Source organism: Salvelinus namaycush, chromosome 25 (assembly GCF_016432855.1).
Source record: "Salvelinus namaycush isolate Seneca chromosome 25, SaNama_1.0, whole genome shotgun sequence".
NCBI lineage: Eukaryota > Metazoa > Chordata > Actinopteri > Salmoniformes > Salmonidae > Salvelinus > Salvelinus namaycush.
The window spans coordinates 33,154,707-33,226,795 of NC_052331.1; the positions used below are offsets into that span (position 1 = coordinate 33,154,707).

The 72,089-nt window shown below is 42.0% G+C and overlaps 4 protein-coding genes across 4 annotated transcripts in view; 3 read left to right on the forward strand and 1 right to left on the reverse strand.

Moving 5' to 3' along the window:
- The first annotated feature begins 321 nt into the window (after positions 1–321).
- Positions 322–34,754, forward strand: LOC120020551 (probable cation-transporting ATPase 13A3). Its single transcript, XM_038964259.1, has 32 exons — positions 322–520; positions 12,224–12,300; positions 12,719–12,895; positions 14,479–14,658; positions 14,915–14,985; positions 15,152–15,235; positions 15,712–15,781; positions 16,306–16,440; positions 16,876–16,948; positions 17,447–17,578; positions 17,827–17,994; positions 18,640–18,797; positions 19,195–19,383; positions 19,651–19,712; positions 20,457–20,607; positions 23,273–23,395; positions 23,502–23,519; positions 23,662–23,815; positions 23,988–24,108; positions 24,313–24,437; positions 24,805–24,971; positions 25,231–25,371; positions 25,924–26,003; positions 26,203–26,245; positions 26,812–26,921; positions 27,286–27,382; positions 27,538–27,610; positions 27,820–27,997; positions 28,501–28,682; positions 29,047–29,135; positions 29,269–29,349; positions 33,979–34,754. The coding sequence occupies exons 2-32, from the start codon at positions 12,250–12,252 to the stop codon at positions 34,156–34,158; spliced, it is 3,663 nt and encodes a 1,220-aa protein (XP_038820187.1). The 5' UTR covers positions 322–520; positions 12,224–12,249; the 3' UTR covers positions 34,159–34,754.
- A 15,985-nt stretch (positions 34,755–50,739) lies between these two features.
- On the forward strand, positions 50,740–52,337 carry LOC120020316 (transcription factor HES-1-B-like). The gene is made up of 4 exons (XM_038963891.1): positions 50,740–50,984; positions 51,120–51,215; positions 51,356–51,443; positions 51,617–52,337. The coding sequence occupies exons 1-4, from the start codon at positions 50,877–50,879 to the stop codon at positions 52,123–52,125; spliced, it is 801 nt and encodes a 266-aa protein (XP_038819819.1). The 5' UTR covers positions 50,740–50,876; the 3' UTR covers positions 52,126–52,337.
- A 12,706-nt stretch (positions 52,338–65,043) lies between these two features.
- Positions 65,044–68,002, reverse strand: zgc:153913 (carboxypeptidase N subunit 2). The gene is made up of 2 exons (XM_038964262.1): positions 67,869–68,002; positions 65,044–67,549 (listed from the first exon to the last, which is right to left on the reverse strand). The coding sequence occupies exon 2, from the start codon at positions 67,541–67,543 to the stop codon at positions 65,945–65,947; it is 1,599 nt and encodes a 532-aa protein (XP_038820190.1). The 5' UTR covers positions 67,544–67,549; positions 67,869–68,002; the 3' UTR covers positions 65,044–65,944.
- Positions 68,003–71,187: 3,185 nt separating this feature from the next.
- Positions 71,188–72,089, forward strand: part of cldn1 (claudin 1) — a 2,454-nt gene continuing 1,552 nt past the window's right edge. Inside the window, exon 1 of the mRNA XM_038963219.1 lies at positions 71,188–71,410. Coding sequence (XP_038819147.1) covers positions 71,188–71,410 — 223 coding nt within the window. The remainder of the gene's footprint in view (positions 71,411–72,089) is intronic.

Genomic DNA, 72,089 nt, shown 5'->3' on the forward strand with positions numbered 1-72,089 from the left:
GTCAGTGATCTTCAGGTCGGAAAGTATGAGCTCTAGAAACGCCCGAATTTTCGACGTGAAATTCCGAGTTGGATGACCGTTCAAAACGATTTGTGTCAATCGGACCACGTTTTTTCCCCGAGTTCCCAGTTGTCTTGAACGCGACAACTGACTGTAAATGAACCAGAAAAAATGGTAAGGGACTTCTCGCTTCCTCTTCCGTCTGGTTTTAACTATCCCAGAGGGGTTTGACGGCGATAGGAAATAATAAGATAATGGGAGAAAATAGGCGTACGCAAAATGTGTCCTCACATCCTGTTTTTCACTTCCTCCTCAATGGTCTTGAATGAACCAGTTTCGGACGGTCTGTACGCGCATGGAATATACCACAGCACATTGTCAATATTGCACACGCGCCCTTTCTGTGGACACTTTACAGGCCACATAAATTGTAGAAGACATTTGTGCGCGGTGAAATTCTGAATCCGTATTTTTCCCGCAATATGAGTGATTTCTGACAGCAAGAGGCCAGAGGGTTCTGGTGAGTATTTTAAATGTTTAGAAATAAAAAAATAATATCGAACATATAACAAGACCCAGCGAGATAAAAACATGTTGTCTTACGTCATACAGCTCTGTTACAACGTTACAACTGTAGCATGTACTATTGGGGAATGTTTGAACAGATAACGTTACACTCTAACTGTCGTGCAAGGAATCCAGAAAGCTCTAACTTTTCTTGTGTGGGATATACCAGTAGTGAAGTAACCTAATGGTAAATATTTCTCTAAACTCAGTATTTACCATGTGTGGACTTTCAAATACTTTATTGAATAGGTTTTTAAAATAGATTACAAATTGTCTAGAAATTACGATGATAATGTTTATTATTTTACTTCAAACAATTTTAAATAATAGACACAAAAATAAACACTTTTGCCCCTAACAGTGACTGGTGTGTACAATAACTAATGAAAGTGACTGCTAGATTTAAAGTGGTTGGTATTATCTCCTACTGTAACGTAGTAGACCACCATTACTGCTGGGTCGTTCCACGAAAAGAGTGACTTTTGCGTCTCTTTGATATTTTAAGTACAAATTGTGCACCAAGCCTGTTATATTAAATGAAGTGCCCTTTATTATAGACCTCATGGATAACTCAAGAAAATATATTTTTTATATGAATAAAGGCTTGTCCCTCCAACCCTGTGTCACTTCTAGGAATATTTGAATCCCCATCTGTCTCCAAGTTCACCATCATTGTAAAGCCCATGCTATTTTATTGCTCTGACAAAGTAATTTCTGAAGATTTATTATTAATTTCATGTGATTAGTCGTTCATTTATGTCTGTCCCTCATTTTAAGGTCAACCCTGTTAGGTGAACTGAACTCTCATTTTAATATGGTGAAGCTATTCCTTCCTCTTCCCCTGAACAAGGCAGTTAACCCCCCTGTTCCTAGGCCGTCATTGTAAATAAGAACTTGTTCTTAACCAAGTAAAATAAAGGTTAAATAAATAAAATAAAAATATACATGTTCTTTTCAAAAGAAACATCTAATAGTGAAATCATAGAGTAAACACTGGTTCTACTCTTTTTGGCAATGTACGGGTGTTTTGTGGTGGAAAACTGAGTGGGTCGAGCATAAAATATCAACCCTGTTACCCATAGATTGACAGGCTAGAAATGTTTTAACAGTTTCATTTTTTTGTGAAGTCTGCATTCAATTGCCACTCCCTGTTGCACACAACAAGCTTCCATTCCCCTTGTCACAAGGGGATTTATGGCTTATTTAAGAAGACATCATCAACCCTGTTACTTTATTTGGCACTTACTCTAGTCATTTAAAAAAAATGTAACCTTATTATGTAAAGTTGAACATGGGTTCTTTATGACAGAATGTTAAACAAATGTTTTTTTTGACCAAGTTACACCAAATTGGTGGAATTACCCTACTATTACTTTTACTGGTGAAATAAAGTTGGAAGTCCATCTCTTATCAAATCAGGGTAGTAGACATGGTTTTTGATCAGTTATCAGTTGCATGTTCACGTAACTTATAATAAGTTATAGGCAAATGCACAAAACCTCACCGGCCAAAGGTCCCCTTCTTTTGTAGGCTATATACTTAGAACCCTAACCCGACCTTAAGGGTCGTGAAAAGTTTGCACGCTCTATAGCCATTATGGTTATTATCTGGCCCTGCTGGTCATCTATGAACTTTTGAACATCTTGAAAAGCAATCTGGCCTTAATGGCCACATGTACTCAGCGGTCTAAGGCACTGCATCTCAGTGCAAGAGGCGTCACTACAGTCCCTGGTTCATATCCAGGATGTATCACATGCGGCCGTGATTGGGAGTCCCATAGGGCGGCGCACAATTGGCCCAGCGTCGTCCGGGTTTGGCCAGGGTAGGCCGTCATTGTAAATAAGATTTTGTTCTTAAGTGACTTGCCTAGTTAAATAAAGGTTAAATAAAATGTTTAACATTTCTTTAAATTAAATGTCTACCTGGAAAAGTCCGAAGAGGGCTGACCACCCCTCGGTGCCTGGTTCCTCTTTAGGTTTCTTCCTACTGTATGTTCCTGCCAACTAGGGAGTTTTTCCTGCCCACAGTGCTTCTGCTTCTGTATTGCTTGCTCAATGGGGTTTTAGGCTGGGTATCTGTAAAGCACTTGGACTGACAACGACTGATGTAAAAGGGGCTTTATACAATGTATTTGATAATGTTCTGACTGTGAATCGTAAATTAAACAAAAATGTAGTCAGGATTCACACAGATCACCATTTAAGTGACATTTGGAGTCATTTTCTCCTTACTATAGTTACTGTATTGTGATTGAGCACATCCAGCCTTAAAATATAGTTAAAAATGCTTCTGATGCAGAATGGTCCACTATTTCAGTAGAAATGCTTAATGTTGACTAAATGAAATGACCGAACAGAAGAGTCAGGTCTTGAACAAGACAGAAAAAAGAGGATATCACTTTTAGGCAAAGGTCACCAGCTTTTAGTAAGGAAGAAGGTGACAATATCTTAAGTAGTGTGTTTTACATTCTTTCAAGCTTCTTCCACTGCCAAAAGCCTGCCTTTATTGTTGGTAGTTGGCGTCTGTAAAGAAGAGCTGACTAATCATCAACTAAATGTAAAGAAGCTAGGAAAAACACCCTTTTCACTGTTAGAATGTTTACACCAAAAGTGCTCTCATTTTACATGTTCTCTTCACACCAACTATATGATTTTGTTGTTACTATCGTGATTGGTTAAGACTGTGTTACCTCTCTCCAGCCTACTTGAACCATGTTCCCTCTGGCATGAGGAAGTAGGGCGTCAACTTAAAACCTCTTCTTGATGGAATGCAAAATCTACAAGCTGCAGCATCTTTATGAAAATCTATGTTTATTGGTTGCATACAGCGTTTTGCAGATGTTATCGCAGGTGCAGGGAAATGCTTCTGTTTCTAGCTCCAACAATGCAGCAATATTTAGCAATACAATAACAATACACACATAATCCAAAAAGAAAAAAACAAAAGAAAGAACAAGAAATTAAGACATGTCAGAACGAGCGATGTCAGAGTCCGGAATATAAATATATATGTACACTACTTTTCAAAAGTTTGGGGTCACTTAGACATTTCCTTGTTTTTGAAAGAAAAGTAAATTTTTTGTCCATTTTAAAATAACATCAAATTGATCAGAAATACAGTGTAGACATTGTTAATGTTGTAAATTACTATTGTAGCTGAAAACGGCTGATTTTTATGTAATATCTACATAGGCATACAGAGGCCCATTATCAGCAAACATCACTCCTGTGTTCCAATGTCACGTTGTTAGCTAATCCAAGTTTATAATTTTAAGAATAATTGATCATTAGGAAACCCTTTTGCAATTATGTTAGCACAGCTGAAAACTGTTGTCCTGATTAAAGAAGCAATAAAACTGGCCTTCTTCAGACTAGTTGAGTATCTGGAGCATCAGCATTTGTGGGTTCGATTACAGGCTCAAAATGGCCAGAAACAAAGATCTTTCTTCTGAAACTCGTCAGTCTATTCTTGTTCTGAGAAATGAAGGCTATTCCATGCGAGAAATTGCCAAGAAACTGAAGATCTCGTACAACGCTGTGTACTACTTCCTTCACAGAACAGCGCTAACTGGCTCTAACCAGAATAGAAAGAGGAGTGGGAGACCCCGGTGCACAACTGAGCAAGAGGACAAGTACATTAGTGTCTAGTTTGAGAAACAGACGCCTCACAAGTCTTCAACTGGCAGCTTCATTAAATAGTACCCGCAAAACACCAGTCTCAACGTCAACAGCGAAGAGGCGACGCTGGGATCCTGGCCTTCTAGGCAGAGTTCCTCTGTCTGATGTCTGTGTTCTTTTGCCCATCTTAATCTTTTCTTTTTATTGGCCAGTCTGAGATATGGCTTTTTCTTTGCAACTCTGCCTGAAGGCCAGCGTCCCGGAGTCACCTCTTCACTGTTGACTTTGAGATTGGTGTTCTGTGGGTATTATTTAATGAAGCTGCCAGTTGAGGACTTGTCGTGCCCTCTTCACAAGACAGTTGTGTCAAAAGATCCAGAGTACACAGAGTCCTCGTGAGCGGCGTGGCCCACGTTGGCAGCTCTGTTTTCCTCTAAACGGGCAAAGAAGGTGTTGAGCTTTCTGAGAGCGAGGCGTAGGTGTCCTGAATCCATTCATCTTTATTGACACAGACAGTATTGAAGAGCTGACAGCATTTCTTAATGGAGGTCTGAGATTAGTTTCAGTCAGTCAATAATGTTAGTTATTCAAATAAAATTTTATTGGTCACATGCACATGGTTAGCAGATGTTATTGTGAGTGTAGCGAAATGCTTATTCTTCTAGATCCGACAGTGTAGGAGTATCTAACAGGTAATATCTAACAATTCCAAAACAAAACCTAATACACACAATCTAGTGAAGGAATGGGATGAGAACATATAAGTATAAAATATATGGATGAGCAGTAACCGAGCGGCTAAGATGCAATAGATAGTAAAGAATAGATAGTGAAGGATACAGTACATATGAGATGAGTTATCCGAGATATGTAAACATTATTAAAGTGGTATTAAAGTGACTAGTGTTCTATTTATTAAAGTGGCCAATGATATCAAGTCTGTAGATAGGCAGCTGCCTCTCTGTGCTAGTGATGGCTGTTTAACAATCTGATGGCCTTTTCAATCTCTCTGTCCCAGCTTTGATGCACCTGTACTGACCTCGCCTTCTGGATGGAAGCGGGGTGAACAGGTACTGGCGCGGGTGGTTATTGTCCTTGATGATCTTTTTTGCCTTCCTGTGACATCGGGTGTTGTAGGTGTCATGGAGGGCAGGTAGTTTGCCCCCGGTGATGAGTTGTGCAGATCGCACCACCCTCTGGAGAGCCCTGCGGTTGTGGGCGGTGCAGTTGTCATACCAGGCGATGATACAGCCTGACAGGATGCTCTCAATTGTGCAACAGAGCACTTTCCAATTCAACCATATCTGAGATGACTTATTTATTTCTGTTTTTTGATTTGTTTTGTTACATTGTGTTCTTATTATCATCAAGGAGTGTCTGTAAGCTTTTATTTGTTTTCTTTGTACTGCTGTGGAGCAGTAGGGCAAAAGCTCGCTTGATCTTGATTTTTAATTTCTCAAAAGAAAGTCAAGTGCATGTTACTGAAAGTGGGTGACTCACGTTTTCCCCTTGCATACTAAGTCAAGCAAAACAAACTTAAATTAGTGCCTACCTTGACAGACAAGTTGGTGAGGGCTTTGGGTGACAAGCCCAATCTTTTTCAGCCTCCTGAGGTTGAAGAGGCGCTGTTGCGCCTTCTTCACCACACTGTCTGTGTGCGTGGACCATTTCAGTTTGTCTGGTATGTACACCGAGGAACTTAACTTTCCACCTTCTTCGCTGCTGTCCTGTCGATGTGGATAGGGGGGTGCTCCCTTTGCTGTTTCCTGAAGTCCACGATCATCTCGTTTGTTTTGCTGACATTGAGTGAGAGGTTATTTTCCTGAAACCACACTCCGATGGCCCTCACCTCCTCCCTGTAGGCTGTCTCGTCGTTGTTGGTGATCAAGCCTACCAGTGTAGTGTCGTCTGCAAACTTGATGATTGAGTTGGAGGCGTGCATGGCCACGCAATCATGGGTGAACAGGGAGTACAGGAGAGGGCTGAGTACGCACCCTTCTGGGCCCCAGTGTTGAGGATTAGCAGAATGAAGATGTTGTTTCCTACCTTCACCACCTGCGGGGCAGCCCGTCAGGAAGTCTAGGACCCAGTTACACAGGGCGGTGTCGAGACCCAGGGTCTCGAGCTTAATGATGAGCTTGGAGGGTACTATGGTGTTGAATGCTGAGCTGTAGTCATTGAACAGCATTCTTACATAGGTATTCCTCTTGTCCAGATGGGATAGGGCAGTGGGCAGTGTGATGGCGATTGCAACGTCTGTGGACCTATTGGGGCGTTAAGCAAATTGGAGTGGGTCTAGGGTGACAGGTAGGGTGGAGGTGATATGATCCTTGACCAGTCTCTCAAAGCACTTCATGATGACCGAAGTGATTGCTACGGGGCCATAGTCATTTATAGGATTGCAGATTTTGGGGAATCTTCAGAGGTGGAAACGTTCTGTGGGAATTAACGGGAATATATGGGAATTAACGGGAATGTATGGGAATTAATGAAAATATATGGGAATTAATATTAATACCATTTAAATGTAGATGTTTTTTTGCATTGGATATATTTTCCATATCATATGGAGACAGAAACATAAACCTTTTACGTTATCATAAGTAGACAATTGCAAATGATTCAATAGAAATCAAAGAATATCTTTTTTTTTACGAATTGAAATTCAATTAAATTAGTTGATTCTTCACATGGGATGATTTCACTGACCAACAAAAGAAAGGGAATATTGAATGATCCCCAATGATCCATCGCATCTCCCAAAAACGTTTTCATCATACATCTGTACATCTGTAAAAGAAAAGATTTAAAAAATGGTTGCCTTTCTCTCAGGCTTCCATGTCTTCTCCCTGGACCTCCTCAATGTTCACCTCTTCAACATCAGACTCTGAGGCCTCATCTTCACTGTCACTTTCCAACCTTGTTGAGGATGGCTCGTTGTCAGGCTCAAAAAGCCTCAAATTTGCCCGGATGGCGACCAATTTTTCGACCCTTGTATTGGTCAGCCTGTTGCATGCTTTGGGGTGTGTTCCCAAACAAGGACCAGTTGCGCTCTGACGCGGCTGATGTTGGTGGGATTTGGAGGATGATGGAGGCAACAAGGGAAAGAGCCTCAGATCCACAAAGTCCCTTCCACCAGGTGGCTGATGCGATATGTTGGCACGACTGCCATATTGCATCTCCATCCCAAAGACCTTGCTTGGAAGTGTACTTCGCCAGACTGCCAAGAACCTTGCCCTCATCCAGGCCAAGGTGGTGAGACACGGTAGTGATGACACCATAGGCTTTGTTGGTCTCTGCACCAGACAGGATGCTCTTGCCAGCATACTTGGGGTCCAACATGTACGCTGCGGCATGTATGAGCTTCAGGCAGTAGTAGTCTTCACGCCTTTTGATGTATTTCAGAACTGAAGTTTCCTCTGCTTGGAGCAACAGTGAAGTGGGCAGGGCAGTACAGATTTATTCTCTTACATCTGCAAGCAGAGTCTGAACATCAGACAGGATGGCATTGTCTCCCTCAATCCATGCAATGGCTACTGCTATAGGTACCACTTTCTCCCAAAATACATCATCCAGGAGGATCCTCTTGATGGGCCTGTCCATATCGGCAGACTGTGATATGGCCATTTCTTGGAGAGACTCCTTCCCCTCCAGGAGACTGTCAAACATGATGATGACAACACCACCCCAACGGGTGTTGCTGGGCAGCTTCAATGTGGTGATCTTATTCTTCTCACTTTGCTTGGTGAGGTAGATTGCTGCTATAACTTGATGACCCTTCACATACCTAACCATTTCCTTGGCTCTCTTGTAGAGTGTATCCATTGTTTTCAGTGCCATGATGTCCTTGAGGAGCAGATTCAATTCATGAGCAGCACAGACAATGGGTGTGATGTGAGCACTTTATGCACTTGGCCAGATGATTCTGCATCTTTGTTGCATTTTTCACATATGATTTGGAACAGTATTTGCAAATGTACACAGCTTTTCCTTCTACATTAGCTGCAGTGAAATGTCTCCACACATCAGATAGTGCCCGTGGCATTTGTCACGCCCTGACCATAGTTTGCTTTGTATGATTCTATGTTTTGTTTGGTCAGGGTGTGATCTGAGTGGGCATTCTATGTTGTATGTCTAGTTTGTCTATTTCTATGTGTTTGGCCTGATATGGTTCTCAATCAGAGGCAGGTGTTAGTTGTTGTCTCTGATTGGGAACCATATTTAGGTAGCCTGTTTTGTATTGTGGGTTGTGGGTGAATGTTCCTGTTACTGTGTTCCTGTGTTTGTATTGTCACTTTACGGGACTGTTTCGTCTTCGTTCGTTTATTCGTTATTTTGTTTGTTTGTTTCAAGTATTCCGATTAAAATGGATACTCACTACGCTGCATCTTGGTCCGACATTTCTTACTCCTCGTCAGAGGAGGACGAAGAATTCCGTTACACCATTTTCCTGTAAAGATTAGAAAAAAATGAGTAAAAAAACAACAAATACAATTCCATGTACAGATAAATAGTTAAGCAATTAGATTAAAACAACTCCTTTGTAAGATAAATGTTTTAAAATGAAACATGTATGGAAACAGGTGAATTAACACTCCTCAGTTAGCAGGCTCAAGCAAGCTAAAACCCACAAGTTAGAAATTATTTAAACACACTTTGCTGTAGGCTACTATTTACTCGTTAACAAAAAATAATGTATGTCATATAAGATATATTCACCCCACCCAGTATTGTAATTAAAACTTAACAGAAAGCATGTAGTCCTTGGCTCAGACAGTGTAGTAGTGTGGGCTCAATAGCATCTCATTAGTGTGCAAGATCTTGCGATTCAGCTGTACATGTGATGGAGGAGTACACTGCACATGTGATGGAATAATGCACTGCATGCAGATGGTTGCGATCCCATTGCATTGGGGATAGTTTAACCAAGATATGCCACAAGACCTTGAATTGCCTTGTGTATCCCACAAAAAAGGTTCACTGTTATAAAGCAATCTTATTTGATTAATTTAAGCAAATTTCCCCAAATTCCAGGGCTTAACCTCTCTTGGGCACGTGAGATGGTAGCGTCCCACCTCTTCAACAGCCAGTGAAACTGCTGGGTGCCTAATTCAAATACAGAAATACTCATTATAAAAATTCAGAAAACAAAACATATTTTACATAGGTTTAAAGATTAACTGCTTGTAAATCCAACCACGGTGTCAGATTTAAAAAATGCTTTACGGCGAAAGCATACCTTACGATTATTTGAGAACATAGCCCACTAGACAAATCATTACAAACAGTAGCCAGCCAGATAGAACAGTTACACAATTTAGAAATAGAGATAAAATGAATCCCTTACCTTTGATGATCTTCATATGGTTGCACTCAGCAGACATTCATTTACTCAATAAATCTTCCTTTTGTTAGATACAGTCTCTTTATACCCAAAAACCTCAGTTTTGTTCCCGTGTTTTCTTCAGTAATCCACAGGCTCAAACGCAGTCAAAACAGGAAGACAAAAAAATCCAAATTGTATCCGTAAAGTTCATAGAAACATGTCAAACGATGTTTATATTCAAACCTCAGGTTGTTTTTAGCCTAAATAATCAATAATATTTCAACCGGACAATAACGTCGTCAATATAAAATGTAAACAAGAAACGCACTCTCTCGGTTGTGCGCAGGAAAAAGCTCCGTGAAACTTTAGGGTCCACTCATTCAGTCTGCTCTTACTTCCTCATTTTTCAGAATACAAGACTGAAACACTTTCTAAAGACTGTTGACATCTAGTGGAAGGCATAGAAACTGCAAGTTGAGTCCTAAGTCAATGGATACTGTAATGGCATTGAATAGAAAACTACAAAAACAAAAAACAAAACTACTTCCTGAATGGATTTTTCTCAGGTTTTCGCCTGCGAAATCAGTTCTGTTATACTCACACTATTGACACTATTGTAACAGTTTTGGAAACTTTAGAGTGTTTTCTATCCAAATCTATCAGTTATATGCATATCATATCTCCAGGGCCCGAGAAACAGGCAGTTTAATTTGGGCATGCATTTCATCCAAAATTCCGAACGCTGCCCCCTACCCTAGAGAAGTTACTTCCCGTAGAAGATTTCCGGAAAAATTCAGGAAGTTACGGACCCTTTGCAACCCTAGTCATTTAGCTTTCTTGGGAGCAGGAACAATGGTAGGGACAGCAGACTGGGATAGGGATTGATTGAATATGTCCGTAAACACACCAGCCAGCTGGTCTGCGCATGCTCTGAGGATGTGACTAGGGATGACGTCTGGGCCGGCAGCCTTGCGAGGGTTAACACGTTTGAATGTTTTATTCACGTCAGCCACGGAGAAGGAGAGCCCACGGTCTTTGTTAGCGACTGGGCTGGTTTTCTTTTTGTAATCCGTGATTGTCTGTAGACCCTGCCACATATGTCTCATATTTGAGCTGTTGAATTGCGACTCCACTTTGTCTCTATACTGATGCTTTGCTTGTTTGATTGCCTTAAGGAGGGAATAACTACACTGTATGTATTCGGTCATGTTTCCAGTCGCGTTGCCATGATTAAATGTGGTGGTACGTGCTTTCAGTTTTGCACGAATGCTGCCATCAATCCACGGTTTCTGGTTAGGGAAGGTTTTAATAGTCACAGTGGGTACAACATCTCCTATACACTTCCTTATAAACTCGCTCACTGAGTCAGCGTATACGTCGAAGTTATTGTCTGAGGCTACCCGGAACATATCCCAGTCCACGTGATCGAAGCAATCTTGAAGCATGGGATCCGATTGGTCAGACCAGCGTTGGATAGACCTAAGCACGGGTGCTTCCTGCTTTAGTTCCTGCCTATAGGAGGGGAGGGGATTTGCCAAAAGTAGGGCGGGGGAGGGCCTTGTATGCATCGCGGAAGTTAGAGAAGCAGTGGTCGAGTGTGTTACTCGCTCGTGTACTGCAATTGATATGCTGATAGAATTTAGGTATTGTTCTCAGATTAGCTTTGTTAAAATCCCCAGCTACAATAAATGCAGCCTCAGAATATATGGTTTCCAGTTTGCATAAAGTCCAGTGAAGTTCCTTGACGGCCGTCTTGGTATCCGCTTGCGGGGGGATATACACGGCTGTGACGATAACCGAGGAGAGTTCTCTTGGGAGATAATACGGTCGGCATTTGATTTGTAAGGAATTCTATGTCAGGTGAACAAAAGGACTTGAGTTCTTGTATGTTGTTACAATTACACCATGAGTCGTTAATTATGAAACATACACCCCCGCCCTTCTTCTTACCAGAAGGGCGGGGTAATGCACTGAAAATCCCGTTGGCTGTACGGACTCCGACAGTATGTCCCCAGCTAGCCATGTCACCCGTGAAACAGAGTATGTTACAATCCCGGATATCTCTTTGGAAAGCAACTCTTGCCATAATTTCGTCTAGTTTGTTAACTAGGGACTGGACATTAGCTAGTAATATACTCGGAAGCGGTGGGTGGTGTGCGCGCATCCAAAGCCTCACTAGAAGACCGCTCCTGCACCCTCTCCTCTGACGGTGTTGTTTTGGGTCGGCCTCTGGAATCAGTTCAAATATCCTGGGATCTGCTTTGGGAAAGTCGTATTCCTGGTTGTAGTGCTGGTTGTGCTGGTAAGTTGACGTCTCTCTGATATCCAATAGTTCTTCCCGGCTGTATGTAATAACACTTAAAGTTTTCTGGGCCAACAATGTAAAAAATAATACATTTAAAAAAAATACTCCACAGTTTCCTAAGGACTTGAAGTGAAGCTGCCATCTCTCTCGGCGCCATCTTGTAATGTAAAGCACATTAAACCCGCGCGTTTGTCAAAAAGGGCTTGACAGCATTCCGGGCCTAAACTGCCGCAGGCAAAGGTGATAGTGCCAAGGTAGAACAGGTTTTCGGATCCTTTGGTTTCAAGTCAAATACCGCAGCTTCAATTCAAACATAACGAGACAAAATCCAACATGCTACCCAAACAGGAATATTTACAATGGCAAACAATTCCAAGACGCTGAGTAAGATGTTCCCTGTTGTTTCAGTGAGACCTTTAAACACTTCTGAAAGGATGGAGAAGAATGACGTGAAGATCATCAACCAGGGTCTGGAGGACGAGATGGTGAGTGACTGAACAAACACCATATCATGCATGCCTGTCCAAAGACCATAACTCCGTCAAGAGCCAAGATCCTACCCCTAGGGCCCAGCTAGGGTTTTTATGTAGATCAGAGATGACTGGATACTACGTGTAAGCATATATAGTGAAAGACCATCTAGGCTTAGCCTTGTGTATATACCATACTGATTACCGCTGCGCTAGCATAGCCTAGCAGGTGGCGTGATATAGCTAGCTAATATTGATCTAATACTTCCTTAGATTTGGGTATGTCATTTTAGGTGAAAATTGAAAAGGGGCGGGTCCTTTAAGAAGTGCCTGGGGTAGGGGCTAGAGTAGCTGAGCTTCCATCCAAGAGGTGTTACAGACAAATGTTGCTCTCTGACCCAACATGTGCCACAATCTCATTGTGTGTCTGTAGGAGGTGTGGGGTTACCGGCCGTGCCCCTGGAAGATGGTTCTGGTGGCCGTTGGGGCGGTGTGCACCGGGGGGCTGCTGCTTCTGGTGCTCTATTGGCTGCCTGAGTGGGGAGTGAGAGGGACCTGCACACGGACCCCCTTCATCAGGGAGGCCCAGACACTGCTGCTAAGATCCACGGTACACTAATCTTACTCACCAAAGATAACCTTTCACTGGGTGATTTGAAAAGTCCTAGTCAATCGTTCCATAATATAATAAAACTTTTCGCAAAAATGTTTATCTTTAATTTACAATCAGTAGAAAATATTAGAATAGAAAGGTTCATAACTTTTGTGAAACATCACAGCACAGATGAAAAATATATAGCAAATAGAAATCCAATGTGGATGGTGTTAGATGAGATGGATGAGATGGATTGAATGGAGCTGAAGGGTGGGACTAATAACAAGATAACACATGTAAAATATACTGTGTCTGTAAAAATGTTGTGAAATATAGCACAGTTAAAAAGATATAGCAAATACAACTGGATGAACATCAGAAATAGAGGAAGGCCAGAACTAAAAACAAACAAAATATAACTACTGTAAAATAGATTGTGTCCGTAAAATGTATATAGTACGTATAAAGCTGGAAGCGGAAGCCTAAGGGTTGTTGTTTACTCCAATTAGGGGAGGGGTGGTAGGGTTTGAGGGAAATTATAAAATAAAATATATTTTAAAAATATATGTATGTATGCATGTTTATATATATATATATGTATGTATGTGAGTATGTATGTATGTATGTATGTATGTACACTACTGTTCAAAAGTTTGGGGTCCTTGTTTTTGAAAGAAAGCACTTTTTTTTTTGTCCATTAAAATAACATCAAATTGATCAGAAATACAGTGTAGACATTGTTAATGTTGTAAATGACTATTGTAGCTGGAAACGGCTGATGTTTTATGGAATATCTACATAGTTGTACAGAGGCCCATTATCAGCAACCATCACTCCTGTGTTCCAATGGCACGTTGTGTTAGCTAATCCAAGTTTATAATTTTAAAAGGCTAATTGATCATTAAAAACCCTTTTGCAGTTATGTTTGCACAGCTGAAAACAGTTGTCCTGATTTAAAGAAGCAATACAACTGGCCTTCTTTAGAGTAGTTGAGTATCTGGAGCATCAGCATTTGTGGGTTCGATTACAGGCTCAAAATGGCCAGAAACAAAGACCTTTCTTCTTAAACTCGTCAGTCTATTCTTGTTCTGAGAAATGAAGGCTATTCCATGTGAGAAATGGCCAAGAAACTGAAGATGAACAAGAATAGACTGAGTTTTAGAAGAAAGTTATTTGTTTCTGGCCATTTTGAGCCTGTAATCGAACCCACAAATGCTGATGCTCCAGATACTGGGGTATATATATACCCCATAAATATATGGGAGATTGGAAATTATGCAGACAATTACATTGATGGAAGCTACAATCTATCCGCAATATTAAAGCTGATCTACCCCCCCCCCCCAAAAAAATAAAAAATAAACTACTCTGCCCTAACAGTAAAGATAACATTGGCTTGAGACTACATTACAAATTGTAATTTACAATAACCATTTCTCTACTGAAGAGTCAGTCTGCTTAATCACTAATATCACTGTCTTACAGCATCAAATGGATGGTATTCACATCCTCCCCAAGCTCGAAGTCCATGTGCTGTGCGCAATTTATCCTGGGGACAATGTTAACTGGATGACTTGACATTGGTTCAATTCTAACAGGACGAGTTTAGGAGGTGGTTCCGGGCCAAGGTACATGTGATGCTAGCCCCTGGAAAGAGACCCTTTGACGGTGTCGATCTCCTAAGCCCTCTGCACATACCTAATGGGGACAGTATACACTCCTTCAGTGCCCTCCAAGATGAACATCAGGGAAAATACATCCATATCCAGCCAGTTCAGGTAAGGCAATGGCCTCTGATATTCATTAACAAACACTGTCCCAGTTGTCTTGAATGGCTCTCTCCCTTCATGTCCTTTCCTTCAAGACAACTGATGGGTGAAATTTACAGATCAGTGGTCCTGGAGGAAAGGACACAAGGGAAGGAAGGTATCCAAGATTATTGAGACGCATGAAGTGATGGATACAGATCCAAAGCCCTCTCAGTTGATTTCTGAACATTGCTTGGTTTTCTGACTACATCTCTCTTTCTATCAGGTTTGCTACTTCACCCACCACAGCACAAAATACTACTGGAATGATCTGCTTCAGAATTTTGAAGTGTTTAAGTAAGAGCCCTATTGCAAAATCACATTACGTAAGACTTCAGTAACCCCCATACATGTGTAATTGTCCAGCTACTTTTAAAACATGGACATTCTCTATCATCCTTATATGAAAGGTGGTAAGTATACAGTATTACCATGGAGGTGACTGTGTGTGCTGCTCTTCTAGAGGTTTGGAGGATGTCAGGGTGACTTGTTCCAGCATCCACACTGACCACAGCTCTGGTCTCAGCAAACTACTTCAGGACTACAGGTAGCCTACATTACCCACAACTCTCTACTTCCATACACAGTACATAAGAAGAGACCAGTGGGAGGAGCTATAGGAGGACATGCTCATTGTAATGGCCAAAATGGCATGAAAGGAATGGAGTCAAACGTGGTTTCCATATGTTTGTGTTTAATACCTTTCCATTTATTCCATTCCAGCCATTACAATGAGCCCCTTCCTCCTATAGCTCCTCCCACCAGCCTCCTCTGCTGTACCTCTACCTTACACATAGGCATAATCATCCCTGTTCCTACAGGCACTATTACACACACCACCTGTTCTTGAATCTCATTGGGGCCAACGCCTCTTTTGAATGTTGGAATTTATCTCTGAATGTACAGCTAAGACTGGCTAGTCGGCACAAGCATACAGTGCATACCGGTATTTGAACACTTTGGCCCTTTGGCGTGTGAGAAAGCTGGCAAAAATGCTAATGGTTTCTAATCCGGTTTCAACAGGAGACTGTTCTTTGAAGTGAATGAGATAGCAGTTAGGGTGCCATCTGTGTTCAAGCTACTCATAAAAGAGGTAGGTTACTGGATACATCTTCTCTCACACAACAACAAGTATGACCTGGAGTTTTTCTTGATCAGCTGATCTGGAAAAACCCTGGAGCCTATTTATAGTCTTCAACTAGGCCCCAGAGTTTTTACGGGTCAGGTCACATGGCTAGGAATAACTACTGTACCTTAGAGCAGTGGTTCCCAACTCCAGTCCTCGAGTACACCCAACAGCACACATATTTGTGTTGTAGCCCCCGGACAAACGTACCTGATTCAACTCATTGAGGGCCTGAAGATTTGTTGACAAGTTGAATCAGGTGTGCTTGTCCGGGGCTACAATAAAAATATGTACTGTTGGGGATACCCAAGGACCGGAGTTGGGAACCACTGCCTTAGAGTAAACGCTGCTTATTTTCCAATGACTCATCTGATAATAACAATCCATTAAATAACAATAAAACAATCATAAATTTGACAATAAAGCTGCATAGGATGAAACTAGCTCAATAATTTCCCACTTTTTTCCCATATTAATTCTTTCATCCTCAGGTCCTGAATCCGTTCTACATATTCCAGCTCTTCAGCGTGATTCTGTGGAGCATTGAACAGTATTACTACTACGCCGCTGCCATAGTCTTCATGTCTGTCATATCCATAGCTACCTCGCTGTACACCGTCAAGAAGGTGGGTGATCGTCCTAGACTAAGCACTTCCTCATGTAGCGGAAGTGGCAGCCATGTTGCCTTTCAATCTGAGTTATCGAAGTTAAATGTTACTCATTCCTTGGCATTGACAGAATAGTTATTATTGTGGGGGGGGCGCTAGCGTTAACTTCAAATCTCCCTACCATCATATAGGAGAAGGGTTGAATCCTAAGCAACCTGCCTACACATAGTTTGAAGTACAATACCAACATAGCTACTGTAGTAGGTCAAAGCTGTGAGCTGGAAAGCCTTGGTAGAGCATGGGTCGAATAGGCATTGTGGTGCTCATGAATTTCATTTTTTCGGGTTCAAACCAATTCTCACTTAAAACATATTTTTTTTGTTTTTAATAGATTACTTCTGTGTTGTTTAGCTTATGTTTATTTTAATGGATTCTCTTTTTCTCTGCTTACAGCAATACATCATGCTGCATGACATGGTGGCGACCCACAGTATTGTACGTGTCTCAGTGTGCAGAGGGACGCTCGGTATGTAACAGGCCTGATAAGACTGGCTCTATAGAGATGAATGTAGTGTATTCATTATTATTCATCTACAATTGCATTTTATTAGTGGCTTCCTCCTTTCCATTGTTTCGGTTACACTTTTGAAGTATTACATTGATTATGTGTATTTGATAATGGTTGACAATGTGTACTTGATAATGGTATAATTTCATCCTACATCTTTTATTACATATTTGTATTTATTTATTTATTTTAAATTGTTGATTGTGAAGGAAAAACAAGTCCTCCTTCTGGACTATGCTGCTTGTTATGGGTTCGTCATCTGACCAGAGGGGTATACTACAAACCAGATCAAGGAGTTAGCCAGCTAACTTGCCTAAATGTATTTAAATAACTTTTTTATTTATTTAGTTTAGCTTTCTTAATGAAACAGAAAATCCATAGTTATTTCTGGTTGTTTATCACAGTTAGCTGGCTGCTGCTTTGTAGTATACCCCTGTGGTGTTGTGTTGAACACAGATGTCGAGGAGGCCATGTCCACAGAGCTGGTCCCTGGTGATGTCATCGTCATCCCGGCCAATGGAATGATCATGCCCTGTGACGCCGTGTTGGTTCATGGAAACTGCATCGTCAACGAGAGCATGCTGACAGGTGACTATAAAATGTTCTTCCTTTAATTTGAACACTATGGGCCAGGATTAAGCCTTGTCCTGGACTAAAAAACATGCTCAATGGGAAAACTAATTTGAAAGTGCTTTTTCGGTTCAGGACTAGCTTTAATCTGGGACCGGAAAACAGGCCCCATATGCTATAATAAAAGCTGCTATAGTTCCATTGTAGTGTAATCAGGTTATGTGTACCTATAATATTTAAAGAGTCGTTCTATTGGTCCTCTCCAGGTGAGAGTGTGCCTGTCACCAAGACCAGCCTACCCAGCTCAGGAGAAGATGGGGCTGGCCTCTATAGCATAGAGGAACACAAGAGACACACGCTGTTCTGTGGCACTCACGTCATTCAGACCCGCTTCTACACCGGGGAACTGGTCAAGGCCGTGGTGGTCAGGACTGGTGAGACCACTTATTGTTTCCAGTCTTCTGTTATGGAGCTGTTTTTCATTGACCTTAATACACCTAATACACATTTATTACCTATTATAAACTGAGTGGTTCGAGCCCTGAATACTGATTGGCTGACAGCCGTGGTATATCAGACCGTATATCACAGGTATGACAAAACATTTTTTGCTGCTCCAATTACGTTGGTAACCAGTTTATAATAGCAATAAGGCACCTATGGGGTATGTGGTATATGGCCAATACACCAGGGCTAAGGGCTGTATCCAGGCACTCCACGTTGCGTCATGCTTAAGAACAGCCCTTAGTTGTGGTATATTGGTCATATACCACACACCCCCCATACATTATTGCTTAAATATACCATATGTGTATTAGTGCATGGGCCTCAGACTCTAGGTTAACTGACCTATACAGGGCTATAAAGTTGTTATAGGTCTAGCTCAAAGTGTTTGTGTGCATTCAGTTTTAAACCAACCTTCCCAGAATACAACAGTGGAGAGAGACATGGTGAGGATGGGCTCCCAGCTTCCACCGGGATGTGAGATAAATGTACTCAATTAAAGGGTTAATAGGGCCCTCTGTAGCTCATCAATTCAAATGCTATTTAGGTTATTTCCAATATTTGTTGTCTGTCAGGTTTCAGCACAGAGAAGGGCCAGCTGGTGCGCTCCATCCTGTACCCCAAGCCCACTGACTTCAAGCTGTACAGAGATGCCTATCTCTTCCTGCTCTGTCTGGTGGGAGTGGCCGGCATTGGCTTCATCTACACGATCGTCCTCAGCATCATAAACCAGGTACTGCACTTTGCAGTTTGTCTGTTCAGGCATTGAAAACGGTATGCATTTGTGTACTGCTTTTTTCGCTAGTACTCAAAGAGCATTACACCTACCCACTCCACAATCAATGTGTAGTATCCATCCTGTGTTTTTGGCTTAGTATTAAATGAGTGAAAATAGTCCTCTGACAATGTATGAATTTACCATTATTTAAACATGCATGGCCCATTTCCAACCAATTCTCTTTTTTGGAAGAATATGACCGTCTCATAGTAAAATAGAAAATATCAGTATGGAGACAGTTAAGTCCAGCAATAGTGTTGTTTCCCTATGTCTGCAGTTTGTCAATTTCATTGAGTATTTTCCATGTCCAGGTTCCAGCCAAACTTATTAGAAGGTTCTTCTCTTCGAACAGGTTCCAGCCAAAACCATAGTGGTTGAATCTCTGGACATTATCACCATCACGGTGCCCCCGGCGCTGCCTGCAGCCATGACAGCTGGCATCGTCTATGCCCAGCGCCGGCTGAAACGTGTGGGTATCTTCTGCATCAGCCCCCAGAGGATCAACATCTGTGGCCAACTCAACCTCGTCTGCTTCGACAAGGTACCCACTATACCTCGTCTGCTTCGACAAGGTACCCACTATGCCACGTAAACACAAACTATCAAACTTCATGCCAAGTATCAGGCTGTTATAATCACTATCGAAACATTTTGCTCTATCTAGTAGTATGTTTTTGTAAAACTATGATTCTGTGATTTTAAATGAAAGTATTCAGAAATCTTTAGCTAGCACACAGGTACCAAATGCTGACAGTTGTATAATGAAGCTACAGTATATTTCTGTGTAACTGTCCGGCTCCTCACACAGACTGGTACTCTCACTGAAGATGGTTTGGACCTTTGGGGGATCCAGAGAGTTGAAAATGGCAGGTGAGAATGAGAGGGATATGAGGTGTCCATGTTTCTCATCGTGGCCACTATGGCTAAGGAGAGATGTTCTCTTCTACCATGTATCAGTTATCTACTGTCTCTCACCCCTCCATTGTTATGGGGAAGTCAGTGGATGAATACCACAGCTCCTTTGTTTCCCCCAGTCCTTTCTCTGTGACCCCATTAGTCCCCTCGTGAAACCCCCAGTACGTTAAAGGGGCAATCAGCAGTTGAAACGATAACAAAGCCCACCACTGTTTTGGTAAAAAGCTGAGGGGTGGGGCTGGAGAAATGTAACCAATTTCAAATTCATAGACAGAGATATGGATGCAAGGGCTGACCATCCATGATATCAAAAATGATAGTTCTAACCATGTTTTGAGGCTATACAGTGTTTATTTACATTTACTTTGTTTTATAAACATTGGAGTTAAACAAGCTTATATTTTGGTTTCTGATGGGGTACGGCAGTTGAACTAATAAGCTCATGAGGTATTTATAAGTTAAATTCCTCAACACTCAATGGGTACATATTAATTTGTAGGGCCAAAAATGGATGTAGCAATTTGCAGATTGTCCTTTTTAAAGGGATAGTTACACATTTACATAATGTTGTAGTTACCTTTTTAAAGCTATTCAATCAGAAACCCACAATTTACACGCGTTTACTTAGCTGCAGCCCCCTGTGGGTGAAAAACACAAAATTGGTCTTAGATCAGCTTTCAATCTACTTCTTTCTCTCAGTTTCTCTCCCCCAGAGGATGACCCAGCCAATGAGACCCTAGTCAGGTCCTCGTTTGTGTCTTGCATGGCCACTTGCCACTCTCTGACCAAGCTAGAGGGAGAACTCTCCGGAGACCCACTGGACCTCAAGATGTTCAACGCTACAGGCTGGGTCAGTCGGTCGCAATGCTGTCTTGATGTGGTCGCAATGTTTTTATCCGACTCTGTCTCTGTTCCTGTGTGGATATTGTAACCTACAGTAGTTTCTGTTATATACTGGAGAAAATTATAAACACAACATGTAAAGTGTTGGTTTCATGAGCTGAAATAAAAGATCCCAGAAATGTTCCATATGCACAAAAAGCTTATTACTCTCAAATGTTGTGCACAAATTAGTTTACATCCCTGTTCGTGAGCATTTCTCCTTTGCCAAGACAATCCATCCACCTGACAGATGTGGTGTAATGCAGACACTGGGAGTCAGGAAGCAAGTACAGGGGGTGAATTTAATAATACAAAAAACATGGAACAATACAAAACAAGAGTAGCGTCTGAACATGAGAAACATAACTAATACTCCCTGGGGAATGAACCAAAGGGAGTGACAGATATAGGGGAGGTTATCATAGAAGTGATGGAGTCCAGGTGAGTGGAGTCCAGGGGCGCGTAACTATGGTGGCAGGTGTGCGTGATAATAAGTAAACTGGTGACAACGAGCGCCAGAGAGGGGGAACGGGAGTATACGTAACATTTCAAGAAGCTGATTAAACAGCATGATCATTACACAGGTGCACCTCGTGTTGGAGGCAATAAAAGGCCACTCTAAAATGTGCAGTTTTGTCACACAACACAACGCCACTAATGTCTCAAGTTTTTAGGGAGCGTGCAATTGGCATGCTGACTGCAGGAATATCCACCAGACCTCTTGCCAGATAATTGAATGTTAATTTCTCTACCATAAGCCGCCTCCAACGTCGTTTTAGAGAATTTGGCAGTACGTCCAACCGGCCTCTCAAACCCAGACCACGTTTAGCCACGCCAGCCCAGGACCTCCACATCCGGCTTCTTTACCTGTAACATAGTCTGAGACCAGCCACCCGGACAGGTGATGAAACTGGGTTTGCACAATCGAAGGATTTCTGCACAAACTGTCAGAAACTGTGTCGGGGAAGCTTATCTGTGTGCTCGTCGTCCTCAACAGGGTCTTGACCTGACTGCGTCGTAACCGACTTCAGTGGGCAAATGCTCACCTTCAGTGGCCACTGACACTCTGGAGAAGTGTGCTTTTCACGGATGAATCCCGGTTTCAACTGTACTGGGTAGATGGCAGACAGCGTGTATGGCATCGTGTGGGCGAGCGGTTTTCTGATGTCAACGTTGTGAACAGAGCGCCCCATGGTGGCGGTGGGGTTATGCTATGGGCAGGCATAAGCTACAGACAATGAACACAATTGCATTTTATTGATGTCAATTTGAATGCACAGAGATACTGTGATGAGATCCTGAGGCCCATTGTTGTGCCTTTCATCCGCCACCATCACCTCATGTTTCAGCATGATAATGCACAGCCCCATGTCGCAAGGATCTGTACACAATTCCTGGAAGTGAAAATGTCCCAGTTCTTCCATGGCCTGCATACTCCCCAGACATGTCACCCATTGAGTATGTTTGGGGATGCTCTGGATCGACGTGTACGACAGCGTGATCCAGTTCCCACCAATATCCAGCAACTTTGCACAGCCATTGAAGAGGAGTGGGACAACATTCCACAGGCCACAATCAACAGCCTGATCAACTCTATGTGAAGGAGATGTGTTGTGCTGCATTAGGCAAATAAATGGTGGTCACACCAGATACTGACTGGTTTTCTGATCCACGCCCATACCTTTTTTTTAAGTATCTGTGACCAACAGATGCGTATCTGAATTCCCAGTCATGTGAAATCCATAGATTAGGCCCTAATGTATTTATTTCAATTGACCGATTTCTTTATATGAACTGTAACTCAATAAAATCGTTGAAATTGTTGCATGTTGTGTTTTATATTGTTATTCAGTGTAGTTTGTAGATAGCCAAGTCAATGGGATTCCAATGAAGAGTTGTGGAGAAAGAGTTGTAGAGGCTCCAAGACAATATTGGAATGATAATCTCTCCTACACTTGTTCAGTTTAGTTATGCTAACAATGCTACACGCTAACTGCATTTCTGTAATAATACTGTAGCAATGTGTTACACATACTGGTAATACACAGGAAATGGAAATGTTCAAACTTGTATATGTACTGTTGCTGACTGAAACATGCTCTGACACATTCTTCATATCTTTGTATGTCATGACTACAACACAAAACACATTGACAGATAGTGGCAGCAGTGGGATTCTTTCTGTTAGAGCTATGGTAACAGAATAGCTGGAAGATGCTACATTTAAAAAATATATATTTTACCTTTATTTAACTAGGCAAGTCAGTTAATAAGAACTAATTCTTATTTTCAATGATGGCCTAGGAACAGTGGGTTAACTGCCTTGTTCAGGGGCAGAACGACAGATTTTGACCTTGTCAGCTCAGGGATTCGATCTTGCAACCTTCCGGTTTCTAGTCCAACGCTCTAACCACTAGGCTATCTGCAACCCCGACATGCTAACATAAGCACAAAATTCCTACGACTGGTGCCAAGACTGTTTCTACATTCAGCAATGTTACATCGTTGCCTTGGCAAGATGGCAGACTGGCCCCCGGGTTACCCGTCTAAATCATGTTTAGCCTGTCAGAAGGGGCTGCCAGGTTTCAAATGGGTCACTAATGTTGTTTAACACCAATGTTTGTAATGTTCAGATTCTAGAGGAGCCAACAGAGGAAGAAACAGCCCTACACAATCCCATAATGCCCACCGTGGTGCGGCCACCCAAACAGGTGCTCCCAGAGGTCAACCAGGAAGTCAATCTAGCACAGAACATGGTACAGTATCCATAGTATGCTCTCTCCTACCTCGCTACATCTCAATATCTGGTAGATATACCTTAACTATGTTCTTTAACCCTTCTTTTCTCCTTTGTGTTTTTAGGAGCTGTCTGAGCTGACGGTAAGTAGTGTGAGAGCTTTTTCAAATGCATCTTTCTTTCCTTCCTTGAATATTGATTTGTATGTGAATGGATTTGTTTATGAATGTGAAAAGTTGAACGGTTGAATGGATTTTGTTTGACCTTGTGCCGGCGGTCTCTCAGTTGTCCTATGAGATTGGGATCGTCCGGCAGTTTCCATTCTCGTCAGCTCTACAGAGGATGAGTGTGGTGGTCCGGAAGCTGGGGGAGAAGCGCATGGACGCCTACCTCAAGGGGGCGCCAGAGGTTGTGGCCAGCCTCTGCGCAGAGGACACAAGTTAGTTAGACCTTTATTCAGTCTTACCAGGCAGCAGCTTGCCAGAACATGTGCTTCTATTCCAGTACCCCACCTGTATGTGCACTGTCAAGACAGGCCTACGCATTTACATGAACATGCTTGCAGGTTAATAGACTATAACACAATTCATTATTATTTTCTCTTACTCTAGTACCAGAGAGCTTCACAGAGACCCTGGAGTCTTACACCAGGCAGGGATTCAGAGTCATAGCCTTGGCCCATCGCCAGCTGGAGGCCAAACTCTCCTGGCACAAGGTCCAGAACCTCAACAGGTAGTACAGTGTGCTTAATACAATGTGCCGAGTAGAATCACAGGAGTGAGAACTGACTTATTTATTGTTAGAAGATTCAAGACATTTGAATGTGTGAATTTGTGAACTTCCCCTTTCACAAATAGTCTAACTTTTTTATTTGCTGGATTATGTGGGCTAAATTCCGATTCTTTAATAAATTAATCTGTTTTCCATACCTGTCAGAGATCTCATAGAGACCAATATGGAGTTCCTTGGGCTCATAATCATGCAAAACAAGCTAAAGGAAGAGACTGCTGGGGTTTTAAAAGACCTACGACGTGCAAACATCCGCACTGTGATGGTTACAGGTGAATAAGCCAATCGTATACAGTCTTCATCTACAATACAAAATGTTGTCAGAATTCTGGGAGATTGTTTAGGTTTGCTAGTGCCTTTTTGTACTGTAGCATGTACCAATCTTACCAATATTCAATACCATAGTCCCACCAGCACTTTACACTGAAGTAACCATCAGTACTGCAAAGCCATATAAATTGCTATTATGTCATTTGGAATGACTAAGCTAACTACGACTAGCTGCCACACCTACACTGATATCAATGAAAATGTAGAGTGTCTTACATTTTAAATCTTACATTTTGCATTTTACATTTTACATGTTAGTCATTTAACTTGTTTTGCATCTTGTTGTCATCTCTCTCTGTCTGACTGTAGGCGATAATATGCTAACCGCTATATCAGTAGCCAGAGACTGTGGGATGATAACCCCTCATGAGAGGGTCATCGTAGCAGACGCCACACCTCCCAAAGACATCCAGCCTGCTACGATCAATTGGCACTACACAGAGAACCACGCCACCAGCAAAGACAACCGTGTTGAGGTGAGGGGAAAAACGTAATTAAAAGATATGGATTGATATTAAACTATTCTATAAAGACAGGATATGAGTTAATTAAGCAAGTCTCACTTGGAAACAAGATCTTTATATTTAAAAAGTACTCCCTGGATGAATAACGCAGTATGTGTAAATTCAGTATATTGTAGCCTAAGGACACAGTTTCTCTTTTCCTCATTGATGTTGTTGCAACTGATGATCCATCATGGCCGTTCATGTCCCCCTTTTCTCTATTGTTCCCCAGTCAGTGGAAATCAGCCTTGAGGATGTGGGCCATGTGGCTTATGGTGAGCAGTACAAGCAGCAGGAGCAGGGCTACCACTTTGCCATGAGTGGCAGGTCCTTTGCTGTCATCACCGAACACTTCCCTGACCTAGTCCAAAAGGTCAGTGCCAAACTCCATCACTCTGTTCAGACAATAGAAGTGAAATGACTGTAGGATGACAGGTGTACTAAATTGCTACATTCCAGTGTTCAGTGCCTCCCTTAACTGAGCTGGGTTTGTAATACCTAGATCACAGGTGTCAAACTCATTCCACGGGGGGCCGAGTGTCTGCGGGTTTTCGCTCCTCCCTTGTACTTGATTGATGAATTAACATCACTAATTAGTTAGGAACTCCCCACACCTGGTTGTCTAGGGCTTTATTGAAAGGAAAAACCAAAAACCTGCAGACACTAGGCCCTCCGTGGAATGAGTTTGACACCCCTGACCTAGATGGTAAACCCTTACGGACATCATGGCTGTGTTTACACAGGCAGCCGAATTCAGATATTTTTCCACTCATTGGTCTTTTGACCAATCAGATCAGCTCTTTTGCCAATAAATGGGCAAAAGATCAGAATTGGGCTACATGTGTAAACGCAGCTTTAGTCACACTAATATAGCGTTATTTGATGCTAGTGTTATGTTCTGTCTGTCCACTGGGTGGTGCTGTAGCTGGCACTGCGTGCCACAATATTCGCCCGCATGGCTCCTGACCAGAAGACTCAGCTGGTAGAGGTCCTACAGAGTGTGGAGTGAGTCTCCTCTTCAGCACTATCCCCTACGAGCACAAGACGTTCAAAATAGTTTTTTTGGGGGATGAAAATACGTCCTTTTGGAATCACGTCTTGTGCTTACTGGGAAACTACATTATGCTAAATTTCTGTCATCCAGCGAAGTAATATGTTGACCACTTGGCTTTAATTTCCGCCTCTTTTTTTGCTTTCTTTGCAGCTATACTGTAGGGATGTGTGGTGATGGTGCCAATGACTGTGGCGTAAGTATGGGGTTGTCATTTTTATGTGTAATACTGTTCTGGAGAGATGTACAGAGTGTTTTTCATCTCATAATATAAAAGCATGTTTTACTGCAATTAATGTGGTCCTTTGTAGCTCAGTTGATAGAGCATGGCGCTTGCAACACCAGGATAGTGGGTTCGATTCCCGGAACCATCCTTACGTAAAATGTATGCACACATGACTGTAAGTTGTTTTGGATAGGAGCAGCTGCTAAATGGCATATACTACTGTAAAGAATGCTTGAATGGGGCAGATTAGTGTTGCTATCAGACCATAGGATCAGCTGTTTTCAAACTGTACACAGCTCAAGCAGTATGACATTGGTCAGTAGATTCCATAAGGGGACAGTATTCTCATGACGCCACTATTAGGAACAGACGTCTCTTTCCTGTAATGCCGCCCTCTTATAACTCTGCTATAAAATTTATTTTACCAGACAGGCTATTACCTTTCACCTAGCCTCCATGGGAATTAAACCCACAACCAATGTTCCAAGCAATTATTTGGAGCACATTGAGTGACCTCCTCCCTCTGCTATCTCCAGGCCCTAAAGAGAGCTCACAGTGGGATCTCTCTGTCAGAGTTGGAGGCCTCAGTCGCCTCCCCCTTCACCTCCTCCACCGCCAACATCTCCTGTGTGCCCAACCTCATTAGGTACTGTAGCATCAATCAGATGTTTTTTATAAAGCCCTTTTTACGTCATCAGTTGTCACAGTGCTTTACAGATACCAAGCCTAAAACCCCAAAGAGCAAGCAATGCAAAGGCAAAAGCACAGTGGCCAGGGACAACTCCCTTGAAGGCAGGAATCTTGGAATAAACCTATAGAGGAACTAGCATCCCTTTTCATCAACAATGTCAAATGTCTCTTTATTATACAGTTGTTATAAATTACTTGGCACAAGTACCAGTCAAATGTCTATCTGTGGAATAAAATGTATCTGTTGAAGTATTTGAAGTGCTGTATGAAAGTAGTCTCAGAGTTGCCAGGCTGAATGATGGCCTGTTGTTTCTCCACAGAGAGGGGCGAGCTGCTCTCATCACCTCCTTCTGTGTGTTCAAGTTCATGGCCCTGTACAGCATCATCCAATACCTCAGTGTCACGCTCCTCTACTCTGTGAGTACTGGTCCCAGATCAGTTTAGCTACTAAGCTCAAATGACAAACATGATAACGGCTGGTTTGAGATAAGTGTAGCTGCTATGATCAACTGACGAATATGGTAATGACTGGTTTGAGATCAGTTTTAAGGGGTTGTGTCTCCATGTTCTAGATCCTCAGCAACCTGGGAGACTTCCAGTTCCTCTTCATTGACGTTGCTATCATTCTGATCATTGCCTTCACAAGTGAGTAATAGAAACCTGTCTCCAGAATGTTTATCCGGCATTACTTGAGTTGAGTATCCAAACAGACATTGATAGTTTCTTTACGGGGCCTCAAATATTCACATCCTAATTGCTGTATCAGTGCTGTATCACTGAAATTAATGACTAAAATTGATTTAAAAAATGTTCTGCCATTTATTGATTTCCTATTGTTCATTATTTATTGTAAGTGAGTCTGAACCCAGCGTGGAAGGTTCTGGTGGCGCGGCGCCCCCCGTCCAGTCTAATCTCAGGCCCTCTGCTGTTCTCCGTGCTGACCCAGATCCTCACCTGTCTGGCCTTCCAGGTCCTGGCCTTCGTCTGGGTCCGGGGCCAGAGCTGGTACGAGAAATGGACGCCCCTCTCAGAGTGAGTACTGCACTGCCTGGGCTGTGGGGGAAGGAATCTGGGACACCTATTTGGCTATTTATGACCCCAAAAGTTATCTGATGGTCCAAAAGGTAATCTGGACCATATATATGATCCAAAATATTATCTGATGGTCCAACAAAATGATCAGGGATACCCCTATTGATTATCCAAAATATTTATCTGATTGTCCAAAAAGTGATCTGAGACACTTACTGTATATGGAAGGTCCAAAAAAGAATTGTTGGACACGACCTCAGATGGTCCAACAACCCAATCCAGAAGTCCAAGAAAGTTATTTGGGGGTCTAAGGGATTGATAAGGGGTACTCCACCAGTCCACCTAGGAAGTCCATCCAAAGGTCAATAGACCCTTAGACTTTTGCTCTGGACCACAGTTGCGATCTTGGCATATCTTGGAAACAATCTGAGGTACAATAGCTGGCCCATGTAATTATGTCCAAGAAAGTTATCTTCATGCTAACTCAAGTTTCTCTTCAACAGTGCCTGTAATGTTTCCAGTGCCAATCTCACCCATGGTCCCAACATAACGTTACATGTCGACCACAAGAACATCAAGAACTATGAGAACACTACACTCTTCTACGTCTCCTCCTTCCAGTACCTGGCAGTGGCCATCATCTTCTCCAAGGGAAAACCGTTCAGACAGCCAAGCTATAAAAACTGTAAGCTCCACTTGTGTATTGTCAACTGTGTTTAACTCCACAGTAACAGCAGATTTAAGATGCTAATGTTAATGTTTGACATAGAACTAACATTTGCTATGAAGCTATGGCTTACTGTATTGATTTGTCAATCTGGGCTTTAATTCTAGTCATTTCAGAAAGTAAACCAAATTAAATTTTCATTTCCAAATGTTCCTCATTGAAAAGCATTGAAGAGAATTGGAATTGGAATTTCAGTGTACTTCCAGAATTGACTGGAATTTAAATGGAATTGACCCTGACTCCGATCAAATTAAATTGTCCATATGAGCAGCAAAATGGCCTAGTTACTGGTGACCTCATTTTGTTTGAACCAATGTCATAGGGCCGTTCATGCTATCCTGTATGGCTCTGTACATATTCCTCTTCATGATCATGCTGTATCCTGTTCCTGCCATCGACAATTTCCTGGAGGTGAGTGAGACAAAATGTCCGACCCAAAATGGCTGCCGTTGCCTGGCATGATGTGGTGTAGTGTATGCTTTGCCTTGTGACGCTTTTGTCTTGAGACTAGCTAACCCCATCCCATTGCGCTCTTTCCCCGTAGATTGTGTGTGTTCCCCATGAATGGCGCATAACAGTGGTCATCATTGTCCTAGTGAACGCTGCTGTGTCTTTCCTATTGGAGGTACAGTATGCTATAGGGAACTTCATGTGTATTCACCCTACAAACTGTCTCTACAGGATTCAGCTTGTTGAGAATCTTGCATGTAGACATTTGTGATTATTAAATGACACCAATCCAATCAATTGATACAATCCCTCAATAATCAAATATAACAACCACATTGAATCCATATTTCTTAAATAATGTGTGTTTTTATTTTTGACTGTTGTTCTGAGTGACATCCTTGTCTTTGCTCGTAACCTGATCATCACCCCCTAATTATGGACGATCAGCAGCCATTTTGTTTTCACTCCTGCCCAATGAAATCTTCCTTAGACTTTGGTCCTTGACATCATCTTATGGAAGCTGGTGTTCAGTCGAGACAAGCAGGGGGGCAGCGATGGCATGGCCGTCACCTCCGCTACTCTCACACCTCAGGTTGGGAATGTTTAGGCTTTGCGTACTTATTTAGTTCTCTTTCACTTTGTAGATCTAGTAGTTGTTCCTCCCTTTATCTCCCACTATGACCCATAGTAGTTGTCCCTCCCTTTACCCCCCCCCCCCACTATGACCCATAGTAGTTGTCTCTCCCTTTACCCCCCCCCCCCCCCCTATGACCCATAGTAGTTGTCCTTCACTACCCCCCCATGCATGCACAATGTTGATACATTGATCCTTGCTCTGGCTTCTGAGGGGCTTGATATTCAATTCATTTGTTTTGTCTTTTTTCTGATTGAATAAGCTGAGAAATAAGTGAGATTTAAATGACTAAGAATGATAGATGCACCGATATGGAAATATTCAGTTCTAGAACCATTATTTTATGGGCTGTGATAGACATGACCAATATTTTAAAAACTGCTTTGCAGAAATATCTGCAAATCTTCTCAAGCACGCCTTGAGTTTAAGTGGCAGATAATTTTGGAAATAAAATATAATCTTAATATCAGGTATGAAAGATATTGATATTGATACCGATATCATGTTTTTAGCAATTATTGTCCTATACAGATATTTAGTCTAATATACAGTGCATTTGGAAAGTATTCAGACACCTTGACTTTTTCCACATTTTGTTACGTTACAGCCTTATTCTAAAATGGATTAAATAAAACATTTTCCTCATCAATTTACACACAATATCCCATAATGACAAAGCGAAAACAGGCTTTTAGAAATGTTTGCTAATTTATAAAAAAATAAAAAAAACGGCAATACCTTATTTACATAATTATTCAGACCCTTTGCTGTGAGACTTGAAATTGAGCTCCGGTGCCTCCTGTTTCCATTGATCATCCTTGAGATGTTTACCTGTGGTAAATTCAATTGATTGGACATGATTTGGAAAGGTACACACCTGTCTATATAAGGTCCAACAGTTGTCAGATCAAAAAACAAGCAGTGAGGTCGAAGGAATTGTCCGTATAGCTCCGAGACAGGATTGTTTCAAGGCACTGATCTGGAGAAAGGTAGCAAAACATTTCTGCAGCATTAAAGGTCCCCAAGAACACGGTGGCCTCCATCATTCTTAAATGGAAGAAGTTTGGAACCACCAAGACCCTTCCTAGAGCTGGCCGCCCAGCCAAACTGAGCAATCGGGGGAGAAGGGCATTGGTCAGGGAGATAACCAAGAACCCGATGGTCTCTCTGACAGAGCTCCAGAGTTCCTCCGTGAAGATTGGAGAACCTTCCAGAAAGTCAACCATCTCTGCCGCACTCCACCAATTAGGCCTTTATGGTAGAGTGGCCAGACGGAAGCCACTCCTCAGTAAAAGTCACATAACAGCCCACTTGGAGTTTGCCAAAAGGCACCTAAAGACTCTCAGACCACGAGAAACAAGATTCTCTGGTCTGATGAAACCAAGATTGAACTCTTTGGCCTGAATGCCAAGCGTCACGTCTGGAAGAAACCTGGCACCATCCCTACGGTGAAGCGTGGTGGTGGCAGCATCATGCTGTGGGGATGTTATTCAGCGGCATGGACTGTCAGGATCAAGTGAAAGATGACCGGAGCAAAGTACAGAGAGATCCCTGATGAAAACCTGCTCCAGAGCGCTCAGGACCTCAGACTGGGGCAAAGGTTCACCTTCCAACAAGACAACAATCCTAAGCACACAGCCAAGGCAACGCAGAAGTTGCTTTGTGACAAGTCTCTGAATGTCCTTGAGTGGCCCAGCCAGAGCCCGGACTTGAACCTGATTGAACATCTCTGGAGAGACCTGAAAATAGCTGGGCAGCAACACTCCCCATCCAACCTGACAGAGCTTTTTATTTATTTAGTCAGTTAAGAACAAATTCTTATTTACAATGACGGCCTAGGAACAGTGGGTTTAACTGCCTTGTTCAGCTCGGGGATCTAGCAACCTTTCGGTTACTGGCCAAACGCTCTAACCACTAGACTACCTGCCACCCCAGCTTGAGAGGATCTGCAAAGAAGAATGGGAGAAACGCCCCAAATACAGGTGTGACAAGCTTATAGCGTCATACCCAAAAACACTCAAGGCTGTAATCGCTGCCAAAGGTGCTTCAACAAAGTACTGAGTAAAGGGTCTGAATACTTATGTAAATGTGATATTTAATTTTTTTTAAATAAATCTTCTAAAAATCTGTTTTTGCTTTGTCATTATGGGGTATTGTGTGTAGATTGATGAGGGGGGGGGGGAACTATTTAATCAATTTTAGAATAAGGCTGTAACGTAACAAAATGTGGAAAAAGTCAGGGTCTGAATACTTACAAAATGCTCTGTATCATACATTATTACTAGGAATAAAAATACTTTCTGTAGCATTTGAAAAGCAACCAGTGGCGTACCACACACCACCGCAAGGTTGCCCCCCCCCCCCCCCCCCCCCAGAACCCTGGGGGTCTCCAATCCCCCTCCCCAGAAAGCATATGAACAGGTCATAAGCCAAAGCAAAAATTTTGAGAATTACAGGACATTTGCTGTAAAAATGCAAAATTCTCTCAGCTTCATTGCAAAATGTGTAGAATAGCATGCTATTAACTATAAAACTGCGCATTTTTTTGTCTCTGCCCCATGCCAATATGTGTAGAATTGCTGGAAATTAGCCTTGAAGCAGCAACATTTTCTCTTAGCCTTATTGCAAAATGTGTAAAATAACATGAGATTAGCAACATGTGTAGAATTGTACGCCACTAAAGGCAACTTTGGTCTATGCTGATACTGGGTGATTCCTCACGAAACTAGGGGGAAAAGACCATGATTTGGGGGATTTTTACTACATGTAATCCATAGAAGGGTCGTTTTGGAGGAAGGATTGTTGACATATATTTGACATTTGTATCTTAAAGCGTAATTGAGCTGTAGCTGAGCAGTTACGTTCTATTTTGGCCTTTTTGTTCAACAGCTGCGCCATACTGCCATCTATCTGCCGTCCAGGGAACAATATATATATATTCAATAAACTAAGGAGTACCACTGCTCTAAGTTATGGCCCATTTTATACAGAGAAATTGGCATAGTAGGCGATCTAACCAATCACAGCCCTCCTTTTACTTGCATCATTGCACATCCTGCAAATCACCAGCAGAGGGCGACCATTTAGAATCCATTTTCACATTCACTCTGTTGGCAACGCTAACAAATTGGATCATAACACTAAAAGTAGCTCGAACCACCCAGTATATATTTTTTAAATATTAAAGTTGATATTTTTTCAAATTCATGAATGTATGTAATGAATTGTTATTAAAAACAAAATACTACTCATATTACATAGCAAGTGGTAAAGCTTCATATGACACCCATTATTTGCTTTGTAGCCCCTACAGATGAAACATTATGGAGTCTTAAAGGAGGCCTGGGTAATGCTGAAATGTCATAATTATTCCAACTTCAGTTAATTATTTCTCAATCATGCTTTAAGATACAAATGTCAAATAGACAGTGGGGTTTGAAAATATTGACACTCTTGATAAAGATGAACAATAATGACTATAAAATAAGTCATTCAAACCTCTCACAAATCCCAATAACGGGAGGTTAGCGTGTCTTGGGGGTATGATCTTTGACCCTCTAACTTTCTCACTGATCATTATTCACAATTAATTCAGATGCATCCACATTAATGTAGAAGTGTTTAGAAACATATTCTTGTATTGTCATTTTGACTCCAAAATGACACAATACATTATTTACCATTCATTTCTATTGGGCACAAAATAATCTGCAACACTACCAAAACAAACTGCAAATGCATCCTACACATTTGTAGAGTCACAAGCTTGATGTAGTCATTGCATGCTAGGAATATGGGACCAAATACTTAACTTTTGACTACTTTATTTATTAGAATCTTTAGGGGTGTTAATAATTTTGACCCCCTACCTTTTAGGGAGAAAAAAAATATTTCTCTGAGCAGTTGTATAATTTCCCAATTTTTTTGGAACATACAATATAGCTCAGTATTTGAATAATGTATTTCATACAGTCATTATTGCTCATCTTTATCAAGGGTGTCAATAATTTCACACCCCACTGTGTCAAATCCTTCCTCCAAAGGACCTTTCTATGTAGTCAATTTCGTGAAAATCCCCCAAACCAAGTCTTTTTTTCTAGTTTGGTGAGGAATCACCCTACTGTGGTCTATGCTGCTTTCTTGTTTGATTTGTGTATGTACTATTTCTAGTCTGCTAATGAGCATTGGTGCACGGCGTTCCTCTCCTGGCTGTTCTATCGGAAGGGGAAGACCCCCAGAGTGCGCTACATGCAAGTCGCCCAGGAGCTGCAGGAGGACCCCAACTGGCCCCCCAAACCTGCTACCGTCACCTACACCACCAGCACCCCCCTCCACACTGTCAGCATGTGACACATGGCCACACCCACATATAGCTGCAACATTTTTTTATATAACTAGGCAAGTCAGTTAATAGCAAATTCTTATTTACAATGATGGCCTACACCAGCCAAAGCCGCCATATGGTACTCTTGATCATGGCCAGTTGTGATACAGCCCGGGATCGAACCAGGGTCTCTAGTGATGCCACTAGCACTGAGATGCAGTGTCTTAGACTGCTGTGCCACATGGGAGGCATACAGTATCCAGTCTAGAACCTTCCATTCCCTGGACCACTGACTGGTTTATAACCAGTATCAAGTATAGAACATTCCTTTTCCTGGACAAGTAGGGCTGTGATGATACCAGTATCGCAATATTTTTCCATGGCAAAAATGAAAACATGAAGCAGACCAAACTCTTAGGTATTTTAAAAACCTGCTGTAAGTAAAATATTGTGTGCAATAGGCAGGTTTGTTGTTGAGTAACAAAACGGACGCGTGCGTAACTATGGGGGAAAACAGACAGGTTGGCTTAGATTGTTGACAACATGTCAACTATATTTATTCTCCAATGTTTATTGAAAACCAAAATCCATTTGCACAATGAGCACTTGTCTCTCAAATACATCGTAACAGTTGTTAGCTAGCTAGCGAATTTGAGCCATATTAGCATTGACATGAAATCAGTCAAAACACCTCAAAACAAGACATGGTATCAAGAAGATGAAACTAGCTGAAATCAGTCACTTGCGATTCCCCACATGGCAGTTTCTTGTCATTGTTGGTATCTATCTGGCCATCCAGAATCACAACAACTCAGACTGCTGCCCCATTTGAAGAGTGCACATCATTTTCATGACATTGTCAGCTAACCGATCTATAGCTAGGAAAATAAATAATTGTGACTCCAACATAAGGGCTGTTTTCCTAAAGAAGTTAAATCTGCTTCGTTTTTCCTTTACAAGATAATAACAAGTATCGCAATACTGATATCGTCCCGGCCCTAGTTTATAAACAATATCAAGTCTAGAACCTTCCATTGCCTGGACAACTGACCTGGTTTATAACCAATATCGAGTCTAGAACCTTCCATTGCCTGGACAACTGACCTAGTTTATAACCAATATCGAGTCTAGAACCTTCCATTGCCTGGACAACTGACCTGGTTTATAACCAATATTGAGTCTAGAACCTTCCATTGCCTGGACAACTGACTGGTTTATAACCAATATCGAGTCTAGAACCTTCCGTTGCCTGGACAACTGACCTGGTTTATAACCAATATTGAGTCTAGAACCTTCCATTTCCTGGACAACTGACTGGTTTATAACCAATATTGAGTCTAGAACCTTCCATTGCCTGGACAACTGACCTGGTTTATTACCAATATCGAGTCTAGAACCTTCCATTGCCTGGACAACTGACCTGGTTTATAACCAATATTGAGTCTAGAACCTTCCATTGCCTGGACAACTAGCCCCATATCCAGGAATAAACAAAAAGAATAATGTGAAATCACATCATGAGCTTGCAATCAGACTGTGATCCTGTCAACTTCTTGACCATAACTAGACCATAACTGCTCCGTCCTTACCCATAACCCCCAAAGCACACATAGAACCCCAGCAATGTGACTACTGACAGGCTGCTCCATACCGGGTACTTATAACCCTCTTTTTGCTATTAGTTGAGCCTTGGTGTAGAGGCCCAGAGATTATGTCTTTCCAATACAGGGCTTGCCTTGCACTCACCACTGGTTGATTTTTCAGCTTCACAAAGACTAAGAACTATGGAATCGTCCACTAACACTTTCTCACTTGCCTTGATTGCTGCTCCAACGAAATGTCAAGAGTTAAAGAGAACATGTGTGAACAGGACCGTACTGAGGGAAATGGAGGGATTTAAAAATATATATATATCAACACACCCAGATTATGCATTTTGAAAGCACTGTGTGTGTGTTTTAAGCGTGAGTGGTACTACTGTATTTGCCAAGATTTAATAACATTCCAATGCACCAATAATATATTGCTGTGTTTCTCTGAGAATTTGCTACGCTTTATGAATGTAATTCTTCCTGTGGAAGTATGTGAGTGCCCGTGACCCTTGTAAAAACTGAACACTTGAGTTCATCTGGTGCCTGTGTGTTTCTGCATGTGTATGCAGGGTTTTTTCTGCATAGAAAAGTCTTGGGCAGGACTTAATACAAAATTATTGGGATGGGAAAACATTTTCAGTGTAAACTTAAATGACTTAAACCAGATATATATTTAAAAAATATGATGATCTTTGAGAACTAACAATCGCCCAAATAAAATCTAGCCCGTTAGGGAGAATAAAAAATTTGGAAAATTATGCATTCAGTATTTTTGTCATGGCATGGGGCCCCCATTGATTTTGTTGTGTTTGAGTCACTCCGATAGCATAACAACGCATAAGCCATGGCAAAATGTGTAGATTTGCTGAAAATTTGAATTAAAAATTATGTTTCTTTCACATTATAACAAATGTGTAGAATTGCAGGACATTTTTTTCCCGCGGCCAAGAAGGCCTCTTAAAATTTTCAGTCGGCAACCTCACTATTCACCACGCCCCCATCACAGCCACCACCTAACCCCAATTTGGATCCAGAAAAAAACCTGGTGGGTGTGTGCACGTACACTCCTGTACGTATTTATTTGGACGCTGAAGCTAACACGTTTTAATTCAGCTCTATACTCTAGCATTTTGGATTTGAGATCAAATGTTTCATATGAGGCGACAGTACAGAATCTTTTATTTTAGGGTATTTTCATATATACCTGTTTTACCATTTAGAAATGAAAGCACTTTATGTATCTAGTCCTCCCATTTTAAAGGTGTCAAATACTTGAAACGTTCATATAGATGAACTAATAACATGAAGTGCTTTAATCTCTAAACGATAAAACGGATATGTATGAGAATACCCTCAAATAAAAGGTGACATTCTGTACCGTCTCCTCATATGAAACATTTGATCTCTGTAGAATAGCGGACCTAGAGTATCCAAGTGAGGTGATGGGTGGGAATGAGGTCATGCCATACCTTTTGTAACATTTATAAACCATTGCACCTGACCTAAATGCTGCTTTTATCAAAGGGAATTGTTTTGAAAAGATATCACATTTTCATTGTATTTTATATTCTCTGAGATTAACAGCTAATTCTAATATCTGTTTTTTGAATTTGTACAGTACATGTTTTACAACTGATGTATCGCCTGTATTGTCTAGTATACACTACCGTTCAAAGGTTTGGGGTCACTTAGAACTTTCCTTGTTTTTGAAAGAAAAGCAACAAAAAAAGTCCACTAAAATAACATAAAATTGATGCGAAATACAGTGTAGACATTGTTAATGTTGTAAATGACTATTGTAGCTGGGAAAAGCTTCTTCTTTTTTTAATTTATAGAATATCTACATAGGCGTACAAAGGCCCATTATCAGCAACCATCACTCCTGTGTTCCAATGGCACATTGTGTTAGCTAATCCAAGTTTATTATTTTAAAGGGCTAATTGATCATTAGAAAACCCTTTTGCAATTATGATGGCACAGCTGAAAACTGTTGTTCTGATTTAAAGAAGCAATAAAACTGGCCTTCTTTAGACTAGTTGAGTATCTGGAGCATCAGCATTTGTGGGTTCGATTACAGGCTCAAAATGGCCAGAAACAAATAACTTTCTTCTGAAACTCATTAGTCTATTCTTGTTCTGAGAAATGAAGGCTATTCCATGTGAGAAATTGCCAAGAAACTGAAGATCTCATACAACGCTGTGTACTACTCCCTTCACAGAACAGCGCAAACTGTCTCTAACCAGAATAGAAAGAGGAGTGGGAGGCCCCGGTGCACAACTGCGCAAGAGGACAAGTACATTAGATAGTCTAGTTTGAGAAACAGACGCCTCACAAGTCCTCAACTGGCAGCTTCATTAAATAGTACCCGCAAAACACCAGTCTCAATGTCAACAGAGAAGAAGCGACTCCGGGATGCTGGCCTTCTAGACAGAGTTACTCTGTCCAGTGTCTGTGTTCTTTTGCCCATTTTAATCTTTTATTTTTATTGGCCAGTCTGAGATATGGCTTTTTCTTTGCAATTCCGCCTAGAAGGCCAGCATCCCGGAGTCGCCTCTTCACTGTTGACGTTGAGACTGGTGTTTTGCGAGTACTATTTAATGAAGCTGCCAGCATTAACAATGTCTACAATTTATTTCTGATCAATTTGATATTATTTTAATGGACAAACATTTGATTTTCTTTCAAAAACAAGGACATTTCTAAGTGACCCCAAACTTTTGAACGGTAGTGAACATCCAAGCTTGTTGATATTGACCTAAACATTTGTCAACAATTACTTTGAATAGATCTCTCTGTAAAGGTCTCACCAGAAGTATTAAAGGGATAGTTCAGTGAAATTAAATAGTTCGATATTTGTTTCCTTACATTTTAAAATGTCATGCCCAAATCATCTGTTAAATAGATTGTATTGTTCAATGACTTGGTTTGAAATTATTTTAAGATGATTTGGGCATCAATATACAGGGGAGATTGATGTTCATTGATTTTTGGTCTGAATATGCTAATATTAGCCTTTGTTGGCAGTGGCTAGTTTAACAAAACCAAAGTGTGGATTGCAGTCTCTCCTTGTCCATACACAACTTTCAAGGTAAGGAAACAAATCTAAGTATGTAATTTCACTAAACTATCCTTTAAATGCCTTACCGCTAGTCAGAACCACAAAAAAAAGAAATAAAATTAATTGTAACGATTGTTTACTTTTAATTCCTTCCTTTCTATTGTGATACAACTCACAAAGAATGTGTGATTTACTGAAAATGTCTACAATAATATTGATATTGTCCCTTGTGTTTGTTCTGTAGAGAGGATTGCATAAATGCCTTCTTCCATTCTGATGACTTAACTCAACCATTCCATTTGCCAATAAATCTGTATATTAAAACACTCCTGTGGGCTTCATGGGGGGCTGACCACGGTCACAAGTTTTACACTTACTGATCAATTATGAGCTTTCCCAGCCGCCTCGCTGCCTGGCATATGGGCGCTTTAAAGCCCAGAGTGTAAGAGGGTATCATTTCATGTGGAGATCAGGGCCCATAGCTGTGAATGGGTGGATTTAGAGTTTAGAGGGGGACCCTGAAAGAGAAGAGAGGGGTGCCTGGCTGCTCAGTGCCAGTGAAAGGAATGGAATCTCCCAGAGATCAGGGCAAGAAGAGGCCATTGAGGAATATTCATGATGATGGGGATGAGGAGGAGTCATGAATTGATGTGTCCACTTGTAGATCATCTTTTTGGTCAACAGTGGCGTTTTGGAATGAGGATCTCTTGCTTTAGAGCAGTGTGTTTTCTGGCTAGTGTTGCCTCACTTGTGAGAAATTAGACGTTTGGTGTAAGTCTTTCCTGTATTCCTTTGTTTCCAGACAGTAACAGATGAAGATGGATAGAAAGACCAAAAGAACACACACAAACACAGGCTTTATTTCTCACTGTTCTCACAAAGTTGGGGGCTTGGGCCGCCTTGTGGAATGTCCTGCCTATAGTTACATGACTGACCGATGCCAGAATTCATGGTTCCTTCTATTTAGGAAAGTTGTCCAGGTCCTGAGGCAGCAAAGCATCCCAAACCATCACACTACAATCACCATGCTGACCGTTGGTGTGAAGTTCTTACTGTGGAATGCAGTGTTTGGTTTTGACCAGTCGTAGTGGGACCCATGTTGTTCAAAAAGTTATACTTTTGAATCATCTGTCCATAGAACATTCTTCCAAGAGTCTTGATGATCATCCAGGTTCTTCAAGTTGCTTTTTGGCAAACTTGAGACAACGTATTGGACGACATTGGTCCCATTATTCCAAAGATAGAGTATCAAAAGTCACAGTAAGATACCCTCACTTGGAACTATGGGCCCGCTCATAAGGCCATCACAGTGATTGATAGTCGGGCCACAAGGCTAGCCCGCTGCTCACTTATGGTTAGCCCCATTGTACCTATGACACAAAGACGCCCATGTCTGGTAGCGGGCCTGCAACGATCTGTAGGACAGCAGACGGACACAAAGCCTCTTCTCCTCCCTCTTGTCCCCTTAGCAAGGCTCCTGCCACCATCCTTTATGGCCATCTCTGTCCGCTTCTGTTATCAGGGGGATATGGGCCTGAATGGGTTCTGCGGTTGGTTAATGAATTCAGTGATTCAGGGGGTGGACAGTTGCAGCCGTGTTAGCGTTTGTTCACCGCCTTGTTGGAGGGACGGGCCCCGCCCCGGGCCCTTTTGTCTCCTCAGGTCCCTCGACAGGTTAGAAGTCAATGGAGGGCCTTGTGTTCAGGCGGCAGGGCAGGGATGGGGCCGCCTCTCACATGGCATTCACATAGGGGGAGGACAGACTGGTATCACTGACACTTGTTAGTGTGGGGCCACACAGAGCTGTAGGTTACCCTGCTCAAGGGCTGATGGTTTTTAGTCCCCCTCCCCCTCCTAATAGTTAAGGCTAGCCGTTGGGTAAACTGATCTGCACTTAGGGGCCACAATGAATGATTGCAGTATGTTTTACACTCTCATTTTACACCTCTGACTCAAAATTTTAAAAAATGATCAGGTTTTCATTTGACGACCAGTTGCATTAAAGTAAACCAGTAGTTGATGTTGTACTGTGGCCAACATTGTCCTCATGCTAAAAAAAAGTTCAGTGTGGGCAAAAAAACGGTACATTTTAAATAGATGGGATGGCACATTTTTATTTGATTTATTTAACTAGGCATGACAGTTAAAAACAAATTCTTATTTACAATGACGGCCTACCCCAGCCAAACCTGGACAACGCTGGGCCAATTGTGCGCCGCCCTATGGGACTCCCAATCACAGCATGGATTACCAAATGCATGTTCCGAATGCTGCAACTAGCATTGCATCACGACGTATACACACACGGCATGGACTCATCTCAACATTAGACCTATTTTGAGGTATGTAAACCACTGACAAACTGACATTTTGGAGTGAACTATCACTTATAACTTCACCAACCCTGACCATTCTCGCAGGCTTTGAGCATAGCAGCGAACAGCTGAAAACTGCGGGGGTGAATAGTTACAGAAAGAGTGAGAGATAGAAACGGACAAATAGATGGGGGTTGGGGGGGGAGGTTGACAGAAAGAGACAGAAAGCTGACAGAAAACAACACTCAGGGACCAGAGAGAATTCAGACCCATGACTGAGGCCCAAGTGTCATGAGAAGATGAGAGTTGCCATGGCCACCATGGAGCCACCCAGCAAGCATGTGAGAACGGGAGGCCGGGGGCCAGAGCCCAGGCCTAGTGGCTCACATGCACTAACCAGGGATTATGTGCATAGCTAAGTGATGAGACACTAAGCCGGCAGGTGAAGAAGGGAGGGAGGCCCGGGGACAAGGGCATCCTTCAGGACAGCTCCCCCAAAAGAGCAGAGACTTTTCCCCAGTGAGGCTGATCTCCCGTGTGAAGGGGGCTCAGCTAGAGGTCCTCGAGTGCTGAAAGGGCAGTCCCAGAAGTCTCTTTCATAGCGTAAGTGGCCAAAATAGGGGTCTTGTGAGTCATCTTCACTGGTAAGAATGGCCTTCACAATCATAAATCCCTCAGCAGACACACTCATGGATATGGACTTGGAGTAGCTAGGTACTTACTGGGTACTGGCTGGGTACTGACTGGGTACTGGCTGGATACTGACTGGGTACTGGCTAGGTACTGACTGGGTACTGACTGGGTACTGGCTAGGTACTGGCTAGGTACTGACTGGGTACTGGCTAGGTACTGACTGGGTACTGGCTGGGTACTGACATCAACAGAAGCTGCCATTTTGTGTATTTGTATTTATTATGGATTCCCATAAGTTCCTGCCAAGGCAGCAGCTACTCTTCCTGGGGTCCGGAAAAATTAAGGGAGTTAAACTATTTGAAAAACATAATATACTCATTACAGAATTCCCAACAAAGTGTGTGCCCTCATGGCCCATACTCCATTACCACATATCTACAACCCAAAATCCATGTGTACGTGTGTGTATAGTGCGTATGTCATCATGTGTGTGTGTGTGTATGCATGTGTCTGTGCCTATGTTTGTGTTGCTTCACAGTCCCCACTTTTCCATAAGGTGTATTTTTATGTTTTTTAATCTGATTTTACTGCTTGCATCAGTTACCTGATGTGGAATAGAGTTCAATGTAGTCATGGCTCTATGTAGTACTGTGTGCCTCCCATAGTCTGTTCTGGACTTGGGGACTGTGAAGAAACCTCTAGTGGCATGTCTTGTGGGGTATGCATGGGGTGTTTTAGCTGTGTGCTAGTCGTTTAAATAGACAACTCTATGCTTTCAACATGTCAATACCTCTCATAAATTTAATTGATATGAATTTATTTTGGGTAACAGGCATACAGTTGAAGTCTGAGGTTTACGTACACCTTAGCCAAATACATTTAAACTCAGTTTTTCACAATTCCTGACATTTAATCATAGTAAACAATCCCTGACTCAGGTCAGTTAGGATCACCACTTTATTTTAAGTATGTGACGTGTCAGAATAATAGTAGAGAGAATTATTTATTTCAGATTTTATTTCTTTCATCACATTCCCAGTGGGTCAGAAGTTTACATACACTCAATTAGTACTTGGTAGCATTGCCTTTAAATTGTTTAACTTGGGTCAGACGTTTCGGATAGCCTTCCACAGGCTTCCCACAATAAGTTGGGGGAATTTTGGCCCATTCCTCCTGACAGTGCTGGTGTAACTGAGGTTTGTAGGCCTCCTTGCTCGCACACACTTTTTCAGTTCTGCCCACAATTTTTCTAAGGGATTGAGGTCAGGGCTTTGTGATGGCCACTCCAAATACCTTGACTTTGTTGTCCTTAAGCCATTTTGCCAAAACTTTGGAAGTATGCTTGGGGTCATTGTCCATTTGGAAGACCCATTTGCGACCAAGCTTTAACTTCCTGACTGATGTCTTGAGATGTTGCTTTAATATATCCACATAATTTTCCTCCCTCATGATGCCATCTATTTTGTGAAGTGCACCAGTCCCTCCTGCAGCAAAGCACCCCCACAACATGATGCTGCCTCCCCCGTGCTTCACGGTTGGGATAGTGTTCTTCGGCTTGCAAGCCTCCCCCTTTTTCCTCCAAACATAACGATGGTCATTATAGCAAAACAGTTATATTTTTGTTTCATCAGACCAGAGGACATTTCACCAAAAAGGACGATCTTTGTCCCCATGTGCAGTTGCAAACCATAGTCTGGCTTTTTTATGGCGGTTTTCGAGCAGTGGCTTCTTCCTTGCTGAGCGGCCTTTCAGGTTATTTACATATAGGACTCGTTTTACTGTGGAGAAAGATACTTTTGTACGTGTTTCCTCCAGCATCTTCACAAGGTCCTTTGCTGTTGTTCTGTGATTGATTTGCACTTTTCGCACCAAAGTACATTAATCTCTAGGAGACAGAACGCATCTCCTTCCTGAGCGGTATGACGGCTGCGTGGTCCCATGGTGTTTATACTTGCGTACTATTGTTTGTACAGATAAACGTGGTACCTTCAGGGGTTTGGAAATTGCTCCCAAGGATGAACCAGACTTTTGGAGGTCTTGGCTGATTTATTTTGATTTTCCCATGATGTCAAGGAAAGATGCACTGAGTTTGAAGGTAGGCCTTGAAATCAATCCACAGGTACACCTCCAATTGACTCAAATTATGTCAATTAGCCTATCAGAAGCTTCTAAAACCATGACATAATTTTCTGGAATTTTCCAAGCTGTTTAAAGGCACAGTCAACTTAGTGAATGTAAACTTCTGACCCACTGCAATTGTGATACAGTAACATAAGTAAAATAATCTGTCTGTAAACAATTGTTGGAAAAATTACTTGTGTCATGCACAAAGTAGATGTCCTAACTGACTTGCCAAAACTATAGATTGTTAACAAGAAATTTGTGGAGAGGTTGAAAAACAAGTTTTAATGACTCCAACCTAAATGTATGTAAACTTCCGACTTCAACTGTATACAACAAAATGTACAATGTGGACCCAGAGGATATCACTTGAAAGTATTAATTAAAACGCTTGTTTCCAAAGTGGTCCTTGATGGTAAAAACAATAACACATAATGACAAGTGGTGATGCAGTCAATCTCTTCTCTACTTTGAGCCAAGAGTAATTTGCATGCATATTATTAATGTTTTCTCTCTGTGTACATTCAAGGGCCAGCCGTGGTGCCCTGTCCTGAGCCAATTCCAATTTTCCTGAGTCCCTCTTTGTGGCACCTGACCACACGACTCAACACTAGTCCAGGTGCGACAGAACTAGAGCCTGTAGGACCTGGCATGTTGATAGTGGTGTTAAGAAGTTAGAGCAGCGCTTTATTATGGACAGACTTCTCCCCATCTTAGCTACTGTTGTATCAATATGTTTTGACCATTGACAGTTTACAATCCAAGCAGTTTAGTCACCTCAACTTGCTCAATTTCCACATTATTTATTACAAGATTTAGTTGAGGTTGAAATATTTAGGACTAACTTATTACTTGCCACCCATTCTGAAACTAACTGCAGCTCTTTTTTAACTGTTACAGTCATTTCAGTCGCTGTAGTAGCTGACGTGTACAGTGTTGAGTCATCCTCATACAAAGTAAGGGGCCTAGACAGCTGCCCTGGGGATTTCCTGATTCTACCTGGATTGTGTTGGAGAGGATTCCATTAAAGAGCACCCTCTGTGTTCTGTTAGACAGGTAACTCTTTATCCACATTATAGCAGGGGGTGTAAAGCCATAACACATATGTTTTTCCAGTAGCAGACTATGATCGATAATGTCAAAAGCCGCACTGAAGTCTAACAAAACAGCTCCCACAATCTTTTTATCATCAATTTCTCTCAGACAATCATCAGTCATTTGTGTAAGTGCTGTGCTTGTTGAATGTCCTTCCCCATAAGTGTGCTGAACGTCTGTCAATTTGTTTACTGTAAAATAGCATTGTATCTGGTCAAACACCTTTTTTTCCAAAACTTTACTAAGGGTTGGTAACAGGCTGATTGGTCAGCTATTTGAGCAAGGAAAGGGGTTTTTACTATTTTTAGGACAGCCATATAGTCCAAAACCAAATAACCAGTTTTAAACAGTCAAAAGTTAGTGGAACGGTTTACATGATAACTATGGCGTTGCAGGAATGCGTTTGAACGACGATGGCACAAATAAATAAAATTCCTATGTTCCATAGCGAGAAAGACATCATAGTTAACTAGAACCTACCCTCACACTTTTCAGGACTGGTATTTCTGAATATATTAACATGTAAATACACTTAGAAATGTTGACAATGCACCAAAATGCATATAATCTACATGTTAACTAGCCCTTTAAAGGAGTCGCCACAGTTGAATGTAGTCGAGAAACACTTTCATGCCAGGGTTTAAAAAAATTAAATGCAGGCTGCTCGCGGAATCCTCGAAGAAGCGTTTTCAATTTGATGAGGGAGAAGGAGGACCTCAATTCCATTTGAAAGGAAGGACCTAGAGTTCAATAAGACTTCAGTCTCATTGCCTTTGCTCCAAGTTGAAGCTCTCTAAATGCTGGCTTTTTAAGACTTAAAGCTTAAGGAAGATGACAGATGGCGGCTTGTTGTGGTCTGACCAATTGCAAAATGCCTGTTGCTATGGTCCCCTTTTTCTTCTTCAACTCATTTTCCAAAGCTAAGCATCCCTCCTGTTTATTGACCTGGGATGAGCAGACTTGAAAATGCTCCAGGTTGTTGACGAACGCGAGGTTGGATCTCCGATCTTTTTATTTGGTTGGTGTGACCGACTGGGTTCGAACACAGTTCTTTTGCATCATGCCACAGGACTGTTAGCCCTTTGAGCTAAAGCCTATGCATAGCTCTAAGATCTAACACAAGTCTTCAGGTCTCAGGCAAGGTTACTCAACATTTGAGCGTGTCTGGCTAAATAAAAGCACCCCTGTGCATTAGGATTGCTCTCTTGGTATCTGATTATCATAGAGGGCGGGAAAGAGAGCTTTAATCTTTACTCTTATGGCCTCTCCTTTTCATCCCCACCTCCAATAAATTCTACCATATTTTTGGGACGGATGGTGACCATGGAGATCAGTGATTTCCCGTCACCGAGCCTCTCCCCCTACCTTCCCACTATCGATACCTCCCCCTTTTTTTGTCCAAGTAAAACAAAGCGTGGTGCTGAATGGGCTCTGAGGTAGGTAAATGTATTCAGTGACATCAGCCAGGATGATTCTATTCTGCCGGATTCCTGTACCATTTGTTTCCAGCCTTGTCTGAGGGCCGAACACTCTGTTGGGCTCATTGTCCCGTGTGTATTCCACACAGGCCCACAATTAATGGGGGCCTTGTCTAAGGCTTCTGGAGCAGAAACTTCTGTTGGGGAGGGGGACAAAAGGCAGGCGGGCCACTGCCAGGAGTTGCTATGAGAGGCCCCCCTCTTTAAGAAGGTCTCAAAGGGAGGAGGTGGGGAGAACAAGCGGAGGCCTGGCTGAGATGTTTAAGTGATCCCTCTATACCCATCTGGCTGTCCTTGCTCTCAGTGTCACACAGCCCATTACATTTTTTAAACATTTTTTTAAAGTAACCTTTATTTAACTCAGTTAAGAACAAATTCTTATTTACAATGGCGGTCAAACCTGGACGACACTGGGCCAATTGTATGCTGCCCTATGGGACTCCCAATCATTGCTGGATGTGACACAGCCTGGAATCAAACCAGGGACTATAGTGACGCCTCTTGCACTGAGATGTTGTGCCTTTTACCGCTGCGCCACTCAGGTAAAACGGTTGATTCCGGGGATTTGGTGATTGAGATGGCCATTCCACTGCCCATTTTGTCTTGGAAATATGTGGAGCGGTCCATCTCAAACCGGGTAAATGTGAAGGTTAGTGTAAAAAAACAACAACTGGCAAGTGGCCAAGAGCAAACAACACAGGGTGCTGTCTTTGTTTAAATGTAATGTTGTGGACACAACATGTCAATCATCATCAACAGTCATTGACGTGAACAAAGTGCCATAATGTTAAGAGCATGCGTAAGTTAAAGTAGCAATATATTTTCTTTAAATATATCCAGAAGGTTATCCTAATCTGTGCCAGTCTAACTCAACCGCCCTTCTGTTGTGGGTTGTTATCAGACACTGTTGGCCCGCGATAGCTTTCTAACCCCCTCCCATGGCGTCCTGGGCCTCTGTGCCTCTCTCTCTTCTGTGTTTCCCACACTGATACTGATCTGGAGTGTGCCATAAAGCACAGTTATAGATCACAGTGCACAATAAAGGCACGTCTCCAGCCAGACCAGCAGGCTTACTGAGCATGGAGCTGATAAGGGGAAACACGTTGCCGCTTCCCCTCCTTTCCTGCACTGCCACTCTCCCTGTTGTCTTGTCCCAGAACCCATAGCCCTTGTTTATGAAAGAAAGAAGAATTGTGTACATTGAAAAATAGCATCACCACTGGACACCTAAATATTCTCTGCACATCATGTAGTCTTTAGAAGATACTCGCAGAGAAAGGCACCTGTGAGAATCAGCGTTGAATCATGTTTTTTTGGGGGGGGGGGACTGGTAATTTTACACATTGGGTGTAAAACAGTGTCCATGAATAGAAAAAACATGATTACATGGCGGATGCCCCTGGCTTTTGGCTCCTTATGTGTCCAAAAATAAAGATAATGTTGAAGTGTTTTTGAGGTCAGTATTGGGGCTTTATTTATATTCACATTATTAACAAAGTATTTGAAGTTACAGATGACTAGTTTCTTTGAAAAATAGAGAAGGCGCTCAGACCTGTATTGTTGTTTCCCTCTTCTGTGATGTGGGCCCTGACCTTTTGGGGTCATTTGACCTGAAAGGTTTTAGGAGCTTTAAAAATGAGACGTTAGGGGACCTGAAGTCTGTCAAGAAGGTAATAGTAAGAGCAACCTGATAACCTTGTACTCTAGGGTGATAGTTAATTTCTTCTGCATGTTAAAACCGAGACATGAAGGTCATTGAGTGCAACTTGGAATCTATTAGTCACAAAAATGGGATGGTAGTTTACAGAGAGATTGTCTATAAAGGCACGATGACCTGAAAAAGACTTTCTTTCAAAAATAACACTGACGATGTTAATCAAGTACATTGACTAGTCACTCTTCAATTAGACAAAATGTAAATGCATTTCTGTGATTTTTATTTTATGATGAACCAAGGGTAAAAAATCAGGGAACCCAGTTTTCAATTCAGTCGAGAAGTGAATTGAAATGTAATGAATGAATTGAAAGATCAATCCCTGACCTCAGTATATCATATAGTAAATACAGTGGCAAGAAAAAGTATGTGAATCCTTTGGAATTACCTGGATTTCTCCAAAAATTGGTCATAAAATTTGATCTGATCTTCATCTAAGTCACAACAATAGACAAACACGGTGTGCTTGAACTAATAACACACACAAATTATTGTATTTTTCTTTTTTCTTCTATATTGAATACAGCATTTAAACATTCACAGTGTAGGTTGGAAAAAATATGTGAACCCCTAGGCTAATCACAGATTGGAAATGTTGGTTAGAGCTGCCCTGCCCTATAAAAAACGAACACAATTTGAGTTTTCTATTCACAAGAAGCATTGCCTGATGTGAACCATGCCTTGAACAAAAGAGATCTCAGAAGACCTAAGATTAAGAATTGTTGACTTGCATAAAGCTGGAAAGGGTTACAAAAGTATCTCTAAAAGCCTTGATGTTCATTAGTCCACGGTAAGACAAATTGTCTATAAATGGAGAAAGTTCAGCACTGTTGCTACTCTCCCTAAGGAGTGGCCATCCTGCAAAGATCCTGCAAAGATGACAAAGATGACAAAGAGCACAGCGCAGAATGCTCAATGAGGTTAAGAAGAATCCTAGAGTGTCAGCTAAAGACTTACAGAAATCTCTGGAACTTTCTAAAATCTCTGTTGACGGGTCTATGATATGTTACACACTAAAGAATGGTGTTCATGGGAAGACACCATGGAAGAAGCCACTGCTGTCCAAAAAAAACATTGCTGCACGTCTGAAGTTCGCAAAAGAGCACCTGGATGTTCTACAGCGCAAGTGGCAAAATATTCTGTGGACAGATGAAACTAAAGTTGAGTTGTTTGGAAGGAACACAACACTATGTGGAGAGAAAAAAGCACAGCAACATCAAAACCTCATCCCAACTGTAAAGTATGGTGGAGGGAGCATCATGGTTTTGGCTGTTTTGCTGCCTCAGGGCCTGGACAGCTTGCTATCATCGATGGATAAATTAATTCCCAAGTTTATCAATACATTTTGCAGGAGAATGTAAGGCTCTGGCCGCCAATTGAAGCTCGACAGAAGTTGGTTGATGCAACAGGACAATGACCCAAAACACAGAAGTAAATCAACAACAGAATGGCTTCAACAGATGAAAATATGCCTTCTGGAGTGGCCCAGTCAGAGTCCTGACCTCAATCCGATTGAGATGCTGTGGCATGACCTCGAGAGCAGTTCACACCAGACACCCCAAGAATATTGCTGAACTGAAACAGTTTGTAAAAAGGAATGGTCCAAAATTCCTCTTGACTGTTTGCAGGTCTGATCCGCAACTACAAAAAACATTTGGTTGAGGTTATTGTTGTCAAAGGAGGGTCAACCAGTTATTAAATGCAAGGGTTCACATACTTTTCCCACCCTGCACTGGGAATGTTTACATGGTGTGTTCAAGAAAGACATGAAAACGTATAATTGTTTGTGTTATTAGTTTAACCAGACTGTGCCTATTGTTGTGACTTAGATGAAGATCAGATCCAATTTTATGACCAATTTATGCAGAAATACAGGTAATTCCAAAGGGTTCACATACTTTTTCTTGTCACTGTATGTAGGGGAGTGTACTTGTGTGTGCGGGAGAAAGGTTGTGTTTACACAGGCAGCCCAATTCTGATCTAATTGGGAAAAAGATCTGATCTGTTTGGTCAAAAGACCAATTAGTGGCAAAAATATCAGAATTGGGCTGCCTGTGTAAACACAGCCAAAGAGTGTGTGCGTGTGTGTCAACCCTCTGAGGGGAGGGTTGTCAATAGTGTACAACTATTAGTATTGTTATTTAGAGTTTTTGTTCTAGGATCAATTAAACTGGGGAAAGGGCCAATACATTTATTTTATTCACCTTAATTTGACTGTTACTAATAACTATGACAACTGAAACCATATTTAATCAATACGTTTCATCAAATTTAACCTGTTGGAAGTTCTGATCACGTAGTAACCTATCTGTATTGTGTGCTGTGGACCACCGTCTTACACACAAGACACCAGATAGCCAATGGAAGGCCTCCTTGCACGAGCCAACCGACTCCCTGGCAACGTGTCCCGCGCGCTCATTGGTAGAAGGTTGGAGAATTAAACTTTGGGACGATTCACACGAGCCATTCGCGTGCAGCTTCCTCTATAAATATGACCGGAGGTGAAAGTGACAGTGTTGACTTGTTATCAACACCATACTGGCAGGTCGTTAACTGCAGGATGTAGCCTCAGCAATAGCTACGTTGTAATTAACACCTGTAACGAACAGCGTTGGTCAGGAAAAAAGTACATGGCCGGTGTTTGAATATTCCTCAATAGGTTGGACTTTATTGAACAATTTTGGGACAAATGATTTGCTGAAGTTGACTGGACAATTGTGGGATATTAAAAATTTAAGATGCCGGCTGATATTTTGGAGAAAACGTCTCCATCTTCTGTTGCAGCCACCCCGTCGAGCGTAAATGGAAATCCGGATAAACTAAGGACTGCCTCAGAGCACAGAAAGGTAGGCCTACAGAAAAGCACGGAAATAAAACGATTCCTTTTTTTATATGTCAATTGTTGTTAATAAGTTACATGTCTAATAATCAATATGTTACATGTCTAATAATCATGTGTTTTTTAAATTTTTTATTTCAAGTCTTCTAAACCAATTATGGAGAAGAGAAGACGTGCGCGAATCAACGAAAGCCTTGGACAGCTCAAGACCCTCATACTGGACGCTCTAAAGAAAGATGTACGTTTAAAAAAGCTTTTATAATCATAGAAATGTATGTCTACGACATATTCTTCTATAATTATGTTAATTTGATGGATTAGAACGAAGCTCAAATAGATTATGAATCATGTGTAATATTCTTCTTGATGTCTGTTTAGAGCTCCAGGCATTCGAAGCTGGAGAAGGCGGACATCCTTGAGATGACTGTGAAGCACCTAAGGAATATGCAGCGTCTTCAAATGACTGGTAGGTTTCATTCTAGACGTGCATGTTTAAATTGCATCTGTGACTGTTCCCACGGTACTATATGCATAAGTCCATCAAACCTATTGATAGACCTACTGAGTATTATATAATTACATTTAAAGGGTTTTCTGAACAATATATCCTCAAATACATCATATTATTTCACTTTACAGGTGCTATAAGCACGGATCCGTCAGTCCTTGGCAAGTACAGAGCGGGATTCAGCGAGTGCATGAGTGAAGTCACCCGTTTTCTGTCCACATGTGAAGGGGTGAACATGGAGGTCATGTCCCAACTTCTCAGCCACTTAGCCGGTTGTGTGTCACAGATCAACACCGTAAACTACTCAACTCATCGCCAGAGCCTCACTTACCCTCCGCATCCAGCTCATCCAACGCTTGGCCAAGCCATTGTGCAAATCCCAAGTGCGTCGCCTCAGTTGAATGTAATCATGCCTTGCAAAAGTGGCTCGCCAATCAACTTCACGTCAGCAGTGGCTAAATTATACAGTGGACTTCAGATTGTGTCAGCGACAGATGGACAATTCGCCTTTCTGATTCCAAGCGCGGCCCTTGCGCATATGAGCGTGCCAAACGCCCTACATGGCAATCCAACAGTTGCGGTGGCGGTGTCACCTGTTGCACCTCCCATCACTGCAGACTCCGTGTGGAGACCATGGTAGGGTCATTAGACTGAAGGACTTTTATGCACCATAACACATTCTTTTCTAATATGAGTTTTTGTATATTTTTGTATAGGCTGTTCAAAGCAATAGTCAAGAGTGATGCTTACTCACATGTTGTTGTTCTTTGATGGAGAATACACTTTTCCATGAGATATATTTTCAGTGATGTCATGATCATGTTTTATTGTTGTGATACAACAATTATTCAAATGACCTCAAATGCTATCCTTCAGGAAATCAATAAATTCTTCAAATTAAATTGCAATGTTTAACACCTGAAAATTGTGACTTCTTAACTACATTTAAAATAATTGTCTATCCTTGCCCTAATGATACCCACATGGAAAACTACTACAGTTTACTATAGAATACTACAGTACTTAGAATTATGTTGTAAACTGTAGTATACTGTAGAGTACTATACTACACAGTAATATATCTTGATCATGTGTTGTACTTACTATAGAATATATATACACTACTGTTCAAAGAAAAATCCATGTCTCAGACTGGCCAATAAAAATAAAAGATTAAGATGAGCAAAATAACAGAGGAACTCTGCCTAGAAGGCCAGCATCCCGGAGTCGCCTCTTCACTGTTGACGTTTAGACTGGTGTTCTGCGGGTACTATTTAATGAAGCTGCCAGTTGAGGACTTGTGAGGCGTCTGTTTCTCAAACTAGACCATCTAATGTACTTGTCCTCTTGCTCAGTTGTGCACCGGGGCCTCCCACTCGTCTTTCTATTCTGGTTAGAGACAGTTTGCGCTGTTCTGTGAAGGGAGTAGTACACAGCGTTGTACGAGATCTTCAGTTTCTTGGCAATTTCTAGCATGGAATGGCCTTCATTTCTCAGAACAAGAATAGACTGACGAGTTTCAGAAGAAAGTTATTTGTTTCTGGCCATTTTGAGCCTGTAATCGAACCCACAAATGCTGATGCTCCAGATACTCAACTAGTCTAAAGAAGGCCAGTTTTATTGCTTCTTTAATCAGGACAACAGTTTTCAGCTGTGCCATCATAATTGCAAAAGGGTAGGGTTTTCTAATGATCAATTAGCCTTTTAAAATGATAAACTTGGATTAGCTAACACATTAGCTAACGTGCCATTGAAACACAGGAGTGATGGTTGCTGATCATGGGCCTCTGTACGCCTATGTAGATATTCCATAAAAATATCCAGCTACAATATTCATTTACAACATTAACAATGTCTACACTGTATTTGTGATCAATTTGATGTTATTTTAATGGACAAAAATGAGTTTTTCTTTCAAAACAAGAACATTTCTAAGTGACCCCAAACTTTTGAACGGTAGTGTATATATAGTATACAGTATACTGTAGAATACTAAAGTAAATACAACAATATACTCCAGACCGCAACAACACTACAGTAAATACTACAGTAATATCTGCAAAAACACTACAGTCCATAAAAACACTACAGTAATTTCTATAATATATACTACAGTATTTCATTTGCATATACCCTGCTCATTCCCCTCCCCCATATCCCAATTTGTTCAGCTCATAAGTGAGAAACCTACATGAACTGTATAGATCATATATTGTGTTCCCTACAGGTTATAGAAAAGAGCAGAAGCTCTGAACCATCCATTCAGACCTCATTCCTACCTACCTACCTACCTACCTACCTACCTACCTACCTACCTACCTACCTACTTACTTACAGGTCATGGAAAATGTGCTATTTGAGTATTTTGTTGAGGACAAAGCCCCCACTGCTATGTCAAAGATAAAAAAAAATTACTATAGTAAATACAACAGTAATGTCCGCAAAAAAAACAACAGTAAATACTACAGTAATGTCCACAAAAACACTACAGTAAATACTACAGTATACTATAGTGATGTCCGCAATACTACAGTATATACTACAGTATACTATAGTGATGTCCGCAATACTACAGTAAATACTACAGTATACTATAGTCATGTCCGCAACACAACAGTAAATACTACAGTATACTATAGTCATGTCCGCAACACAACAGTAAATACTACAGTATACTATAGTCATGTCCGCAACACTACAGTAAATACTACAGTATACTATAGTGATGTCCGCAAAGTATTCACTGTAGTGTTTTTGGGGGACTTTAGTCTGCAAAAACACTATCGTGAATACCACAGTAAAGTCCACAAAAACAACACAATCAATACAATAGTATTTAATCATAGTATATGAGTATTTTGTCATGTGGGTGTGCTGTGATTGAATACCCTATTAAGGCTGATCTAACCACAGAAATAAATGAAACACAGAATTATCGGATCTTGGACTATGCACCGAACACAGAACAGCTCTTTTTGCTGAGCAAACTCAAATACTTCCATATATTGACGTCTTTCTTCTCATCCAACCTCACCTCTGAGCTATCATTGATTGGTGAAGGGGCATGCAAGAGTTCTATGAATTAAGATTCAAGCCTGTACTGTAGACGTACACCAACCCATGGCCATGTTCTAGTGCTCTGACTAGTGTTATCTTCCCATCTCATCCCTGTTAGCCTCATCTGTCTTCTACTTCTACTTCTTTTTTTCCCCCGGCTGGAAATAAATAACTCCTAGATGAGGTGAGGAACCTGAGAGGTCGTGAGAACGACTCTCAGCCCAGCAGGCAACGGCCAGGATAGGGGTGGGGGAGGTGGTGAGTCTGTCGGACATGAGCAGGGCTGCCTGCCACAGAGGAAATCTTAACATACATACATGGGGAGGGAAGGTTCCAGAGGAAGGGAGGGTGGCGAGAGAGAAGGGAGAACAGAGAGAGGTTCTGGAGGGAGGGGAGAGAGGGTTCTGGAGGGAGGGAGGGTAGGGAGAGAGTTGGGAGGGCCAGACAAAATGTTCCTAGCTTGTTACCAATACCCAATGACTATATACATGTGACACGCAATGACTTTATGGTGACCCCCTCCATGCATGCTGTTGCTCCGGGTAGAGGTTACCAGAGGGGACAGATCTAGGGTGCAAGTGATGGGGTATACGACAACAAAAGTAACGTCAAGCTACATTTTAAACTGGGTGGTTCGAGCACTGAATGCTGATTGGCTAAAAGCTGTGGTATATCAGACCGTATACCACGGGTATGACAAAACATTTATTTTAACCGCTCTAATTACATTGGTAACCAGTTTATAATAGCAATAAGGCGCCACAGGGATTTGTGGTATATGGCCGATATACCACGGCTAAGGTACTCTGCGTTGCGTTGTGCGTAAGAACAGCACCTCCTCAGGCCTCATTGCTTAAGTATACTACATTCAATTCATGAGGTTCAGGAGTTTTATTATGCGCTCTTCATTCTTTAGAATATTTATCTTAAAAAACTAGATATGCTTTTACATAGGTAGTGGTAAGAAATGATACAGAAACAAGGTAACTTGCGTTTTGCTCCCCAAGGTGTGACAATGCTCTGCTCAAATTATGACTGACACTCGTGACTGTGAGTCAAGCTTGTCATTAAGCTTAAAGGGATACTCCCAAAAATCACAATGCATTTTGAATGTAACTGGATGGTGCAAATCAGACTAATAGCTAAATTATTCAAAGTGACCTGAACCCCTATTTGATTTACACACAGGAAGTACATGTTTGCACATGGGATCTTGGCGGCTTATCTTAGCGACAGGCAGGGAATAGCGCTGCTGTCTATTTAACGGTCTGGCACCCAGCTAATGGAGTGACTAGCACAGTGTGTCCAATGTGTGTCCAGGGTTGAATGCTCCCACAGAGGGCCATAAGGAGAGCTTGACCAGGGGTCACAGGTGCCTGTCACTCTGCCTCACAGGACTGGACTAGCCTCGAACCAGATATGTTTGTGTTGCCTTGCAACTCTGTTTGGCATGACAATGACCATATGAGTTGGCAAGACAACACAAACAGATCTGGGACCAGGCTGGGACTAGACAGCTCCAATACAGCATGCAGTCTGAAATATTCTAGTCCCTCTGTCACTATAGGACACCGTTTTGACAACATGAAAAAGGTAGAGCTGGTAGAAAATGAGAGAGCAATAATCTGAGTGTTTGTGATTGAATTGATCTATAAAAAATACAAAAAATCTGCAATTTACCTCCATGGTCTTATTGTAAGAGTGCAGACATCAGTCTGCATTACAAACTTGTCTGAAAATAATTTCCAATGTGTAGTATTTGAAGTGATACAGTGCTTTTGGGCATCTTTGTCACACTTTTAAGATGTCACCCCTAGAAAATGGCTGAACACTTTTTGGTTAAATAGATTAGCTTTTTTCAACATAATTACGTTGCATCATAAAAGGTATTTTCATTATCGAACAACTTTCTATCTCAGCATATTTTAAACTTGGAAACACAGCAAAATCCCTCTCTCTTCCCAAATAATGTCAGTCAAACCCGCTCCTGCTCATAATGCAGTCAATTAAGTTTACAGTACATCTCTGTTTGACCAAAACATACCATCCTGGCAATGTGTAAGAGCCCTAAAAGCCAAATATAGCCTCCCTGATCAGAACTGGCCTTTGAGAAAGGGCCCCACAACACAAAAACAAAGGCAGGCCCCTCAATGGCTCAATGACTCCTCTCTGTGTGGCCCTCTCACTCTTCATAAAGGACCCTGCTCTTGTTTATCCAGGAAGAGGTTTAATGGTCCGCAGGGGGGAGGACCATGCTGTCACTTTCACCATGCTGGGACTAGAGGCTCATTGTTGAGTAGGTCCCAAGACTCCTCTAAGGCCAGGCTACTCTCTTCAGAGACAAGAGGGCTACTACTGAGTCTCTGCTCAGGTTTGAGTTTCTTCTAGCCAATCGCCAGCTCCTCTCTCAACTCCTTCCTGTGGACCACCTGAAGTATAATGGATGCATTTGGACTGGTGTTGGGTGGAGGCCGGCCCGGGATTTAACAACAGCTGAGGGTCACTCTACTCAGAGAAATATCAACACTGTTTACTAAGACATTGGCCCAGCCAGTCTCATTCTTCTCCTTTCCCCTCCTTCCTGCCTCTTTTCTTCTATTGCGGGCCTTCCAGGCCTTCCATCTCGCCCCCTGGGTTTGATGCTCGTTTTTCCCATACCTTCTAAAAGGGAATATGACAAGCTTTAAGTTAGCTAGGCCTGGCCCCTCAGTGTAATCTGTGATGGATGAGTTGTTGGTCACAAAGACAGTGACATGGTGACAGGAACCCTGCTATGGGAAACCTATCTTCCTGACATGTATCGGAAACCTCCGCTGTGACTGCCTCTATGGTGAATTGGCCTGTATTTTTCTTGGGGGCTGTAACAATGTTTTCCAAGGGTGAACTCTATGGGCAAATAGTTCACATGCAATGGTGACGCTAAACAAATGCATAGATTATGCACTTGACATCAGTGGTGAATGAATTCAGATACTTGTGAACTAGAGAATGGCCCCTCGTCAACACATCCTATTCTCTTGTCTTTGAGTTATGAGCTTGTTATTGAAAACAAGATAATTATTCTCAAGGACTTACATACTTGGACATGAAGGTTGTGCAGATACATGAATGTGTACCATCACAGGCCAGCAAACCCTTTCATGCTTGGGTATGAATGCCTAGAATTCTCTAGTTATACATGCATAATGCGTCGGTGACTATTAGTGTCCATATAATGTTGTTCATTATTATCCAAAAGGCACACACAGATCCTAGATCAGCACTCCTACTCTGAGACACTTTTTGAAGTTCCTATGCTGTGTTTACTTAGCTTTTAAACAATGTTGTCAAGTGGCAACATGACAATCTGGCATCTCAATGGTTGAGTTTTTCGCTGTAGAGACGACAATTGCTGTGGAATGATGTCACACGTCTCAAATCAAGGATATGACTACTGCACTTCATCACTAGCTACCAGATCTTCAAAGATGTTGGCTTTGGTGTCTGCCGGTCTCGTTTGAGGGCTCCTTTCTACTCCTGTTCTTGTTACGCTTGGCTCTCTGCCCATATGGGGTTATGGCCAGTGCCATAAAGATACACTTTCACGGCAGGTATCCCTTCAAAGTAAGACAGCCCCATAACTCAGCATGGTTCGGTTACAACCTTGGCCTTTTAGGCTGTCGGTCTTTCTGACGGGGCAGGCAGACAGGAGACTGAAGGACCATGTGTGAGGCATTTGAGGGTGACCATTGAGAAGGCTTGCAAAAGTTGTATGGGGATTTTAGCGGTGTGTATGTATCCCTGAACCAAGGTGTGGTTTAGAGGGAGTTTTAGGGGTGTGTACGTATCCCTGACCCAAGGTGTGGTTTAGAGGGAGTTTTAGGGGTGTGTACGTATCCCTGACCCAAGGTGTGATTTAGAGGTTTTTTTAGCAGTGTGTATGTATACCTGACCCAAGGTGTGGTTTAGAGGGGGTTTTAGCGGTATGTATGTATCCCTGAGCCAAGGTGTGGTTTAGAGGGAGTTTTAGGGGTGTGTACGTATCCCTGACCCAAGGTGTGGTTTAGAGGGGCTTTTAGGGGTGTTTATGGGGACTTGTGGATGCCTGGCCCAAAATATTGCAGGCCTGTTGCATCCTGGCTTATTGTGGTCCAAAAGGCATCCTGACTAGAAGCAGGACTTTCTGATCATGTTATTATGCTCTTAAAATATAATCATATGATTTGTATCTGTTTGTTGGATCCCGACCTGAAGCATGGTAATTATAGCCTATGTCCCATATCTGTTTGTGTTGTTTGTGTCCAACTCATATGGTGTTAGCACGACAATGACCATAAGAGTTGGCAAAACAGCACAAACAGGTCTGGGACCAGGCTGTGGATATTCCTATTTAGATTGCTTAAAGAAGCCACCAACATGTCAATCACTCCTCCACAGACTTCGTAGTCTTTTAAAGCTGGAATCCTTACAGCTCTCCAGCCTCTGTTTCGGTAAAAAACTGAGGGATGGGGCTGGAGAAATGTAACCACTTTCAAGTTCATAGACAGAATTATGGATGCAAGGACTGACCATGATATCAAATGTGTAGTTTTAACCATGTTTTGAGGCTTTATAGTGTTTACGTTGTTTACAAACATTGGAGTAAAACAAGCTTATATTTTGGGATCTGATGGTGTACGACTCTTGAACTAAGCTCATGAGACATTATTTATAAGTTATATTCTTCAAGAATCAATGGGTATATATCATTCATTTATAAGTCCAAAATTGGACATAGCAACTAAGGATTCTAAATTTAAGGAGTACCACCATGATTTTGTCTAATAATTATTTGCAGCATGATAGATACGTTGTTGTTTTAAAAAGAAGAGATTATCTTTCCAATATTGTCTTGGAGCCTCTACAACTCTTTCTGCACAACTCTTCATTGGAATCCCATTGACTTGGCTATCTACAAACTACACTGAATAACAATATAAAACACAACATGCAACATGAGTTACAGTTCATATAAGGAAATAGGTCAATTGAAGTAAATGAATTAGTCCCTAATCTATGGATTTCACATGACTGGGAATCCATCTATCAAATCAAATCAAATCAAATGTATTTTATATAGCCCTTCGTACATCAGCTGATATCTCAAAGTGCTGTACAGAAACCCAGCCTAAAACCCCAAACAGCAAGCAATGCAGGTGTAGAAGCACGGTGGCTAGGAAAATGCATTTGCTATGCATTTGTTGGTCACAGATAACTTAAAAAACAAAATGTAGGGGTGTGGATCAGAACACCAGTCAGTATCTGGTGTGACCACCATTTGCCTAATGCAGCTCGACACATCTCCTTCGCATAGAAGTTATAAGGCTGTGGAATGTTGTCCCACTCCTTTTCAATGGCTGTGCGAAGTTACTAGTTACTGGCGGGTACTGGAACACGCTGTCATACTCGTCAATCCAGAGCATCCCAAACACGCTCAATGGGGGTTGACATGTCTGGTGAGTATGCAGGCCATGGAAGAACTGTTGACATTTTCAGCTTCCAGGAATTGTGTACAGATCCTTGCAACATGGACTGTGCATTATCATGCTGAAACATGAGATGATGTCGGTGGATGAAAGGCACGACAATGGGCCTCAGGATATCGTCACGGTATGTCTGTGCATTCAAATTGCCATCAATAAAATGCAATTGCGTCCGTTGTCCGTAGCTTATGCCTGTCCATACCATAACCCCACCCCCCACCATGGGGCATTCTGTTCAAACCGTTGACATCAGCAAACCGGTTGCTCACACCACGCCATACACGCTGTCTGCCATCTGCGTTGCACAGTTGAAACCTGTGAAGAACACACTTCTCCAGTGTGCCGGTGGCCATCGAAGGTGAGCCTTTGCCCACTTCAGTCGGTTAAGACGCCGAACTGCAGTCAGGTTAAGACCCTGGTGAGGACAACGTACAGATGAGCTTCCCTGAGACAGTTTCTGACAGTTTGTGCAGAAATTCTTCGGTTGTGCAAACCCACAGTTTCATCAGCTGTCTGGGTGGCTGGTCTCAGACGATCCCACAGGTGAAGAAGCTGGATGTGGAGGTCCTGGGCTGGCGTGGTTACACGTGGTCTGCAGTTGTGAGGCCGGTTGGATGTACAGCCAAATTCTCTAAAATGACATTGGAGGCGGCTTTTGGTAGAGAAATGAATGTTCAATTCTTTGGTAACAGCTCTGGTGAACATTCCTGCAGTCAGCATGCCAATTGCACACTTCCTCAAAACTTGATACATCTGTGGCATTGTGTTGTGTGACAAAACTGCACATTTTAGAGTGGCCTTTTATTGTACCCAGCACAAGGTGCACCTGTGTAATGATCATACTGTTTAATCAGCTTCTTGATATGCCACACCTGTCAGGTGGATGGATTATTTTGGCAAAGGAAAAATGCTCACTAACAGGTATGTAAACAAATTTGTGCACAAAATTTGAGAGACATTTTCTGGGATATTTTATTTCAGCTCATGAAACATGGGACCCACTTTACATGTTGTGTTTATACTTTTGCTCAGTGTATAATTGAAAACAACAATAAAAACATTGAAATGGAGAATCTCCATTGAGATACAACAAAGCATGGGTTGCATGCATAATAACAAACATTCCATCTGGAGTGTCCCAAGTGTCACAAACAAAACCAGGATCTCCGTTATAAGAGCAGGTCCCTCTGTCCAGGGCTGCAGATTCATTCTTCCTCAATAATTGTAATTTGATGATAAGAAGCTTAAATTCTCTTGTTATTCTCCCACAGAGGAGACTGGGTGAAGAGCAGTGCAGCTAGAAGAGATTACCATTTGTGCCTGCTCTCCTCGTCCACTTAACATCAGCATCAGGTCAGCTGTTCCTAATTTGGTCAGCGACACTCATTGTCTCATGCCTTGGGCTTTTGGATGCATAAAGAGGGAGGAATATTAACCCCCAGGAATGAAGGGTAAACAGGCCTGTTGTGTTTAGGGGGATGTGGCTCATCATTGTATCATGGTGCATGAGTATAAGGGAGAGACCTGTGATAGAATGTGGCAGGTAGCCTAGTGGTTAAGAGCATTGGGCCAGTAACCGAAAGGTATCTGGTTTGAATTCCTGAGCTGACTAGTTGAAAAATAGGTATATGTGCCCTTGAGCAAGGCACTTAAGAAGAGCATCTGCTAAATAACCAAAATGTTTAAAATGGCACTGAATCCACAGTGCTGGCTCTCAATCCGCCATTGACTCAATCGGTTGACAACTGACTTTGTAAGTGAGATGATGAGGGTAAACATTGTAGATATAAAACATGACTGCCTTGCAAAATGGTTTTAGCCTGTAATGTAGACCTATTGTCTTTTATACGAGTGAATTGATATATGACCTTGTGATAAAATTGGGTCTAATCTCTATGATGTCCTGACTTGAACCTGTTAGAATTACACTCTCACAAAAAAGGCGATACCCAGAGGCTATAACTGCCCCAGAGGCTATAACTGCCTCAGAGGCTATAACTGCCCCAGAGGCTATAACTGCCCCAGAGGCTATAACTTCCCCAGAGGCTATAACTGCCTCAGAGGCTATAACTGCCCCGGAGGCTATAACTGCCCCGGAGGCTATAACTGCCCCGGAGGCTATAACTGCCCCGGAGTCTACAACTGCCCCGGAGTCTACAACTGCCCTGGAGGCTATAACTGCCCCGGAGGCAATAACTGCCACAGAGGCTATAACTGCCCCAGAGTCTACAACTGCCACAGAGGCTACAACTGCCCCAGAGTCTATAACTGCCCCAGAGTCTACAACTGCCCCGGAGTCTACAACTGCCCTGGAGGCTATAACTGCCTCGGAGGCTATAACTGCCCCGGAGGCTATAACTGCCCCGGAGTCTACAACTGCCCCGGAGGCTACAACTGCCCCGGAGTCTACAACTGCCTCAGAGGCTATAACTGCCCCAGAGGCTATAACTGCCCCGGAGTCTACAACTGCCACAGAGTCTACAACTGCCCCAGAGGCTATAACTGCTACAGAGGCTATAAGTGCCCCAGAGGCTATAACTGCCCCGGAGTCTACAACTGCCCCGGAGTCTACAACTGCCCCGGAGGCTATAACTGCCCCGGAGGCTATAACTGCCCCGGAGTCTACAACTGCCCCGGAGTCTACAACTGCCCTGGAGGCTATAACTGCCCCGGAGGCAATAACTGCCACAGAGGCTATAACTGCCCCAGAGTCTACAACTGCCACAGAGGCTACAACTGCCCCAGAGTCTATAACTGCCCCAGAGTCTATAACTGCCCCGGAGTCTACAACTGCCCCGGAGTCTATAACTGCCCCAGAGGCTATAACTGCCCCGGAGTCTATAACTGCCCCGGAGTCTACAACTGCCCCGGAGGCTATAACTGCCCCGGAGGCTATAACTGCCCCAGAGGCTACAACTGCCCCAGAGGCTACAACTGCCACAGAGGCTATAACTGCCCCAGTTGTGTATCGTCTCAAAGCCTCTGACCACAAATGACGGCCATAACCAAAACCCTCTCCTCAGGTTGTAGATCTCAGACGACCTCTCCCCTTTGTCCTCTGAACTCTGGTCTTCCCTCTCAGCCACTCTCCTCTCCTTGGCTGTCCTAAACTCTGTGGGAAACCTCTCAGCGCATTTGTGTCATCTCGACATTGTGTGTCCTGGGAGATAATGCCCCCACTTCGAGATCCCGCTTTTCTTCCATACAATCCCCACCCTCTCAGCTGAAGAGGTGCTGTGTGAAGTATGGTGCCCAGCACTAACTAGCCTATAAGTGAAGGACTGGGGTTAAAAGGTGGTTTTCAACCAGCCTCGCAGGACAGCAGCACAGCATCTCAACTCCCTCCCCACTGCTGTAAATATCCCCACCCTCCCCACTGCTGTAAACTCCCTTCCCCTGCTAATCTGGTAACTGTCAGTGATGGTCTAATGGATCTTAATGACTGATTTGATGGTGATGATAACTCTATTAAAGATAAAGGAGATAAGAGAGGGGTCCTGGTCTGGCTACTTGACCTCTCCTCAGAACATCAGTCATTACAGCTGGTGATTGGGTTGTTAGCCGTATGGTTGTAATCAAGCTAATTTACAGTCTGATTGATTTATGTTGATGTTAGTATTTTACCTGTTATAACTGTCCCTAAGTGCAAATAAAGATGGTAAACTTTATACTGGTGTAAATAAAGGGACAAACTTCGTACCGGTGCAACGCTGCTCTGCATTCAATACCGAGGAGCTGATTGATTGAAAAGACAAGTTTTAAATTAATTCTAGATTTGTGTTCAATCAACAAAATGCTAAACCTCAAATTCAATTTGTATTTTTGGGTTAGTGTCCAGCTTCGTCTTAATGGCTGAATAGACTTGTTGTGCACCAAAGCTGTAGGCAGCTGGTCCCAGGCATAAGTGACAAAAGCGGTTGCTTAGGTCCCCAGTTTTAGGAACTTCTGTTGAGAATAAGAATAGTAGTACACCAAGCGCAATTTCTAAATTCGGCTGTGCTTCAGCAGTAGTTGGTAGTTAGTCTAGCCAGCTATCTAAATTTGCAGTTATCATTGCCAAATACAAACCGGTACGCAGGGAACATACCCTTACCTCTAGGGGGCCCTCAATGATTGTGTTAGTCATTCTCACTCAGATATCATACTGTATTAACATGGCATAAGTCATTGCAAAATGTGTACAATTAAAGGAAATTAGCTTTAAAACTACGCCCCATGAGAAAATGTGTAGAATTGCAGGAAATTACCTTTCAAACATTTTTCTCTCCGCTGTCAAGAGGGGGATCGCTAAAATGTTTTACTGCTAGTTGGGGGGCTCCCCAACCAAATCTCACTTAGGGCCCCTAAAAGGCTAGGGCTGGCCCTGGCTATAGGACCAGTGATATTTGAGTGAACACCCCAGTACTTATATTGTGCTCATTTGGTGATCATTAGATATGTGTATTGGGACAAATATTTCCCCACAATTCATGTTTACCTCTTAGTTTTGGTCAAGTGAGGATTACGCTGTTTCATGCCATCCCTGCCAACTTTGGACGCTGCTACTTTGTCATTTGAATTGTGATGTCAGCTCAGACCAAGGACACAATTGACCCGATGACCCCTGACCCTTATAAACCCTGGGGTTAGAGTGCTTTATTCAAGGTGTTGCCATCTGTGGGCCCCACTCATCCCTTTCCCCTTCTCCCCCCTCCTTCTTCCTCATCTCTCTCTTTTCTCTCCCTGGTACTATCATCTTCTCCTGTGTCCAGGGGCAGAGGGGTGTGAAGACAGGTCTCTGTGGACGACTTGTTTGTCTCGATCAACTTTTAAACCCCAGAATAAAAGAGTGAGAGAAGCTCTTAAATTGATCACCATGGGGGAGATTTGTATGCACCTGCACCCATGCTTGTGTTTGTTGGATTTGTGTTCCAGAATTTTGTCTTCTCTGATTTCGCTATAACATGTTTGATCTTTTGCAGGGTCTTATAATTATAAATTATTTATAATAAATGATAATACAAGAGTTATTCAAATATATTTCCAAATGGATTGCTGCTTAGATTTAAAAAAAATAATATCCATATGTTAACTGCATTGATTACTTTAAAATGGAGATAAACAAGGTTACCACATTAATTATATTGTCTTCCACAGGAGGATTGATAGTTTTATAGATGTTAAATTAGCCATACACAGATTGTCAGTTTAATTAATTAAGACTAATCAACTAAACAAAACAACAAAGTTCATTGCTGGGGTGGTTGAAAGCAGTATGTGAATTTGTTGTTGCATGTTATAACAGAGTTACCATCTACTACATCTAAACATGTGTGTTGATGTTTGAGAATCTACAGATAATCTACAAGTTTCAGTGGTGCTGAAAGTGTGAGTAAACTTAAGGAACATGGCCAGGGAAGTCAATGGAGGAATAGAGTCATCTGCTGGCAAGAGCATACATTGCAGTAGATATATCTGTTAGTACCATCCACACAATCATATACTATGTTCATTACATAGTCTCTAGAACTCTAGGGATGAACTTTGAACCGCGCAAGAGATAGTTCATCCACCTCTCTTATCTCTCAGCTATGAGTGGGAACCACCGTCAGCCTGGTTATCAGTTTTGAGTTGAGTTAAAAGCCTGTACAATATTGACATTGGCAGTAGGAGACATTTGTTAAGCCCATACCAATACTGCTTGTGTCTGCGAGACATCATATTATAAATTATTCAAAGCCAATACCTTCAAAATTAAATGAAATTCAGGTGGAATTCACTCTCATCTCATATACAGTATGTTCGCATATAACATATTGTGTGTTTGATAAAACTCTATGATGTACGTAGATGGATAAAGAAAATCCAATCTGCATAGAGAAGTTATTGCAAAGCTTCAGCCCATGCGCTGATGAACACCATTCACACAGTGAGAGTTATAGTCCCATTGCTACACTGTGAAGATTCTGCCCAGTCCTTTTTCATGATGTACTCAGACGTGGTGCCATCCCCTTCTTTGAAATGCACCATAAGTCTCAATGGGGAACATTTAGTCATTTTGCACTTGATAGTCATGTTGTCGTTGATGAACTGGACAGTACACTTGCTAGGGTGTGGCCTCTCTTCCAAGCCTTGGAAGGGGGTGGCTTTGGCTCTAGAAGAGAAATTACCTGGACACACCAGCTGGTCCCTCTCTAAGGAGACCAGACCCTGTCCTGTCAAAGGCTCAGGGCCTTTACAATACACATTACTCAGGTCCTCCACCAAGTGACTGTGCTCCGCCACATAGTCATACAGATATAGCATGTGGCAGTCGCAGCTCCAGGGGTTCCTGCGCAGTCTCATCACGTTCTCGTGTAAGAACGCGTCAAAGAAGCCCTGAGGAAGGGTCTGGAGGTTGTTCTCTGAGAGGTACAGCTGCTCCAAGAAGGCCTGGTCCTCAAACAGCATGGCCTCCAGAGAGCTCAGGTTGTTATTCTGCAGGTGGACAATTTCAATCTTGGTGAGATCTTGGAAGATAGTTCCCGGCAGCGATGTGAGCTGGTTCTCCGAGAGGTCCAGGTTTTGCAGGCCCGTCAGGTTCCGAAAGACGTCCTCTGGAAGGTTAGTGAGCTGGTTCATTGACAGAAACAGGTGTGTGAGACTGGTTAGACGACCAAACGAGTCAGGCGAAAGCTGAACCAGCCTGTTGCCTTTGAGATCCAGCTCTTTCAAGCCAACAGGAAAGGTTCCAGAACTCACATTTGTGATCAAGTTGCTGCGAAGGTTCAGCTCCTCTAGTTTCTGTAAATGTGAAAAGACACCCTGAGGGAGGTAAGATATCTGGTTTCCCTGCAGGCAAAGCTCTTTCACGTGGGAGATGTTGTGGAAAGTGTCGGGCAAGAGGACGTTGATCATATTGTAGCCTAGTTTGAGGGACTCTAGCTGGGACAAGCCGCTGAGGAGCTCCTTGTCCACCCCTGTGAGCATGTTCAGGGACAGGTCAAGAGCGTGAATACTCAGGTTCTGGAAGAGCTGCCTGGGCAGGTGAGAGATGATGTTGCCCTTCAGCTGAAGAGTCCTCAGCTTCTGAAGCGAACTGAAGAGGCCGTCATTCAGTGACTTGAACCTGTTGAAGTTGAGCAAAAGTTTGGTGAGGTTTCTCTGCTTGCTGAAAGTTCCTAGGTTCAAACAATCCAGCCAAGAGTTGCCGCTGATCTCCAGCTCCTCGAGCCCGGTCAAGCGATCAAAGGCCATGGTGGAGACATCCCGCAGCAAATTGTTGAAGAAGACCAGCTTGGTGAGATGTCGGCTGTACTGCATCGTGATCGAGCCCAGGTGCGTCATTCCCGTCGTCATAATGACCAACTCCTTCACCTGTGTGGAGATGTTCGTGGGCATGCTTCTCATGCTCTCCTCAGAACACATCACCTTAGTCGGCGTGAAACACTGGCATCTGGGAGGACAATTTATGTCGGAAGTGTTCCCTTGGTAAGAGAGGTGGAGCATCAGGCATAACATGGAACCAAAGTCTTTCCACATTATTCACTGTAGAAATAGAATGAAGAGGTTTGAATTAAATGTATATTCTAATATTTCAAATACCTCTGTTCTTTGAGTGAGCACATTGAGTACAGTGGGCAAAAGGGAACACTTTTCCCAAATGTATTGGGTGAGGGGAATTACAATTCAGCTAGATGCTGACTGTGATGTTGACATCAACCCTCTAGCAAGCCTCCCTGATATTTAGCATTTCACAGAAAGTAATGCTATTAGCTAACCATTTTTAAGACATAGCAGGGCCATTGCTGACCGTTTGATATTCTGTTTCTTAAGCTCATAATCAAGAAAACCAGTCATAACATACCTGTGTTTTGTATCTGTGTTTAGAATTCCCACAAAGCAGAGGAAATAAATTCCCTTGTGGATTTGAGGGCTGAGTCCAACTGAGTCCAGCACTGTGCAAATCCACCCACAACATACCTACATTAGGCAAGACAAACCCTTTGGCTGTTGGACAGATTCTGTCATTCAATCATTAGCTCACAGGGGACGGGGACGGGGCAGTTTCCGAAATCAAATGGGGCTGCTGAGATTCAACGTGGTTGGTATGATATACAGTAGATATAGGGGGCCCATTTTGGAGACACTCTACACTGGTCATTGGGCGCTGCACTGTGACTGCCCTCTGAATCAGCCTTGTGTGTGTGTGTGTGTGTGTGTGTGTGTGTGTGTGTGTGTGTGTGTGTGTGTGTGTGTGTGTGTGTGTGTGTGTGTGTGTGTGTGTGTGTGTGTGTGTGTGTGTGTGTGTGTGTGTGTGTGTGTGTGTGTGTCGGACATGTTGGGTTCAGGAAGCAGAAGAGAAATGTCCATCTCAAAGTATTATTTTATACCAGGCCATGTGCAAACACTTTTACCAGAGACCTTCCTAAAGCAATCAAGTGACTCGTAGTACATTGCTCATCACATTCTATTACAAACAGTAGCAGAGAAGAAGAAAAAAAACAAGACATGTTCTGGCTTGGATGATAATTTAAGTGTGAGACTTCACTAAACCGTTACTGGACAACTGCCGTCATGGGCCCCAGCTGAATCTCTTTTGAGTGCAATTTGCCTTGGAACAGTATAAGAATAATGTGACTTCTTACTTAAAACCGGAATTTCTATTGTACCTGAATTTGTATTTCTTGTTGTGTCATTAGACTACAGCAGGAAAATAATCCTGCGGCAACTGGAAATTTGAATTATTATGTGGATTATAATTAATGTACATTTTTTGTAGGGGTTGCTACATTTCTCGTTAGGGAACATCAAGTCTGACATTTTAAAGTGGAAATGACAAACTTTAGAAGCCTTTTTAATCATTGAAAATTCTCAGCAACAGTGTGATCAAAAAACTTTATTATGTAAGATATACTTTTTTTCGACACAAAATTATGTTTTCCAATTATATTTTCTAGATGTAATGTAAATGGAGAAACTCCACTGACATAAAGTCATATTTTAAAGCTAAGTCTGTCGAATTTGGAATAATAAAAAAATGATCTGTGTCAAAGTCGCTGTCTTCGTTGTAGTTGTAGAGTTCTGAAGGCCTATTCAAATGATTCCATTCCTTATTGTGACATCATTAGAATAACATCACAGTGTTCTATTAATTTTATGAATATGATTCTGTGGTGATGCCCTCTCTGTCATGTATGGAATTATATGGTTCTGATGGAATTTGTTAGATTAGGTCTTTATGAAAGCAGGTTTGTGTGTCTTTTGTTCTTATGTTGTGTTGTTTTCTCAAGTGCGAAAAAGGGCTAGAAAAGGTGTCATTCATTACCTTCATTCATGATCAAATACCTGATAGACTTAGTCTACCATTGGAAACGTGTTTTTTTCTATCAAGTCATTGGTAGCCTACGACTACATTTTCTTGATCAACTAAAGAAAACCTTTTGATCATTAAATAAAAACCTGTAAAAGAAACTGGTGTCACACTTCACTGCGCCCTTTAAAATAAGGACAAAAAACTTCCACTAGGCGGCAATTACAACCCATTTCCAAAATGAATGGAATTCCAGGACATTCCTACAGGTGGCCCCAAAGGATGCGCTGTGTGTACACTAAATCCGGGAGGTACTGCGGGGGGCCAGACAATATATATATATATATATATATATATATATATATATATATATATATATATATATATATATATATATATATATATATATGTTTTTATGGATATCGCGAGCAACAACCGAATAAGCACATTTTGAATAACATAGACTACCTACAGTAGAAAAGAGGAGAGTATCTTCATTCTATTAATGCCAACTTTATTTTTCAATCCTAATATTGAGCAAGTGACACTCATTGAAGCCAATGACACTCACTGGAGTATCTGACAAATGCTTTGAAAAAGCACCTGTCAATAGGCTACCAGTAAGGCTGAATGCTGGCTAACCTTTGTTTAACCAGCAAAACAGCTGCTCTTACCGAAAATGTGTTTGGAATTACCTTTCTAGCAAGTGGGCTATATTAGAGTTTACACTTCCTCCAATGATAATGTGGGTAGGTCAAAATAATGAAAAAACGATCTCCCAAATCTATTCATTTTAAAACGTTGATTAGCTTAATCTTGCTATTACCATTCAGCTGGTGATAAGACAAGATATGTGATTTTTTTTTTTTTAACAACGTATGGTGAGGTCTCCCTGGGTCGCCGGTTTGCCTGGGAGGGGGTCCCTGGGCAAGAAAAGGTTGAAGGAACTAAATTACTAAATGTAAACTACACCTTTACCAGAGCGCCAAATAAGCGCAGATTGATGTTAATTGGGATGAGTCTTGTCCTGGAGACAGAACTGAGTTATTTCTGCAAGATGGGCCAGCTGAAAAGTCAAAATTGGCTATATTGTACAAATTCTTGAAAACAAAAATTGCTTTTTGGTCTTGATTTAAGGTTAGGGTTAGGCATTAGGGTTAGCAGTGTGGTTAAGGTTAGGGTTAAAGTTAGGGTAAGGTTTAAAATCAGATGTTATGACTTTGTGGCTGTGCCATCTAGTGACCACTCTGTGGAGCTGCCTCCAGAATAAGATTCATGACAAAAAACGCTAAACTGCCAACCAAGCGCAGACTGAAATATCGAAGATGTTCTATTATATTGACAAGAAAGTAAAGTGACCGCTCCAACAATGGAAAATACATGTCCTCAACGATGGAGGCAGGCGGGAGGAGGCAAGATCACGTGGGACCATTCTAGCCAATGAGAGGGTAGATACGCGTGTGACTAGGCAGAACTCCGATATAGAATAACTGTTTTCAAAGTTGCCGAAATGGCACGGGCGTCCACTTATATCAGTGCATTTATAATAACCTAACTATTACGAAACTTATATTCGATCAAATAAGGCTCTTGTAGCAAATTAGCAATTCCATTTTTATTGACCAAATTCGATACTCTCTCATTGGCCATAAAATAAAATCCTCACTTCGTGGTCTTATTTTCGTGGACAGATTTTGGGCGGAGTAACCCCTCTCGCTTTATCTCTTCATCTCTAGTTGTACCTGAAGTTTCGAGGACCCTTCTGGAATTTGGGATTTTATGTGGATTTTATGTGAATACTGAGTGGACCCAATTCATCTCTTCTATATTATTGAGGGTTTATCTTTCATTTATTAACCATTTATTTAGTGAAATGGCAAACGCGGGGATACAGCTCCTTGGATTCGTCTTGTCTTTTTTTGGCTTCATCGGGTTGATAGCATCCACGATCATGGCCGAGTGGAAACTGTCATCCTATGCTGGGGACAACATCATAACGGCGCAAGCCATGTACGAGGGGCTTTGGAAGTCTTGTGTGTCACAGAGCACTGGTCAAATCCAGTGTAAAGTCTACGATTCTCTGCTCCAACTAACGGGTAATTTATTACTTGAATTTATTTTTCATGCTTTACAGTACTATAAAAACAATTATTAACGATTTATCAAGCCTTTTTCATGGTTCAAAACTTAGTATCAGAAGGCCTATAAATTAATCCACATCTGTAAAGTGTTCATAAAATACTTGATACTACTCCACTGTTGGAACTAGGAATACGAGCATTTCACTACACCCGCAATAACATCTGCTAAATATGTGTATGTGACCAATAAAGTAAATTAATCTGATCTTTGAAAAAATGCATTACCCTACAATAGACTAAGTGAGGTTTAAGAACGTATCCCCCCATGCTACAGAAGATCTCATGCATGTACAGACAAGTCTTGAGAATGCCAAGGATAACCATCATGCCTGCTCCCCATGGTAACAGAGGAAAACACATGAGCTCCAACTACACTAGGTTTAAACCCCAACCCCATTGTGCGCCAGTGTCTGATACAATGGAAATCTGAAGTCCATATTAATTCAAAATCCAATTTCTTAACAAATGTTTGAAGAATGTTTTAATAAAGCAATAATGCCCGGGTGGGTGTGGTACAGTATATTACCAATATACCATGGCTAAGGGCTGTTCTTACGCACAACGCAACACGGAACGCCTGGATACATTCCTTAGCCGTGGTATATTGGCAATATACCACAAAACCCAGAGGTGC

What these genes read in the sequence shown, in the direction of transcription:
- LOC120020316 (XM_038963891.1), top strand. Translation starts at nt 50,877, where the DNA reads ATGCCGGCTGATATTTTGGAGAAAACGTCTCCATCTTCTGTTGCAGCC. An exon ending in CTGCCTCAGAGCACAGAAAG is followed by an intron (nt 50,985 to 51,119) that starts GTAGGCCTACAG and finishes TTTTATTTCAAG; the next exon opens with TCTTCTAAACCAATTATGGA. An exon ending in GCAGCGTCTTCAAATGACTG is followed by an intron (nt 51,444 to 51,616) that starts GTAGGTTTCATT and finishes TTCACTTTACAG; the next exon opens with GTGCTATAAGCACGGATCCG.
- LOC120020551 (XM_038964259.1), top strand. Translation starts at nt 12,250, where the DNA reads ATGGAGAAGAATGACGTGAAGATCATCAACCAGGGTCTGGAGGACGAG. An exon ending in CGCTGTACACCGTCAAGAAG is followed by an intron (nt 16,441 to 16,875) that starts GTGGGTGATCGT and finishes CTCTGCTTACAG; the next exon opens with CAATACATCATGCTGCATGA. An exon ending in TCCCTGACCTAGTCCAAAAG is followed by an intron (nt 25,372 to 25,923) that starts GTCAGTGCCAAA and finishes GTGGTGCTGTAG; the next exon opens with CTGGCACTGCGTGCCACAAT.
- zgc:153913 (XM_038964262.1), bottom strand. Translation starts at nt 67,543, where the DNA reads ATGTGGAAAGACTTTGGTTCCATGTTATGCCTGATGCTCCACCTCTCT.